Here is a 72,089-nt window from a genome sequence, read left to right as displayed (position 1 = left end):
GTGGCCCTGGTCAGAAAGTCCAGCGTCAGCCTATTCCCCGGCTTGGAGGCTGTCCATGGACTGTTCAACGCAAGAGTTGAGCGTGGAGACCCTCCTGCCCCAGACTATGGTGAAGACCAGCATCGAGTGGCCACAGACTCGGGTTCTCTGACTCGAGGCCAAGTCTCTCCCAATCAAGAGACGGCAGGAGCTCCGTGGCAGATGCAGGGGTAGCATATCCCTGGTGGTCTTTAGCCCAGGCGGGCCAAGTTGAGCAGTTCCAGGTGCTTGATGAGGGGGTTCACCCAAAGGGGGCCCACTGCTCTCTACTGTGCATGACCTCCTGGTTCTGGCGTGGTGTCTCCATACCACAGGCCTCCAGTCTTTCCCAGAAGCTTGCAAAGAGCTATCTACATCATGGAGTAGATGCTCAAACGGGTATTGGAGTGTCTTCGTAATTTGTGTCTTGTCAGGTACTTGTAGATTAGGAGTAGCCAACATTTTAGGGTATGTCAGGGTATGGGTATGTCAGGGGGAGACTGGGATGACCCCCACCGGTCCAGAGTTTGTAACAAATTTAACTCCTCGCAGGTGAAGGACTCAGAGAGCGGCCATCTCTCCTTCGCCCACGCTTGTGTAGGCCGCAAGCCTGATTGTCGGCGTTCCGGTACCGAAATTGCTGGAATTTGGTACCTCTGGATGCACCATCGTCCCCTTGTCTAGGAGATCGCCGGTATCAGTCCTGATTGGCAAGCGGCCTGGGTAAATCACCGATTAATAATCCTGGTCTGTGGAGCTCAGGCGATGCACGTGCATCCATGCTTCGCACCCCCTAACACTAATTTAAGCACTTTATGTAGGAGATCAAGGTCTTTCAGAATATGTTTTTATGTCTAATCTTTGACTACATACCTAGAAGGTCTGTCCAAAACATATGTGTTGTTATTGGGAACAGGATCAGTAAAATTATTAAGTATTCATCTCAAATTCAGGCTATTTTTATAAACTGCCCCTTTCCATATAAAAATAATCGATTCTGGCAATGAAGGCGTGTCTGCAGAGAGCATTTTCTAATTCCTCAAAGCTGATATGTTTACAACAACAAACTTTATCTCAAACTTTTCGTATTATGTTTTTTTCTTCTCAAGCAGGCCAACTATATAAATGAGTGCGTCTTTACCGCCTTTGGAAGTAAAATACATAATATAAGTGTATCCGCATTCTATTTGGGCAATGGATGTTTTAGATACAGAACGGGCAGTAGATGTCACTGTGTGTTTGCATTCAGATTCTTCCCGGGATACAGAGACAGATGTGTCATGAAGCAGAAAATAAACTCAAAAAAACAAAACAATCTCTGAAGTACAAAATGTACGGTTCAGGTTGCTGCTATATTAGTGCGACTTTCTGACTAAAATGTAACAGTGGGTATTTTTATTGTTAATTGTATAAAAATTAGCTTCTAATTATATTTTCTGCCTCCCTGCAATTAAATCTCAGTTAGGGATATTTAACAATGCGCAATGCGAGAATTCAAAAGTGAATTTTAAATTTAAGGTCAAAATAGCTAAAGTGGAAAAATTGTCAGTGAACGATGCTACCAGGTCGACTACTCTGGCCTTAAATGCTCAATTCACTTTGATTTTACTTTGATATCTCTCTTTAGTAAATAATCTGGGTGTGCTTTAAAACTAACATCTAAATTCAACCGGCACTGCTCAAACAATTAGCAGAATTGCTGTCCATATAAGTTTTCACTGTAATTACCACAGCAAAAAAAAAAAAATAATAATAATTTTGCAGTAAATACAGTAAATGAATTATTTTTTTCCAGTTTACGATGTCCTTACACGTTTCCATTTTTCCCCAATCTTTCCTCTTTTTCACTAAATCTAGCAATCGTCTTATAAAGACTGTGTGAGGGATCAGGTATAATGTAACAGATGAAGGTATGAAAAAAATAAAACAATTATTTCACAAACAGCAATTAATAATTACAATATGACAAACGCAGTTGAAATTGTCCAAATGTTTTATTATTTGAGTATTTCCTTCTATAGATTCACTACAAATAAAATTGAAGGGATTCACACCGAGCAAAAGGGTGTTTATTCAATTTAGGGAGAAATTTAATATATATAGAATCTTTGAATTCTTATATTCTCTTTAAAGGACCACTCTAGTGCCAGGAAAGCATACTCGTTTTCCTGGCACTAGAGTGCCCTGAGGGTGCCCCCACCCTCAGGGACCCCCTCCCGCCTGGCTCTGGAAAGGGGAAAAGGGGTAAAACTTACCTTTTTCCAGCGCTGGGCGGGGAGCTCTCCTCCTCCTCTCCGCCTCCGTTCCTCCCCGTCGGCTGAATGCGCACGCGCGGCAAGATCTGCGCGCGCATTCAGCCGGTCACATAGGAAAGCATTCATAATGCTTTCCTATGGACGCTTGCGTGCTCTCACTGTGATTTTCACAGTGAGAATCACGCAAGCGCCTCTAGCGGCTGTCAGTGAGACAGCCACTAGAGGATTAGGGGGAAGGCTTAACTAATTGATAAACATAGCAGTTTCTCTGAAACTGCTATGTTTATAAAACAATTAGTTAACCCTAGCTGGACCTGGCACCCAGACCACTTCATTAAGCTGAAGTGGTCTGGGTGCCTAGAGTGGTCCTTTAAGCCTTTGAGTGCATTTTTCTGTTTAGAATACTTGCAGTCCATTAAGATTTCATATAAAAAAACTAAAAATGCTAAACAGGGAAAATGCTGCTTTTTTTTAAATTCCAAACTTCAGCTAAATCATGCATGCTTTGGGTATACACACCCTTTGTGAATGTGTAATGCCTCATTACTCATTGACAAAGGGTTTGAATACCTGAAACGATTGTAGTCATTTTGTGTACTTCCAAAAAAAAAATGTAGCACTAAGATGCATTTCAATATTCTTGTTGCGCCAGTTGTGCCCCCAGCTGTGGGTATCATGTGTAAGACTTTAAATTTAAAAAAAATGTGTGTGGACAAATTACTTTCCACCTCCCTGCCCCTACCCATAGCCATCAAAAGGGGATTATTAGTTCAAAAAATAAATTGGGGTAGACATCCTAATTTCCTGCCTGCCCCCATTCATGGTCAATAACTTTATATAGGGAGACCTAATCTCCAGTTCCCACCCATAGATGGCAGGTGGGGGTCTTTAATATTGATAAGGGGCTGGACCTAGTGTTCCCCAGACCCCAATCATGGGCAATAGATGGGGGCTTCAATATTGATAAGGGGGATCTACTGTACCCCACTCCGGCTCCCACCCATGGGCAATGTGTAGGGGCCGTAATAATTATACAAGGAGGATGTGGACATGCCTGGTCCACACCCTCCCAAGATGGCTAGGGGGGTCTCCAAACCCACAGCTCCTCCCTTAAATTAAACCCTGTTAAGTAAGAAGCCACCACCTACTCACTACGGGAAGCACTTGAGGAACACCATGCCCCCTATTTAATTTTAGAATGTATTTATTTATTTTTTCATAGTAAATTAGCCTCTCGCCCCTTGTGGGGGGCATAGAAGGGGAAGTTATTTGTACAAGCCCTTTTCTTTAAATTGGTTCACAGGAAGTGGTTGACAACTTACTAGTGAATAGGCAACACTAACTGCTCAGTCACTAGTTTTTTATTATAGCAAGCAGACATGCCGCCATTCACAAATTTGCAGATATACCGCCACTCGTAGCATGGTGAGCGATGGCGTCGAGGAGGTATAAAAGGTTTTTTTTACACCTCCCCCTTGCACCTGCTTGCCATGCTGCAAGTAGTTGCTTGACTGCTGAATAACGCCAAACGAAATTCAATCAACAAGGCATTTGGTAAATTGGAAATTCTGCCACTGATGCATTGTCATTCGGATTCTAACTAAATGAGTGAAAACCTAAATGTTTGGTTGTTTTGTCATTCTTTCGAATACAAATGCACAAGTCCAATATATATACACATACACATTTTATATTGTGCTGAATTGAAAACAGAGTTGCAATATTTAAGCTTTGTCTCTAATTGTCCAAATCAGCAGGTTTTTTTTCAATTTACCACAATTTCGTCTTAGTGCACAAACTAATCTATGGATCCATGAAATAAGGGAAGAGACAGAAAATTATTAATTTAAACTGTAGCGGAGTCCTCGTCCTAGCAGATAATTGCGTGAGAAAAGGCTATAACTTAATTATCTCTCGAGTTCAGAAAAATATACAATATTTTAAAACACCCCAAAAATACATTTCAATAACTTCAGAACCCCACGGAAGTCATATCACCGAATAGCTTGGATCTAAGTGCACACTTTGTCAAAATATTACTCAGATCCCTTTGTTGGTTCGGGAAAGTTTGGACCGGTCTGCCACTAGGCGATGAACCAAAACAGTCCAAGAGAAAACAAGTCAACGACGGTCATCTTTCGGGGGATCTCACACGAACACCTACGAATGTCCCCCTTGACTGTTAGGGAGTGAATGCTCCCCCTGTTCGGTAGTTTATGCCTCCTGAACGCTGTTCTAATAAATGTTCGTGAAGTTGGATGAGCAGCAGTACTAGTTTCCCAGGTGTTCGCAGGGTCGCGTATCCGAGAATAGTTGTAGGTTGTCGACGACCATGTGCCGCTGCCTGCATTTGGCAGACTAAATGGCCGCCAATTCTTGGAGCACGTGGGTTTGGTTATACGAACGGCAGCCACACAGGAAAAACACTTGTACTAACGATTAATTTGTGGTTAACAGAATGGGTGGTCAGTGATTAGAAGGTGCAAACAATGGGACCACACAGAGTTGGTTCAGTAAACGAACGATGGTGTACCAAACAAAAGGGAATAAAAGTGTAGTTAGGGCATCCATTCCGCTACTTGGCTCCCCCTTAACCACAAGCCAGTCTGATCCTTAATGGATCGGCTTGGGGATGTCCGGGGAGTACTCACAGTTTACTTTTCTAGTTCCATTTGTCGAGAGTGAGTAGAGTGAACTGCTGTCCGTACAAATAGGGCTGGAGTTTCTGTAGGGTTCACATTACAGCTAGGCATTCTCTACCGATGGTGGCGTAGCTCACCTCCCTGGGTAGAGTTTTAAGCTTAGGGGTGTTCTCTGCCATCATCTCCTACCTGGCTCAATGCCGCTCCCCACCCAAACATCCAAGCTTATGGACCCAGAGGGCAAGTGATTCTCCGTAGTGCGAGCCTGGGACCTGGTGGGGACTGGGTAGGTTTCGTTGGTGATCTGAGATGGCAGGACCACTGAAGTCAACTGACCAAGGTCGCTCCCCAGCAAGACGTCGGTGGGGAGCTCCTGCATCAAACCCACATTAATCAGACCTGACCCTGCACCCCAATTCAAGTAGACCCTCGCAATGTGCAGCTGGTGTACTGCTTCCCCATAACCTGTCCTTGCCATCCTTTCCACTCAGCTGACCACCGACATTCCCCCGCTGGAGATCGCGCTGGGGGGACTTGAATGACAACCCAGGCAGTCTCATTTGGCTTTTCTGGGCCATGTGATCACATGCCTGGGTTGTCAGGCAGTCTCCTAAACTGTAAAATAAAGTAAAAAATAAATTAAAACCACATTTTAATAATAAATAAGTTCCCTTAGATCATATATACAGTATATCACAAAGTGAGTACACCCCTCACATTTTTGTAAATATTTTATTATATCTTTTCATGTGACAACACTGAAGAAATGAAACTCTGCTACAATGTAAAGTAGTAAGTGTACAGCCTATATAACAGTGTAAATTTGCTATCCCCTCAAAATATCTCAACACACAGCCATTAATGTCTAAACCGTTGGCAACAAAACTGAGTAAACCCCTAAGTGGAAATGTCCAAATTGGCCCCAAAGTGTCAATATTTTGTGTGGCCACTATTATTTGCCAGCACTGCCTTAACCCTCATCGGCATGGAGGTCACCAGAGCTTCACAGGTTGCTACTGGAGTCCTCTTACACTCCTCAATGATGACATCACAAAGCTGATGGATGTTAGAGACCTTGCGCTCACCCACCTTCCGTTTGAGGATGCCCCACAGTTGCTCAATAGGGTTTAGGTCTGGAGACATGCTTGGCCAGTCCATCACCTTTACCTTCAGCTTCTTTAGCAAAGCATTTTTGTCTTGGAGGTGTGTTTGGGGTCGTTATCATGTTGGAGTTGTATATATATTGGGCAAATAGTAGATCCTCAACTTGCATAGCATTGTTGGAGTTGTACGACAGATGGGCATTTACCTTTTGGCCACTCTTGCACTAGAGGGTGACCAAAAAAACTTTCTTGCATCAGTGCACTCTCTACATTAGTTCCGCCACTGGGTATGCCCTGATGGGGGGTATTTCTCATTCCGGGGCTGCCATACGATCTCAAAGGCAACATGGGCCCCCTCAAACCAATCTGGCGAACTGAAATGGGCAAGCCCTATAGTGTCCTTATATTGTGTTTCAGTGCCAAATCTACCTGCCTCTCTGCCATTCCGTTTTCTAAAAATCTATAAACCAAAAGGTTCTTCCAGAATTGGTCAGCAGCATCGCTGATTTTCTGAGAGCCAAGACAGTTTTATGAACCGGGATTCACTGATTGGCTGAGAGCCTCCGCTGACCGATCTCAGCCAATCAACTATGCAGATGCCCATTTCTCCAAGAGCCTTCCAGTTTAGAGATTTTTACTGTAAACTCATGAGACATCGCTGAACACAAATATGTGTATTTAATTGCAATATTATGACATTCAAAGTTACAACCCCACGCAGAACTTAGAAAAGAACAAAATTTCTGAAGTTCTCTCCCTTTTTTAGATTTAGTTTATATAAAATTATGTTTCATATACAAATATTTGATGTGAAACGAAAGCCCTGTTTCTCTTGAACAAACTGATATGTAATAAGTGTGGACGCACTAAATATGAAAGAGGTAAACTATGTAGACAGACAAATAGCACAAATTTTAGGTTTTGGTTTTTATTTCGTTTTTTCCAAAACTTGTACAATTGCCTCTGTCCTTAAGGAGTTAAGGTGAGCCAGCACCATGGTCCTCCTGGCACCATAATAATTTCATGTTGATGAAGTTGTTATGGTGCCCACAGTGTTCCTTTAACCAGGAAATTTGCTAATTTGAGTCCAAAATAAATGACTCAGGAAATATCTCCAACTCAGCAAATTTTACAGCTATTTTCACTTACAACTTTTAACCCTCTAGTCAATTCCAGGCAATTCCCAATTTACTGAATACCCCGGGGAGACTTTAACCACAAGAGCTTGCAATTGGAAATGCTCATTGAAGTCTCAAATCTTCCCAGGGTTTTGTTGATGTATAGGTGCATGGCTAAGTAAATGAGAAACTGGGTGTCCTGACAGTCTCACTACCAATGCCAACGAACGAAAACAAAAGCCCATCAGCCGTTTGCTTTAGCAGCATCGAACACAAAAGGCGACTAACAACATTGGCAAGATTGCAGGACGCTTGGCCCGCCACCTTGCATTCCTGTAAGCTTCACAATGAAAGAGGGCTCTGTTCTCAATCTCCATCAGACTCACTGAATTAAATTTTTTTGCTTAGCAAGCATGGCACACAGAAGTAGATGCTCGATACGTTGGCTCCCACAAAACAATGGCTGGCACCTGTATCAAAGGCAGGCTTTTCATTACAAAAGCGTGAGATAACATTAACCCCAGGGCACTATGAGAAAGATGGGGAAAACTGTACGTGTACTAAATACCCTGCAAATTTAACAGTAACGAAGTATCCAAAATTAAAATCAATCTTCCGGTATTAAAAATATTTTTTGTATATGTGTAGGTATAAGTATATATATATATATATATATATATATGTATATATATATATATATATATATAAAACATAGGATCCAGCGCACTCACTCATTCACTAAACAGCAATCTCGCTGAATGTAATAGTTTATTTTTTATTTTTTTTAAAGCACCTAATCTAGGCTTTAGATACAATATATGATCGTGCAATGGCAGGCTTATGCAATGTATGATCACATACTGTAACTAAAACCACAAACTTTAACATTCTGTGAGCTCTCAAGGTGCTGTTTAGTGAATGAGCGAGTGCGCTGGATCTTGTATGTTGTTTGAATTGGTCCCAGCAGCACTGTATAATGTATGCATGTTCAGGTGAGTGCAACCCTCTTGATTTCATGTATATGTATATATACACACATTTATAACCAGGAAGACTGCACTCACCAAAACATACATACATCATAAAGGTGCTATATATATTATTTTTTTACATTTTATTCTTGTTTTTCCATCTTTATTTATTTTTTATCCTCATTTTAATAGTTTTATTTGTCTTTCGTCTTTAATTTATTTTGGTGTTTTTTTATTTTATTTTATTAAAATTCTTGTTTTTGGGCATGCACACCTAAATATTATGATACCAACAATATACCACCAATACTGAATTAAGAAGAATATGCAAAGCAATGGCAAAACTTAACTTTCACATATGGAGGACAAAAATGAGGCGGCCACCCCGGAGACTTTCACTAATAGTCTTTCATAATTGTAAATATTCCCAGAACAATCGGGTATACGACTAAACACTATAAAGTACTGAAACACCCTAAAACTCCAGGAAGCGCCTCTAGTGCCAGTCAGCTAGATAACCGCTAGAGGCAGTCGTAACGCTGCAATGTTAACATTGCAATTTCTCTAAAACGGGTTAAGCGGACAGGGACACTGCACCCAGACCACTTCAAAGAGATGGAGCAGTGAGGTGCATATGGTGTCTCTTTAATGTAAATATGTAAGCACTAAATTTATTCCTGCTGCCAAGAGATAAAATATACAAAATAGTGCATTGTTCATATCTGTCACTAAAGCAACAATATTTAAATTGTAATGATCCATTCACATTGAAAGCACAATTCTTTACAATACACAATAAGGTCTATAGAGAAAATGGCAAAGGTTAATGATCTTGATATCTGAAATCTGTCCAGGTGACTAATATACTTGCAGAGGATGTTACGAGTATTTTATACATTTCCTGTATCTCAGTTTAGTTGGAAAGGGCGGTGGATTTTGGCGCTGTGGCAAGTAGCTTTTTATTTTTTAGCCGGTCATCAATACAACACGTATGTACAGAACACACGTAGCCGGCTCCATCAGGGATTTTCAACTCCAACGGCTCATGTCAAACTGAAAGCAAAGCGGAGTTAGAGAATTTTCCTAATTTGACTCTTTTTTTTTGGGCTTAAAATGTGAAAATCACTGATCAGACATTAATAATTCCCAGTTTAATTAGTAAACCATATATGTTATTGTTTTAAACTAAGAGCTTAATTTATTGTAGGAGAAAGGAGGATTTAAAGGGTAAGTTTAAAGACATATACAATAATTATATATATAAGAGAGTAAATATTTCTATGCTCATTTTTTTCAAGTCTTCATCAACTCTTTTAAGGAGCTGATAATAGAAAAGCTATTTTGAGTGTATACAATGGAGTACACATAGTATAGAGACAGTCAAGCATATATGACACCGTGTTTTATACCCAAGGGTGATCTATACATTAATTGGTATGAAGAGCACGGATTATAAATCTTGCTACAGGTAATCAAGGAGAAACACAACACAACACTCAGGATTTAAAGCAACGCCATCATAAGTAAAGCATACTCACCAGCAGTGATATGTGTGAAAATGTATGTGGTGTCTCCTTGTGGGGACCCCGCATACTGTCGGGTAACAGACTTTAGAAGGTCAAAAAGTTGGGAGTATAGAGAGAGTTTGAGAGCCACTCGGACCAATCCTGGTCAGAGCATTACACAGATTGGTGGGCATAAAAGTGTACTGGGAGAGTGACAAAAGATGGGAGAGTGCCAAAACATATGAAAATAGTAAATTATACAATAGATTAAACCTGAGACTTCTTTATTAAAATGGACTTCCACGTGTACCTGTTTCATGGAGATCAAAGTCATGAAGGCAAATGTAATTATCTTTATTGTGTGGACTTCATTGAGGCTACCAGTTATTTCTCTCTGAGCCAATCTACGAGTTGGAAAAGAAGACATCACTTCATATTTAGCTCTATGATCTATGATGCCCAGAAGTGCATAAAGATATGTCAAAGCTTTCTAAAAAAACAAAAAACAAAGTGTCAGCACGTACCATGATCACATCTAATGGGCGCTGTCCTGGAAAATATGTTGGCAATGCTACAGCTTTAATCTACAGGGGTAAGAGTATGCAGTATATCATACAAAGGTGTGCGAACAATGGAATGTGGTTTTAATAAGAGGCAATCATTTGTAGAATGCTCAGCCAAAAGAGACCTTTATTCATACAAACAAACCAAAATGTTAAAGGAACACTATAGTCACCTAAATTACTTTAGCTAAATAAAGCAGTTTTAGTGTATAGATCATTCCCCTGCAATTTCATGCTCAATTCGCTGTCATTTAGGAGTTAAATCACTTTGTTTCTGTTTATGGCTATGATTGACAGAGCCTGCATAAAAAAAAACTGGTTTCACTTCCAAACAGATGTAATTTACCTTAAATAATTGTATCTCAATCTCTAAATTGAACTTTAATCACATACAGGAGGCTCTTGCAGGGTCTAGCAAGCTATTAACATAGCAGGGGATAAGAAAATCTTAATTAAACAGAACTTGCAATAAAGAAAGCCTTAATAGGGCTCTCTTTACAGGAAGTGTTTATGGAAGGCTGTGCAAGTCACATGCAGGGAGGTGTGACTAGGGTTCATAAACAAAGGGATTTAACTCCTAAATGGCAGAGGATTGAGCAGTGAGGCTGCAGGGGCATGTTCTATACACCAAAACTGCTTCATTAAGCTAAAGTTGTTCAGGTGACTATAGTGTCCCTTTAAATGAATTACTTATTTTAAGTCACCTTCTAAAAGTTCATAAAATTTACAAAATTAACATAAATTAAACGTACATTGTTTTTTTACTAAATATTTAATATCTTATTATTTTTATTTTGTAGTGATTACCAGGTATATGCTATTTAGGATCTTTATCTTCAACAGATGATGAGCTAACTGAAATTCATGCACAGTGCAGGTAAGAAACTAGATGTGGGACAGGGAGTAAAATGTAGCCATTAATAAGGCTACACCGGACATGCTACTTGCGCCCAGCTATGACTATAGGAGTTCTTCTACACACCTGTGCAGTTAATAACTTTAGCTATGGGTGACTCTGATGGACAGGTGCAGAGTTTGATTACTCATTAGGGTTATAAGCAGTTGCCTAGAGCCCTGGCTGGAATCCCGGCTCTGGTTGTCCCTCGCTATTTTGCATTGTGGTAGACTCCAATATCAGGTAAGATAAGAGATCCATTGTGGTCTCCCAGGGCTTCTCAATGGCTTAAAAGGCCACATCCATCGCTCTTAGTCATTGACATTAGTCATTGACTTAGTCATTGTTGCTCCTGAAACAAATTGACATGATTATGGATATGGCTAACACATATGTAAAGCACTAAAGACACAAAAAAGTTGGTCAGGGCACATCCGTGGTTGTCTGTGTATATGGAGTTATTCAGTGGAATAAATGCCACGTTCTGTAGGGCAGTTGACGCGTGAATTCAAAGTGCCAAATGTGGATATGCATTCTATTGGTTGGTTTCACTGGTGAATGGCCGTTATTCAGCACTTTGCCCCAGAACAGCACCAATTTTTACCTTAGATAAATCTTTACCTTTGTTTATATAAACTGGCAGCGCACCATAAACGTTTTTCTGTTTCTTCATAGTGGCAGCAATCTTTAAAGGAACGCTCAAAGCACCATAACCACTACAGCTCACCGTAGTGGTTATGGTGCCAGGGGTGCACTGCCAATGCCTGTGTTGTAAGAGAATTTAGGGATTAACTCATTGAGTGATAGCCACCAGCTGGTCATGTTTGGAGTCTTTCTTTAAGTCCACTTTTGTTAGAGGTGTTCCTTAACTGACCTTGCAGGTTCTCAAACACGGTGCACGTTCATGAATCCTTGTATTATGTGCAAATACTGGCATGTAAAAGATGTGCTCTGGGATAGTTTCAGCTGTAAAATCTGCGCACTGCCTTGTGGATAAACATAGTTTCTAACCGAAGGGAACTGAAAGAAAGCTGATATCATGAAGAAAGAGTAACTTATGAGATGCCCTGAAAATGTTCTTACAAATTAGCCTTTGGCCACTGTTGCACTCAGTACCTGTTTTGCAATAATAATGTAGCAAACATCCTGTTACTAGGCCTTCCAGCAGAATAGTCCCAAATTTGGGGTCACAATCTTGTTCCCTGGTGTCCCACATCCAGGATTCACAGGGAACTCGCCTTAGCCAGAAAAGCATGAGCGCCTTATTAGAGGTGCTCGCACTGTGTTAAGTGCATTTAGACCATACAGAGAGGGATTCAGCAGTGCTCTCTGCATGGTGTTCCCCCGAATGGGACCAGACAGCTGTAAGCCTGAGATGAATTCACATCAGACTAACATGCTCCAGCACAACCTCTTACCAAGCACAAGGTGTGCCAATTGCATCAATGCACAATACTCCATGTCCCAGTTGCATTTCTGCCCCAGTTAGGGATTTACGTGTAACCTTTACTTTGAGTTTGAATTTGTCACAGTGTGTTACTTCTTGTGAGTGACAAACATATTAAGGCAAAAATGACCCTTTATCTTTAATGTCAAGTTGTGGTCGGTGCATAAATTAAGACGTTCCCTTAGTAATATCAACTGGTAAAACGAACTAATCTTTGGATTTTCAGTTGTTCCTATAATAATATGTACTGTGTAACAGGCGAAGTTCAACTGATGACTGATGTTTGTCATGTTCCGGTATTCACAAAAACCTGCTCTACAGGACTCGCTCAAACGGGACATGGTTTAGGGTTACCCAAATGCCTAAAATTGGATCTACTGTAGGCTGTAATGATCAAAATTAGTTTCTTCCCGAAGCTAAAAGATACAAACTGCTGTCTTCCTCATAGTTTCGCAGTTTTTCTGATCATATCAAAATATTATTTGTGTCACTAGACAGTTGCACTGTAGATTTTTGTTATCATGTAAAAACTTTAAGTCCATAGTGTTGCAACAATGACTATAGATAGAAATGTAACAAATATCACAATGAAAAACAAAGTGAGAAATTCTGGAATCAATAACTGCACTGCATTCTTTTCTTAACCCCTTAAAGGGACACTCCAGGCACCCAGACCACTTCTGCCCATTGGAGTGGTCTGGGTGCCAACTCCCACTACCCTTAACCCTACAAGTGTAATTATTGCAGTTTTTAATAAACGGCAATAATTACCGTGCAGGGTTAACTCCTCCTCTAGTGGCTGTGTACTAGACAGCCACTAGAGGGCACTTCCTGAATCATAGCTGTGTGAGGACCTCCTGCGTCGCTCAATTCCCCATAGGAAAGCATTGGAAATCTTTTTCAATGCTTTCCTATGGGGAGACCTAATGCCGCGCATGCGCATTAGGTTTCCTCAGTCGGCGGGTGGGCTCAGTCTCGCCCACCGGCTGATGTAATTACTGGGAGGAGCGACGCCGACCCGAAACCACCGCCGAGGGACATCGGCGGGGTCTCAGGTAAGTGACCTGAAGGGGTTTTCACCTCTTCAGCTACCTGGGATGGGAGGTGGGAGGGAGAGGGTACCTGCAGTGCAAGGAAAACTGATTGTTTTCCTGGCACTGGAGTTTTCCTTTAAGGACCAAACTGGAATAAAAGGGAATCATGACATGTCACACATGTCATGTGTCCTTAAGGGGTTAAAGGAGCACTATAGGGTCAGAAACACAACCATGTATTCCTGACCCTATAAGGTTAAAACCAACATCTTGCCAACCTGGTCCCCTCATGCCTCCCTAAATATAGTAAAATCTTACCTGTATTCAAGTCTGCAGCTGCATACTTTGTCACTGTTTCCTTTAGACCTGCCCACTGCCTGCTGACATCAGCAGAAGTGGTAGCCTGATCCATTCACAATGCTTTCCCATAGGATTGGCTGAGACTGACAAAGAGGCAGATTAGGGGCAGAGCCAGCATGATTCCAACACAGCCCTGGCCAATCATCATCTCCTCATAGAGATGAATTGAATCAGTAAATCTCTATGAGGAAAGTTCAGTGTCTCCATGCAGAGGGAGGAGACACTGAATGTTTGGATTCATTTAAGGCAGCCATGACCCAGGAAGGATCTCTAACAGCCATCTGAGGAGTGGCCAGTGAAGTTATCACTAGGATGTAATGTAAACACTGCATTTTCTCTGAAAAGACAGTGTTTACAGCAAAATGCCTGAAGGCAATGATTCTACTCACCAGAACAAATTCAATAAGCTGTAGTTGTTCTGGTGACTATAGTGTCCCTTTTATATTAGTTGCCATCAGAGGTTCCACGGAGGGGAACATTACAGAATTCAAAGTGGTGATAAAAATAGGCGCTTTTTCCAGAATGGCACAATCATGTTTTTTTTTAAAATATACATATATAAGCACCCATCCTCTTAACTTTTTCATTGCACTGGCTTACCACTAACAATAAAAGCAATAATAACTAATAAACCAGCTTGCCTTGTTTTGCATTCTAATATATTGAGCTTTTTTTCTCCCAGATCTCAGTCCTTACGGCATCTCTTTTGACAGCTTCTGGAAACCATATATTCCAAGGTGCTCCCACTGTGGCTTGGCGTGTTCCTGGAGGTATGCTTGTCATACAGTCATTCAAACAACGTCCATTTTAAATGCTGTATTGTATGTATTTAAAATGTCTGCTAGCTCATGGCCAAAACCTTATTTGTCTGAGTCTCCATATCAGATCTCTTGTGTCAATATTAGGCTAAAGTCTGATAAACGTACCCAGTCATCCTGTCTCAGCCAAGAAAGGGTAGAGCGTTGTATATGAAACGATTACAATATTGCACTATTAAAAACACTGCCTTCGTTCTTTCCTTACTCGGTTTTTTATTCTTGCAGACCATTAAAACCTCTGCCACTTTTTACATAGTGCCATTGTCTTTTCGTAGCCTCAGTTTAATATTTTTGGATACACTTTTTAAATAATTTTTTAAAAATATTAAAATATCAAAAATTTATCATATACAAGCTAGGATGTCAGTGTATCAAAATATTAACATAGTTATTTATTACCATATTCATATAATATATTGTATTAAATCATTTCAAATGTTTATCCAAAAATATTAAATCATTTGAAAAGTTTGTCCAACAATATTAGGCCATAGTTAGGCCAGTCATTTAGAACAGTAACACAGGATTGTATTTATTTATTAACCAAAAGACATGGACTGCATTGTTTATACAAGTTCATTTTATTGCAAACTTTATTGTGGTGGAAATCTTGATAAATTCAGTTTAATAATAAATTAAAGGTAACTGAAATTTCATTATTTATTTGATACTTTTTTCTATATTTACTGAATAATTATTTTCAATAAGATTACATTACAAACAAAATTACATCTATTCAATTATAGATTTTCAACTGCATGCTGTTCAATAATGTATCCTAGTAAACAGCTATTTCAAACAACTGGATTGCGGTCTTGTTGATTCTTTGCCTTCTCCTCTGTTGAGATCCTCTGTTCCATATCTGGTGGTGTCTGGACTTCTACCTTCACAATGTTGACTTCACTTTTCAGATCGATTCCTTTCTTGGGAGCTGCAATGCTTAAGATTCCATCATGAGACAAAGTTGCCTTCACTAGAAGAGGGTCTACATCCAAGGGCAAGATATATGTCCTCTTAAATGTCCTTGTGATAAAACCATGCCTATCTATTTTCTGTGGGTGCTGAGCCGCGACCTCGAGCAAGTTGTCTATGGTCCGAACTGTGATCTCATCTGGGAGAAAATGACACACATCTAAGAGTACTTGGAATTTGTGTTCGTTTTGGCTAATTTCAGAGTAGCCCTTATCTGCCTGCTTGTTGATCCTGGGCCTGATATAATAGCCGTGGTACAGTGTTGGGCATAGAAGGTCTTCTGGGGCAATACCTGGAAAAGACGTTAAAAAGAACATATAGTATTATGGTGGATTATTATCTTTACAAATGACTGCCATGGGTAACAACTAAAACAATCATTAATATTTTTTTTAATTAAAATAAAAGTTATAAAACTGTTGTCTGCATTATTTTAATGGTATTTTTCATATTTTATCAAACTCCTACATAATCTTCTCAACACTGTAAAAGCCAGGGTCTCCTGTCCTGAGGCACCCTTTGGGCTGATTTCTTTTGAATGTCAGGCGATGTGAGGAACCCAATGCGCTGGTTGTCCTCTTGCAAAGCGCGAGGATGTCCAGCATCATTTTATGGAGTCAAACTCCATGAAACTGCAATAAGTGCCTCTAGTGGGTGTCTGGTAGACAGCCACTAAAACTAGTCTTAACACTGGTATTTCAAATTGCAGTTTGTCTAAAACTGCAATGTTTACATGGCAGCACAAAGTCTGCCCCCAGTGGCTGTCTACCAGACAGCCACTAGAGGGCTTCCTGGTTTGAAGCGGACCTTTCGTCCGGTATCTGACGCTGGATGCCTTCACACTCTGCATGAGGACCTCCAGCATCAGATTTTTCCCCATAGGAAAGCATTTGCTGTGCATGCGCATTAAAGCCTGCTCGTCGCGAAACAGAGGAGGAAGAGGAGCTTCGACCCAGCGCCAAGGGACATCGGTGCAGGGAAAAGGTAAGTAAATAAAGGGTTTTTAAGGATATGGAAAAACTGGTGAGTATAAGTGTTCAATATCTATAATTAGCAGCAAATCACAAACAAGGGGTTCTCTCCACCCTTGTGAGGTGGATAGTAAAGATAACATGTACCGGGGAAGGTGGCGTGCGAGGGAGGGGGGAGGCAGGGGGAGTGATAGTGCTAGCCAGCTTTGTATTCCTGGCACTATAGTATCCCTTTAAAAGAACAGGGACACTGCATCTCAATGAGACAAAGTGGTCTGGATACCTATATAGTGTCCCTTTAATGATTAGTTATTGTTAATGCAGTATAATTACAATTAAAATAACATAATATAAATAACAGCTTCAGTTATTCTAATGCTACCCTGCAATACATAGTTTCCAATCCATAAATAAACGTGTATACAGGGAGCAGCGTTGTTACATTAAAGTAACTCATCAGATCTTTTTTTTTTTCATTCTTTTTTTTTGCAAGTTAGTACAATCATTACAGCATGACATGTGCTTTGCAGGAACGGTAAAGTGAACACAAAATAGATTTTTAGAGTATTACACATTGCAGGCATCAACTCAATTTTTATAAGCTAGATGTCTATGGGACCCTCTCTTAAACTAGAGTGGTGTGAGGCGCGTCTTGGGGGTGCTGGAATGAAGCTTCAGGTGCCTATGTATTAGGTTCTTAACGCAGTTAGCCGGGGCTTATTAAGGCACTGTGGGTGGTATTATAGGTCTGTAGCCTTCATAGGAGGCTACATAGGAGACATTAGTGGTAGACTGACATCTAGTCAGAAGGCCTGTGTCCCATGCTGAGCGTGTTATGGCAAACTAATAACAAACTGAAAATAATCACTGGTCACGCTCTATGAGGTGGGGGGAGGGAATAACTAAACAAATAATGTAAACATTAGCTTACAGAGCCAGTATAGATGTCAGGATAGGATCATTGTTTCATTTTATTCTGTTAATTATAATTTAATTATAATTAACGGCATTTTAAGTGTATTTTAACCCTTATAGGCACCCAGACCACTTCAGCTTAATGGAGTGGTCTGGGTGCCATGTCCAGCTAGGTTTAACCCTTTTTTCTATAAACATAGCAGTTTCAGAGAAACTGCTCTGTTTATATTAGGGTTTATCCAGCCTCTAGTGGCTGTCTCATTGACAGCCGCTAGAGGCGCTTGTGTGCTTCTCATTGTGAATGCTTTCCTATGAGACTGGCTGAATGCGCGCACGGCTCTTGCCGCGCATGTGCATTCAGCCGAGGAGGAGATCTCCCTGCCCGGCGCTGGAGAAAGTGGTAAGTTTAACCCCTTCCTCCCCCTAGAGCCCGGCAGGAGGGGGACCCTGAGGAAAACGAGTATGTTTTCCTGGCACTATAGTGGTCCTTTAATATTAATATATATATATATATATAATTATTAATATTAAAATATACTTTTATTGATGATGTACAGGCATACCCCGCTTTACGTACACTTGCGAGTACGGACATACCCGTGCCTCGTCTGTCAGCAAGGGAACAGGAAATGGAAGGTTCTATTCTCGCCCGGAGCAGCTCAGTTCAATGACTTTGGGGCAAGAACTTTTCACACCTTCTGACATGGCACAGGTTAATCATCTCATTCCGTTTTTGTTGTATGGGTTGGGTTAGGATCAGGGCCGGATTAAGAGCCCAGTGGGCCTGGTGCTGATAATTATGATGGGCCTAATTACAAAATCTTATTGACCAAAAACACTAAAACAGTCCTACCTCCTAAGCGTCATGTATCTGATGGAGATGGTGCTGGAGGGAAACTCATAGGATGCAACTATGAGAAAACACAAACCCTTTGCTAATCTCACGCTTTCATCTTTCAAGTAAACCCATACCCCCTAACAGCAGTGTCCAGTAAAGCAGGAAGTCTATGGATGCGGTAAAAGGGTGGGCCACTGCCACAAATCACATAACCAGAACGTCCGAAAGGGCGAACATACACAAAAAGGGTGCATGTCTGTGTCCCCATGTCTCCCAGTCCCTTAGTGTCTGTGTCCCCATGTCTCCCAGTGTCCCCATGTCACTAGGACACGAGGGGACACTGGGAGACATGGGGCACTGAGACACTGTGATATATGTAGGGGGCACTGGAGACTTGATAAAGACCTGGGTACGGGTCAAAACTTCATTTTACATACATGCTCTGGTCCCACTGTGTACCTAAAAGTGGGGTATACCTGTATGTGTATGCAGGGCCGGCCTTTGGGGTGTGCGAGCTGTGCGGTCACACAGGGCGCCATAACACAAGGGGCACCCTGGCAGCCGACACAGCTCGCAAACTGAGTCCATCCTATTACTCCCTGATGGTCCAGTGGTGCACCTAGCAGGAGCTGCAGCCAGATCATCATAACTTCTCCCTCGCGGTTCTGGTGCTCAGTTAGTGAGTCAGAGGCAGCCTCAGAGATTGCCAGCCTGCGCTCTGACTGAGCTCCCAGGCAGACCCCAGGATTGCGACCGCTGGCGTGGGATCGGCGGGGACCCAGTAAGTATGAAGGACGACGGGGACGTTCTATGCCGCCCGCCGGCATTTAGGACCGCCTAAAAATGGACGACATGGAACACCCGCTGTCCTTAAGGGGTTAAAGGACAACTATTGCCTGAAAAATATTTTTAAATATAATAAGACTTTAATCAAGTTTGAAAAGAAAATAGATTTGATTTTATATTACTATATGTAATAAAATGAGAAAACACATCCTTACTCTTCTCTGTTTCACTACCTGCACAGAAACAGGGAAAGCCAGAGAGGCCAAATGTTATTTTTTAAACACTGCCCGACATGGCTGAACGATCCCGATTTATACTAAAAGTAAGGATGAGTTTTTATCATTTTTCTATTTATACTTCCTTTTAAAATATATATAAATTTCAGTATGTGATAAGATTATTAGATAAAAAAAATATTTTTGGGGTGACAGTTGTCCTTTAACCCCCATGCCACTGTTTCAGCGCACCCTGTAAGGACACATGATCACCTAAGCCACTCTGGAAGGTTTGACTGAGTGCGTGTACTCTTGTATGGCACTGTCTAAGCAGGTAGCTGAGTGCACATGAGTGTGTTTGGAGGAACTATGGAGATAAATGCATTTTATACTTACCTTTGCTAGATTGCAGATCTAGTACTCAGAGGAATGTGAAATCCAACATTACTGATTCAATAAATTGAATAACTGCTATAGTACATGAAAGTGCATACAATAAAGTCCCTTAATTTAAAGGTACACTGTAGGCACCGTAATTGCTTCATCACGTTGAAGTGGTTATAGTGTCTGGAGTTCCCTGGCACTGTCCTTCCATTTAGAGCTAAGCTACTTTTAATGTGTTAATTCTAAACAAGAATCTGCACTGTGCTGCTTGGGAAAACAAGACAGCATTAGGTTGAGTAGTAATTGCTGTCTGTAATTGGCTGAGAGTGTCAGCTGACTGTTTTCAGCCTACCACAGTATCCGTTGCTGGTATGAATCTGTATTGCTTCAAGGAAGTGTTATCGATGCCTTAGCCATACCTCCAGTGGGGGCGGGGCTATGGGAAGCCTGGGACAGTGCCACATGATTCAAGGCACTATAACCACTTTAAAGAGATGAAATGGATATAGTTCTGTGATCTTTTCTGTGCGCTGCTTGAAATCATAAGCTGAACAATTCGCTGAGTAAGCACATATTCTAAGACAAAATAATAATACTGAACAATAATACTGAACATATAGGTAACAAGCTTGTTCAACATGTCTAGGGATATAATAGAGGACAGGCTGATGGTTTGATTTGTCATGTTTGGCTTTAGTGTCTGTAGTCGTGTATAAGCGTAGAGTGAAGCATATCAAGACTATTCGGTTCGACTTGTGTGCTTGTGTGGTTGAGGACCTAATGGCTGCTCGCAGTAATGGCTGCATGTACAACATATTATCAACATTACAACATTATTATATTAAGACATCCGTGCGGCCAGGCTAACTGACTTCGCTTCAGGTTTAGGGGCGTCAAGAACAAGCCAACCTCACACTGACGCCAGGCTGTATGGCAGGGGACTCGTGTGGGTCCCTCTCTGTTAGGCAATCTAGTCGGGGCAAGCTTGTGTCATGTTGGTGTCTGGGAGAGTACTCCCAGCGCGTCCGAGAGCTGGGCTCATGAACGTGGGTTCAAAAATATAGTGCTACGCCTGCAAGGCCTATGTAGCAGAATTGCATTGCAAGTTATCACTGAGAGTATTAGTTAAGAGAGTATATCACATGTTAGATTTACTGATCAAAGCTTCGCTGGTACAAAAGAGATTAAATCAAATTAAACAAATTAAACAAGAAGTATGAACTATGTACGTTCTGAGTGTGGATATCGGAGCCTTAGTCTGCTTGCTGTTACCATGTCTCATGTGATGGTATATTGTATAGACATGGCCCCTGCCCCACATGTCCCCCGGGCTGGCCCCCTTCAGCCAATGCCCACAGGGTTTACCGGACTGTCCAGCACGTCGGTGGTCATCCAGGCGGCAGCTCTCTCGCTTGGTAAGGGGTTGCCCAGCCTCGGGCGGCATGGTGGGCAGCTCGGAGGTGACCACGTTGGTTTCTGTATGTTGCTTAGGACAGGTCGTGGCGCTTTGGGACTTGGTGTTTTACGGCAGCGGGCAGGACGTCTGTCCGCATCTCGGTGTCTCAGCCTGTAGCGTTGTTTCCGCAGCTTGCGTCGCTTCAGTGTGAGTGGAGTAGTGCTCCATGTTGCGTGCTTGGTCTCCCTTGTCAGGCTCCCGTGTGGCTTTCGCTTGCCTTGCCCTGTCGAGCAGCATGGCCCAAAAGTTGTCAAATATGGCTCCCAGAGTGTTTGTTGCTGTGGCTTTAGGGCCTACTGAATCAGGCTGCAGCAATGTCCAACCTCGTGTTGCAGAGCTTGGCGTCTCCGCCATCTTGGATGTCTCTGGCACCATGTGGCTTGGGAGTTCTGCAGGGCTCACAGGAGCGTCCGCGCTTAAGGCAGCCTAGGTACTCAAGGACCGGGATGACCCCCACCGGTCCACAGGGGGGGGGGAGGGAGGTGGTTTGAGAGTGCCCCTTTGTCAGCCAGAGAACCGGGAGAGCGGCCGTCTCTCCTCGGCTCCCACCCTCACAGGCCGCTGGTCTCGATTTGGTCTGTCTTGCACCGGAGACCCAAGTGACGGGTATCCCCGGGTGCAGTGCAGTGTCCTGGTCCCGAATATTGTGTTCAGCAGTCGGTGCGCTCGGGTGGTCGGGCGATAGACCCAGAATCTTAGCTTCAGACTCGGGAGCCCTCACCATGTACGTCTGGTCCGCTTAGTAGTCAGGCCCCGACTGTTATTTTTTTGTAGTTGAGAAATCCTATAGAAATCAAAAAATATATTTGTCAAGATAGACCTGATTGGTGATGTGTGTGAAAACTCAAATGTTGATCTTATGGTCTCTCTGGTGAGAAAACACACTATTTTAATGTCAATCAGGCAGCCACGGGAGACGCTTCCTAGGAAGTACTTTCAGGAACTGAAAGACTTCAGGTTTGGCATCCCCAAATAAAATCAATACTTCTCCCAGAGAAGCATGGGATTCAGTGATAATCACAATGATCTCAGACGAGGATTAGTGGCTGCAGCACCGAGACCCTGATGGTAAGGGAGAAAGGAGTCCGGCTATTTTGGCTACTTTGGCTATTTTTGCGCCTTAAATTTGAAAATTCCCTTTGAACTCACTTTGTATTCTCACTTCAGTGAATAACAGTGTGATTTTATAAATATACTTTTTTGTTTTTAGAATGCTAGAGTGTTCCCTTAACCCCTTAACCCCTTAAGGACCAAACTTCTGGAATAAAAGGGAATCATGACGTGTCACACGTCATGTGTCCTTAACCCCTTAAGGACACATGACGTGTGTGACACGTCATGATTCCCTTTTATTCCAGAAGTTTGGTCCTTAAGGGGTTAAGGGGTTAAACGCTATATTATTATCTTCATAAAACTTAATAGATCTTGATAAAATAAAAAATAAAAAACATTTTATAAAATGTGAAAAGACTGAACAAAGGAAATTGAAAAATCACAGACAGCTAGGACTAAGAGTGACATACTCACAACCGATATACGTAGTACTGCATTGCCGGGAGGGGCTGATTATGTAATATTAAATAACTAATCTCTCTGCCGTCTCCTTCTCTGTTTATTGAATTAAATAACGATGTTACATTCAAATATTGTTAATAGTTTTGCTAGAACATCAACTTTTTATTTATTTTTTTGCTGAAATGACTCTGTTTTGTTTTTTTCAGATGTCTGCCGCACCCCCCCTTTCCGATCATCTCTTTCCCTACACTTGCAGATTCCTTCCCTGTGATACCCGTGGGATGACATTGCAGATCTTGGGAAATATGATGTATACGGGATAAAAGATAACATCTCGTAGTTATTATAGAATATAGTTACAAGGCTAATCTAATGTCAGTTGTGCTGTGTGTTTGTCAGACGAAAGGTATGCAGAGTCATCTCAATGAAATGTCAGAGCATAGTCTCGATCTGTGCCAGCACACAATCAGATGAAGAGCAGCTGTCTGTCCTATTTATATATCTCCCTTCCTTGGGTATTAGCTAAACAACATAAAGTTGCGCTTAATATATGTCAAGCGTATCAATATGGAATAATTAATATATATTAATTAATATATATCAAGCGTATTCCAATATGGAAGCCAACGTTAAAGTTTCTTGGAAAAATATTATTCATCTGGGCAGGGGGCATAGCTTAAAAAAATCTACATGCATCTTACGTGTCCTAAAAATACACTAAGAAAACTGTTATTTTATTTTTCGTTTTTGTGGTGCATGTAGGAAAAGACAAATTGTTATTTATTTCGCAATCGGAATCCATTTTAGTGTCATATTTTTGTTATAAAATATTACATATGCGCTGTAACCTGTATATGTGGGCGTTTCGTGAAGGTGTTGTCCATGAAATGAAGATGGCTTAGTAAATGGGGATGTGGGCAGGTCAAAGTAGACCTTGTGGGCAGGTAAAAGGTAAATTGGTAGGGATTCAGTAAACATAGATGGACTTTGGACTGATATAGCCAATGTCTGTACAAACCTGGACAGATTGAATACTAAGTCAGTTTCATTTCCATCGAGATTTTAGATGGAATTCCACATATACAGGTAACAATGTATCTGTAAGATTGGATGACAAAAATATGACAATAAAAATGGATTTTAAGTGAAAAATACATAAAAATCAGTCGTATCCCTCATGCAAAAGTAAATAAATAAATATATGAATAAATAAAAATGTTGTCTACCTAGTAGGGGCACCCATTAGTCTGTATTTTAAATAGTTCAAAAGAGAAATACTGTCACAGAACAAATGGGGAAAAGGCATATTTAACAAAAACATTTAAACGAACCTAAAAAAACAGCATAGGTAGGAAAAATAGTAACATGCCCCTTGCTATCACAACACAAGAGCAATTAAGCAGTGACCGGTCATATAGAAAAACTACTGCAACGTACATACATCAACTGAACGCTGGAAGCATTTATAGGGTCATCTCCAATTTCTAATATATACACATCACTGCAAGCAATAATAAAAAACATCTTTATGTGTATGGACAGAACTGTACAGGAATATATAAAACTATTTGTAAAGAATCTCATCTTGACAATGCAGTTTGATTGAAAATGATGCTAAGTGTTTATTAAAAAGCAAATTATTGGATGTTGTTCTAATATCCATCTGGAGTACCGAGACTGTTCTTGGATGATCCTTTATGACCACTTTAGTAATTACGAGAAATCTAAAAACTCCCATTTATTCTACTTACCTTCTGCAAAATTCTGATCAAAAATCTTTGTAGGGTTAGCAAATTCATATTCTGCACTCACAGGGTAAGCATGGGGCACCGTTCTACCTTCCATTGGAGAAAGACAGACACTTGTAGCTTCACAGCAAAGGCTGTAGATGGTATATCTGAGATTCTGGACAGTGGCAGACAAGTGAGGGAACAGACTCTGGGAGTAAAATTTTTAATAAGTGGTACGTTAATGGGAGGAGAAAGTTATGGTAAGAAAAACGATCAAAATAAACTTAAATACTACGGCTTAAGGATGTCCATGAATAGAAAACATAATTTGTATTGTGTTCCACGGGGAACTGATTCATTGTGTGCAAATAGATATAGCATGCCAACAGCATAGAACATCCTGGAATAGAATGCTATGTATAATGATGAAATAGTCTCTTAGCAGGGGCAGTTGAAACTGTAATCTATTTTCCAATTGATGACTTGACTACTCGTTTTAAAGGGACACTCCAGACATCTAAATAATGGGAACATATCTGTTAGTAACAGACTGAAAATTCATCCTGATTAATTTTTTTGCACTATACCCGATTTATAGGTGTGTTTTTGTGTTTCTCGTCCTTTGGAGAATTTAAGGGCTTCCTATGACAAACTAACTTTATCCCATATATAGTCTATTTATGAGTTCATATGCTACTTCTCCTCTAAAGATAGTAAATTAATATCACTAGAACTTACTAGGAACCAACAGACACAATCTGAGCTGTCAATGGCCAAACACTCACTGATTTGAAAAATCAAAGTGAAGAAAGAAAATATGTTCTGCAGGACCTCATATTATCATAAATGGAAAAAGAAGGCTGAGTTCCACAGTACCCACTGATATCCCCCTAGGCATGAGAGAAGGAAACTCTTCCTCAAAATGTTTTCAGGTCCCACCATCACTTACTAACCAGGAAAGGCCTAACAAGAGGTCTTTGCTCATTCTAGGGGGTATCAGTGGGGTTATAACCCAGCACTGAACTTCATCAAGGTATGAAATCATTAGGCCCAGTCTACTGGCACTCCACCAGTGACCATTCCTTATTATACAAGAATGTATATGTGAGCTGTACTTACCAGCACTATTCTGTATGCATTGAAAATACAAGTTGATACTTGGGGAAATAGAGGAACCTAAATTGTTACTAGTCATGAGTAGACTGCTTGTAAGTCCTGTCCATCAGGATGTCCACCACCCATCTGAGCATTGCCGTTAAGATCCAGAAGAATGATAAACACCTGCAGCGGTCACTTCTTTTTTTTGCTCTGGTACCCATAGCCACATAATACCAGCCACGGTTGGGCTTTTTTCAGAGGCATTGGACATATATGTATAGCACTTCGTGGAAACACATCAAGGATGATTAGAATAAACAGAAAAAAACAATAATGTGTGAGCGCTATAGAGTATTAGAATAAAATCTACACGCTAAGAAATAATAAAGCAAGAAGCACTTATATTAAGATATTAGTAAGACAATGTGCTCTAAAAATAAAGCTCCCAGATATGTTGGGGGTACAATGCTACAATCATTATCAGTCAATCATTGGTTTGTAGAGAGCTGTCAAGGTCATAGTGCAACTATCAGGGCCAAAGTGCGACATCTCTGACCCAAAGGCTCAATGCAAAAATACTGTAACTATGGTCATCGCTCGGCACGTTTCGAGTGCCACACACTTCCTCAAGGATGAATCTTAAAGGATCAGCTGTCTCTGCCTAGTGAGAGATATACTAGCCAACAGTGGCCCCAAGTGGCCTTTAACTATAGACTTAAAGATAAATATTGGAAAAAGTGCACACAGAAGTATGTTTTTATTAATTTTAAAAAATGATAATAATATCATATTCAAAATAACAGTTAACCAACAATTATTAAGAGTTCTAAAAAATCTAACTATGCTTCACACATTTATGAGATTTGGTGGCTCAGATCTTATGGGCAAACTGGGTGGACTAATAGTAAAAAATATCTTAATTTTGTGCATTTCTATTCTTATGAGTGTGAGTATACCCAGAGTTTTAAAACTTACTGCCAAGGAGTACATTTTATTTTAGTTTCAGACACTTTGTTTAAAAATACATTAATATTGATGGGGGTTTTTTCCCTCTAAAAAGTTAATACAATATTTAAAAAAATGTTTTTATTCTTCTTTATTTTTGTCGTGTACAGTAACAACATACTGGTTCACTTCCTATATACCAACTGAGTATATCATAATACAAGGCATGTATGAGATACCGCACATTTTTAGATTGATTGTTAACCAAAACAAGGTCCACATCAAGAACGTCATGTGGTATGTTATGTGTGTAATTAGTGTGGCCTTGAGGTTCTGTCTGCTTTGTAGCAGGTTTCTGCATGAGTAGAAAATAATGTAACCAAAGGAAGTTGGCCTAGCCATATTAACTAGTGCGTTTGTTGTCCGCCATGTGTATGAGCGCACATGTGGGTACCATTGGAGTGGTCCTTATAGTCTGGCCAAATTCTCCTAAGGAGATGCGTATATAACCCTAACCTCTGGGCCGGGGGGGGGGGGGGAGGTGTCAGTATTTCTAGGCGGATTTCCTCCCCAAAGTCGTGTGTTGTGTTAGATTGGGGGATGCATCTGTCAGAGATATGATATGTAATGCGTATGGAGCATGTAGTTAGTGGTGGGACAATGAAAGAGCTATATTTGTTATGGTCATCTGAAGTAAACTGAAACGTAAAACTCATAAAGCATATAAAACTTAGAAAGCAGGCCCATTAGGTTAATAAGGCATTCAGGTCACGGAGTTCACTGTGCCCCCAGGGACGAATGGCGCGATTCGGGAGACATCCCAGGTGTGACTGGCAGGCTGAGCTGGCTGTGATTCAGAAAGGCGCAATGCCTGTAGGATATTTAGGCCCTCTGGCAGACTTTTTGCTTTGTAAATCTTCCTGTCTGTGGTGACCGTGAGGGATCTAGGGTATGTCCAACGATAGGTTATTCCTGCCTCCTGCAGGGCCTGGGTTGTATGGCGCATAGATTTCCGCCAAAGCAGGGTGACTTTGCTCAGGTCCTCGAAGAAGGCGAGGGAATGATTCTCAAATTGGAGTGGCGTTTTCCCCTTCAGAGCATGTAGGAGCCGCTGTTTGTCAGAGAGAGTCTGGCAGCATAGGGTGATGTCCCGATGAACATTCGTCGGTGCATGGGATGTTGTGGAGATGCGGTACAGGCCATCGTATGCAAACTGTTTAGATATGTTTGCAGGTAGGACAGTGGATAGGAGCCTCCTGAGGAAGTGTGGTAGCTCATCCATGGGAACAGAGTCTGCTACTCCGCGGATTTTGATATTTCTCTGTCGCCCCTTGTCTTCCAAGACATCCAGTCGAATGGCAAGCTGTGAGTGTAGTTCTTGTAGGTGCTACGTGGTTTCACCTCGTGTAGTCATGTCTTGCTTCACGTCAATGATGTCTTCTTGACAAATTTGAGATTTTATATGTCTTTAAGAACACACTCCAAATGCGAGCTGCATTCTCACTGCTAGGATTCAGGCTACGTGAATGGTTATTTCATTGTGTGTGCGCATGCCCTCTGGATTGAAGTTCCGAAGTGCCGAAGTTCCGAAGTGTCGAAGTTCCGAAGTGGCCGAAGTTCCGAAGTTCCGAAGTGCTGATATCCCGAAGTTCCGAAGGTCCGAAGTAGTCGAAGAGCCGAAGTTCCGAAGTGCCGAAGTTCCGAAGTGCCGACGTTCCGAAGTTCCGAAGTTCCGAAGTGTCGACGTTCCGTGACATGTCATGATTCCCTTTTATTCCAGAAGTGTGGTCCTTAAGGGGTTAAGATTAAGTGATCTGGATGCTGGTGTGGTCCACTAGCAGTGTAAACATTGCGGTTTAAAAACAAACAAAAAAACCACATAAATGCTTATTTTTCCGAAGTCTCCGAAGTTCCGAAGTGTCCGAAGTTCCGAAGTCGCCGAAGTCTCCGAAGTCACCGAAGTCACCGAAGTCTCCGAAATGCCGAAGGTCCAAAGTTGCTGAAGTTCCAATGAGTCGAAGTGCCGAAGTGCCGAAGTTCCGAAGTGCCGAAGTTCCGAAGTTGCCGAAGTTCCGAGGTGTCGAAGTTCCAAAGGTCTGAAGTGCCAAAGGTCCGAAGTTCCGAGGTGTCGAAGTGCCGAAGTTCCGAAGTGCCGGAGTCCTGAAATTCAGAATGCCGAACCGAACCAAATTTTTTCGCCATGCACATGCTTAGTATCTGATCTACAGAAGGAACTGTTACAAGTATCTGTGTGGGAAGCGGCACAGTGTTTAAGCCTGTCTGGATCAGCCACTTGGAGCACTGAGCTAAAGGGATTTATTAACAAATTATATCTTTGCTGTGCATAAACATAACACCTCCAGCTCTTGGGTCTATTTAAAGATAGAGTGAATTCCATTCATATGGCTTCTTCCCAAAAGATATATTAAGACTGTTTGCAGAAAACATGTTTTCCTATTTGATTAAAGCAGCCGTTACGTAAAAATGCAGAAAGCTGTGCCCCCCCTATTTTATTTATATAATTATAATAGTACGGTAAAATTGTGATGTTCACTTACCTCTGCAGAGATTTTCAGGACAGAATGTCAGCAAAATGTATTGAATATGGGATTCCTATTCTTATTTCGTTATCATTTATTTTAAAGCAAAGTCAGCTGAGTTTTGTTAACAAAACAAGGCTTTCTAATGAAATTCAAGTAATTTTAAGAGTAGGAAGTTGAAAATCATTGAGATGAACTTAACCAGACAAAATATTAGCAATAAACAATTCAGATGCATTATTACATTTTTGCCATGCCCACATTTACAGTAAGTTCATACAAAGCACGAGATAAACCAACAGACAGCAGACAAGATAGATGTGAGTAAAATAACAGGACGTTCGGGAACAACGATTTGTAATCTAAGGAGATACAAACTTAACAGCAGTGAAATATAATGCAGCAAACAAGATATGAGTTAATAGCGGAAAGAAATAATAGAATGGTTAGACAACCAAAACATTACACAAAAACATAAATCTCTGTAAGTTCTAAACAGCTGATTCAAAAAAGATGATTCTACTGATAACATTTGCAATGTATTATGTGTCTTTCGGCTGTCCACTAACACTCAAGCGAATGTATTTCTGCGTGTTTGCAGTTTGCAGTAAATGTGTTTCTTGTATGTTCTAGAAACGTTCAGAAACTTACACTTACACTGGCACGGTGTGGAGCCATCACAATTTAGGAAAATAAAAAGACGATAGTCATGTTCCCTTTCTGAACAATGCATGTTCTGTTACATATTCTAGCTGGCTGCAAACACTGCACGTTCCACACAAACAATTTTATTCGTGTTTTGGGAAAAGCACAGTTTTCTTAAAGGGAACTGCAGGTTGGAAGTGCATGATTTAAGGCAATGGAACAAGGCAAATTAAATCATTAAATTATATTCCTAAGTCTGCCTACTTTGCAGGTTCTGCAGGATAGCTCCACCCCCTTTGACACGCTCTGACTTCCTTTCTTTATGCTGGCAGTGTCCAATCACATGTTTCCTATAGAGAAGCATTGAGGACACCGCGCGCACATTTGAAAGCTGTAAAAACATACGTGAAATAATAATAAATCTGGATCTTTTACAAATGATATGAGTAAAATAAAATACTCACACTGCACTGGAACAAGATCAAAAATGTGTTTCTCTGTGTGGGCGAATCTCCAGGTAATAACGTGGCTCTGCCACCGTGAAATCTTCCCCAATGCAAAATGAATATTTCATAAAGATAAAATCTTTATGAAATCCTCACGTTGACTTTGTCTTAGTACATTTCCTACACCTGACAAAGCTTGACCAAAGGCAGAGCTACCAATGTCAAGTTTTGTAATTTCCCCCAGCCGTCACTTGTGATAAAGGGTCTGTCTATGGAGGATCCCGTGGTCTTGTGGAATCCTCCATAAACCTCAGTGCGCTCCTCTTGCATCAACTAGTCTTGGACTCCCATGACCCTGATGCCGGTTCACCGGTTGTCCTTCCTTGCACCACTTTTGGTAGGTACTAACCACTGCATACCGTGAACACGCCACAAGAGACGCTCTGACCCAGTTGTCTAGCCATCACTATTTGGTCCTTGTTAAAGTCACTCAGAACTTTTCGCTTGCCCAGTTTTCCTGCTTCCCTTACCTGAAATGCAAGTACTGACTGTTCCCTTGCTGCCTAATATATCACACCCCATGACAGGTGCCAATGTAACAATGTAATCTATGTTATCCACTTCAACTGTCGATGGATTTAATGTTGTGGTTGATCAATGTAATGTCAGTAAAAAAAAATTAAAATACTAGTAGACCACAATTCTCATAAATCTATGATAGGTAAAAACAAAGTCAGAGTTTATTCACAAAAACACTAAATCATAGTGAAAAAAGCAAAATTACTAAATTTAGGGAAGAATTGAAGATGTGGAAACATTCTTCTACATTGCTACATTCACAGTTGTCAAGACACCACAACAGTCATTTTAGCCTGAAGTTTGCAAATCGTGACAATTCTGTGTGAATATCACTCAGTGAACTGAAAAAAACAAGTAGCAAGAGAGGTGAGAACGGACAACAGCTCAATTAACCTGCCCTTTGGTGAGTCACCGCTCAGTTCTCAAGCTGATTTTAGCTCACCTTGTTCCATTACAGAGAGAAAATACCTGAAGCATATCAGACTGGTCCCACCCTTATGGGCAGTCCAGATCCGAAATGCCAGCAAGTTCCCTCTGTATGAGAGATACGGCAACCCCAGACATATCCCAAGTCAACCAATAGCATTATGGACTTGGGATACTAACTAATTGCACTACATATCCCGAGTCAACCAATAGCAGTATGGACTTGGGATACTAACCAATTACACTACATGTTCCAAGTCAACCAATAGCATTATGGACTTGGGATACTAACTAATTGCACTACATGTCCCGAGTCAACCAATAGCAGTATGGACTTGGGATACTAACCAATAACACTACATGTTCCAAGTCAACCAATAGCATTATGGACTTGGGATACTAACTAATTGCACTACATGTCCCGAGTCAACCAATAGCAGTATGGACTTGGGATACTAACTAATTGCACTACATATCCCGAGTCAACCAATAGCAGTATGGACTTGGGATACTAACCAATAACACTACATGTTCCAAGTCAACCAATAGCAGTATGGACTTGGGATACTAACCAATTACACTACATGGTCCAAGTCAACCAATAGCAGTATGGACTTGGGATAGTAACCAATTACACTACAAAGCTTAATTACATCAGTGTGAATGCAGTACTGTGTTTACAAGGAAGGGTGGGGACTGACAATAACAAGGGCTGAAGACCACTTGGGAGATTAAAAAGAGTGGCATGGCAACCATTTTGAACTGGTCTGGGTGTGTCCCTGGAACAATGGGACAATGCTGCTGGGAAAACAATAAGACAGGAAAAGGGAGAAGAAAAAAAACTAACAATATAATGGGCACAGGTTGACTAAAACATGAGAGTAATCTGGGGGCCTAAATAAAGTGTCTGTCTTCCATCCCCAGTGATGGTGACTACTGTCACACAATGTATCTGTCTATTTGAAATGTGATATGGCTGCTATCAGTTTTAGAGTAGTCCCATTCATCAACGATGCCAAAGAAACACTCCAGTTACATTGAATTAGGCTTACACATGATTTAGTGAATACCAAAATAATAATACAAAGCATTCCAACAGACAATCATCAGCATTCTCACTTCCATTCAACTAAACGCAGAGTTGAGTAAATAAACCATTTAGAAAATACATTTCATAATCGTTTAGGGGAGGGAATAGCATTCAGGTATGATAAGTCAAAAAAAGTTAAGTCAACCATTAGAAGAATGAGTAAATATACAGATAGCTACTTCGTACTACATAAAAAAAATATGAAGGGACACTTTAAGTATCCTAACTACAATAGCTTATTATAGTGTTTATGGTGCAATTAAGCTGTCAATGCAATCCTATTTATTTATTTAGTCATTTTCTTCATCTTTAAAGTAATTTAAGTAATTTAAAAACATCTAAATCTCTGTGCCAGACAGGAAATGGTGCTGTTGGAGTATCATCAAAATTCTAAATATCTGTTAATTTCCACTTGTAAGCACAGCCTATAGATGAAATTATTAGAAGCTTGTACGTGGGCTTCTCAATGTTATCCCTGACAGGGTCCCTTTAATTGGGAGCTGGGAGATACTGGACAGTTATGAAAGGAATAAACAAGCAGTGGGCATGTTGAATGCTGGACACATTCTATCAGCATGAAATGATCCCTTGTCAAGTTACAGTACAGTAGCTGAAATGATCTCCGTATCTGCTGAACTAATGTGCACAGTAGTGGGAAAGAAAACACAGAGAGAATCAGCATCCCGTCTCGCTGATCCAATCAAGAGAATAGAGTGTGAATAGGGGACATGTCATAGCTTATATCCTCCATCTCTCCGTTCAATGGACGCAGACAAGCGTGCACCAATAATTAAACCACCTGACATCTCTTTTCCAGAAAGTTCATTGTCAGGGTACCAGGGAGGAGTCCAGGAGACAGTCCACGTGTATATATAACGCCTTTCAGTTAGGTGGGTCACTCAAACTTTGAACAGTTCAGTCTGAAAATTGTCATTGGTAATCAGGGGAAGATGGAAGTAGCCATTCAACACCCTTGGTTCCGCCGTCAATTTTTCTCCTTCTTTGGACCAAGCAGGATCTTTGAACAGAGTTTTGGGGATCACCTCCAAGAGGCTGATTTGTTTCCTTCTTCCACAATGTTTTCACCCTTTCTCTTCAGATATCCCTATTTAAGGCTGCCAAACTGGATGGAAGGTGGCTTGTCAGAGGTAACAATTAACCTACTCATTTCTCTTTGTTACTTTGTACGGGCTTAGTGATCTAAAAAAATGATAGGCTTAGAAGGTGAAATAATGTCTATACAACTTACATGATATCCGTTAGAAGATGGCATCTGATATTACAAAGACGCTCAAGGAATCTACACGTCAAATGATTTATTTGTACTCAAAAGGCTACCATTACAGATCAGTTTATGATATACTTTCTAACTATATATAGAAGCTAACAAGCTATAGAAATGTTGTTAAGACAAGCCCGTTTAATATAGTCAAAAGTCCCTATTATTTAGTTCTCATTATTTTATATATATTCACTCTGTTTATAGTTTACTAAATGTTTTAAACATGTAAAATTATATTGTTTAGAACTCTGATACAGTTCGAACAAACAATGCTAGCATAAATGCAAGTTTATATACAATGTGATACTAGTAAAATAGATTAAAAAGAAGAGGTGACAGGTTGACAGTAACCGTCATTGCATTACAACTTACTATCATTCTGTCCACCTATGGCTAACAAAGAATTTTTCGAGCTGTAGCCTCAGATATTACAGAATGCTCAGTTAAATAATCACTGGTCTAAAATCATGTCTAAAGAGTTTGATGATGACGTGAGTACGATACATGAAGCTGTTTACTACAGTTGGGAGTTATGAAGAAGCTACCGGAGAATTGATTATTTGGGGCCAAAATGGAATAGCTGAAAGCATAGATACGTTTAATTTTTTTTTTCAAATTTGGCTCCTTGGACCTAGATATATGGAACCCCCAGTCAATTCCTGACAATTCCATGTTTAGTGGACATCTATGATTTTTCTAGAGGCAAAGCATTGGCTAGGAAACTGTGTAGTCCGTGGACTACTCTATCATTATTCAGCATTTTAAATAGTGATATATTTATACTACAGCTTATTAGCTATTATTATTGGCTCTTTTTATAGATTTGGATAAAAGGATAAATTATTGTGAAATGAAAAAAATATATATATTTTCTTGGACAGACCCACAGTGCCAAGTAATAATGAGTTTATCATGCAGACAACGTGGCTGCTAAATATTTTGTGTTATATAGATGCTGGTCTGTATTCAGCACCTTAGCTGACATAATTTTAATGAAATTTAAATATATTTAAAGGCACTGGTCTTTGAACATAACATGATTTTTTTTTGGCATGGCAGAGAACCTGACTGGGATGCTGGAAATGTGAGTTCAAACCTAGCCAGGTCTCTTAGAGGGGTGACCATGCCTTTCTGCCTGAAGGGCTCTGGGTCTATCGTGACAATGTTATATAAAACTCAATAACAGAAAATTTAAAACAGGATTTCTAAAACAAAAATGTGTTTACTAAAATGTTAGCATGAGGAAAATATTTCTCTTTTACTATGTAACGATACAGTCTGCTGAACATACATTTACTATATTAGTATGCTATTCTATATAATAGATGCATCTGTGTTATTATTACTGCATGTAACTGTATCATTTTCATAATAGCATTTGTTCTCTGTGGTGTAGAAATAGCTTTGTTTCAAATACAAAGTGGTTAGCCCAATGGTTTAAAGCTTACATTTTTAATCTGATAAACCCAGTTAGTTTTTTTGGTGTTTTTTTTTTTTTTTGCTGGTTCCTTTCATTTCCCTGGCTAGAATAGTTTTTACATGATATCATATTGATATATCTCATTAAGAATTCTGGTTCAGCTTTTCATACTTGTATTCTTGTTTGTAGAAGGGCATAAGTACTTTAAGAGATCCATCTTTACATATCTCAAAACAGAATGCACCTGTCATGGTTGATTATATATTTTCTACCTGCTCTATGTTACATTTTGTATATATTGTGTATTAATATTGTTTTTGCATTTTATTGTACCCTATTGTATCAATGCAATGTTTTGTGGACCCAGGACATACTTGAAAACGAGAGAAATCTCAATGTATCCTTCCTAGTAAAATATTTTATAAATAAATAAACAAAGCTAGACTCATTAAATTATGACATTAAACTGCATGTAATCACAAGTGACATTGTTAGGTTAGCTATTGTTTTACATCTTAATACCCATTAACATTTTCATTAAAAAGGAATAAAACTTTAAGGATGAAGATGTAATGTATTCATCGTTAATTAATCTCATGTGTAGTGTGACCACACCAAAACAGAATTTCAGGGAATTTTACAATTAAATGAATTGGGTCAATGCGACTGGACTTGAATATTATCATAGCAATGAAAAGTAAGATAAGAGCTATGTATCTTTACTGATACCCAAGTAAATGGTTAATTGGCTTAGAATATATAATGTGGCATTTTTTTATTCCTTGATAGAGATCTTGCACACTTAATTATATTGGGTCAATAAATGTCACCTGAAAATGTTTAGTTTATAATTGTAATTATACAAACTTAACTCATTTTCCCCAAAAGTCTTCTAAGTTTGCTATTCAGAAACTCATCCAGAGTAGGGCTCAAGGGCCATGTGCATAAGATGTGAATGACTTCTGCTTTTTATTTTATTATGTAATAAAGAATAATTGTGCTTTATATAATGCAATCTCTACCCAGTAATAAAATGAGTCATCATTTTGCTGCTCAACAAACAATTTATCTTTCATAATCGTTACACAATGGCCATTGTACATAAAAGCACCCTTAGCAAGCATAAATATCGAAGCAACCATGAGGTTCATTTTGTGCATTGTAGTGATCTGTAAACCTTCTATATTCATTACAAAGTGTAAGATGACTGGGCAAGGCTTAGACTGTACAATCAAAATACCAAAACAAACAGTGGGTGCTCGGAATTATAGAATTAATATTACAAATATCTGCTTAAAGCAAAATCTCTGAATAATAATATAAACATATATAGGGCAGACTCTCTCATTTTATTATATATAAATATAGCGAATAAACATAGTTTTGGTGGTCTCACTCACATGTACCAGAGCCATATCAACTCTGGCTCTGGGTATTAATGGCTCCACTTGAGTGGGGATGTCTACCACAACTTGCAGAATCTACAACCACACAGTATATTCATCTTAACAGGGAGAGACAAGAGAGACCAGGAACTCCAAAGGTGCAATATCCAATCACTTGTATTCATAAGTGACAATTATAACTGCTTACTTAAAGAGTGGTAAGCATCCCACAAGGTTACTTGAAGAGTGGTGAGGAAGGCTTAATCTAATCTTAATCTTAATATGGCTTAATCTAGATTAGGCTGATCAAATGATAATATTAGAGATGTGTCGAGTATCACAGATTTTTCAATACAGTACTAATTTGCATTTTCAAAAAAAGTTTATGTTTTACTTTCTTGTCAGGTGTATATTTTGTAAGATTTGTTACTGACCTCTTTCTGGACTGTGACAAATCTGTATGATGCTTTTTCTTGAAGTGCATTTTTATTCTTTTAAGTCAGCACCTACCATCTTTTTCCTCTTCCCACAGGTGAGACTAGACAAGGACAAGTTTTCTGTTAACCTCGATGTGAAACATTTTTCTCCTGAGGAACTCAAGGTCAAGGTGATTGGAGATTTTTTTGAGATCCACGGCAAGCACGAGGAGCGTCAGGTGAGCAAACACAGGCCGTGAAAATACAAGAAATGTGTTTTTTTTGTTTTTTTTAATGGTACAGGGTTCTTATGCTCTAAACAAGCAGTGTTCAATACAACTCTCAAAAAAGATAGTTTGACAACGAGCAACTTTTGGGATTCATCAGCATTTATTTTTTCATAACGACTACAAATCTTGTTATTAATTGAGACTTCTACAAATAGAATTTAAAAAGTTAGAGAAATTTTCATAAATGAGATTAAGTCTCAATTTTCTTAAAGAAATTCCGCTTCATTGGTTTATTTAATATTTCCAGGATGAACATGGTTATGTCTCCAGAGACTTCCAACGAAGATACAAAATCCCAGCAGATGTAGACCCTCTTTGCATCACCTCATCCTTATCTCCAGACGGAGTCCTGACGGTGTGTGGACCAAGGAAACTGGGTGATGTTCCTGAACGTTCCATTCCCATTACCCGTGAAGAAAAGGCAGCCATTGGTGCTGCTCCTAAGAAGTAGAGTGTCTCAACCTTTCCAACCACCGAGGATAACCTTCCACCCTGCCAGAGAGAGTGCGCGTACTACACTGCTATATGTATTTATTTGTGCTGTCCTGTGACCAAATCCAAGTACTAATGCAAATAAAAGCAATGAGAAGCATCTAAGTGTTTTAGTATTAATTGCAGATCACCGTGAACATTATCAAGAGAACAAGTTGCATGTTTCAATCTAACCATCTAGTAGTTAGATCATTTTCAAAAAGAAATGTTTACAAACAGAAATATCTGATTGGCCAGATGTTCCATAACGTACTTCAGAGTGTTCTATTCAGCTACCTTTCAATAAGAGTGTTTGACTTGATGCATAAGGCTAAGAACCCCATATTTTTTAAAGGTTTTCAGGTTAATGGTACATGAATTTAAATGTGGCTGCTAGGATCTACCTCAAAGGCAAAATAGTCCTCACAGTTGTTGGAAATTTCAAGGACGTTGATGAAGAACATATCTCAGTTTTCCTATGATTTTCTTTTAATTTGGATTAACCCGGCTACTTTTCTGGATACACTTAACATAGGACTCTGAGATGTAGGCTTTCCAAGTAACATTTCCATCTTACCAATGAATGATACAACAAAGTAATGTGGAAGTAGGCAATTCATACAACAATCCAGTAAATAAATCAAATTTTACTACAGTTTTAAATATAAATTAGAATACCTATCAAACCTAGAATTAGCTCATTTATTGCAAAATATTACATATAATTTCTGTCGAGATCACAATCCAGAGCCCTCTAATATAAAAGTGTAATGCAATGTAATGTAATATCATGGCTCATTTAATCTTCCGAATCCTCCTACTGAGGTACGCTCTACTAAAAATATTCATAACAAAAATACAATTGCATTTCTAAAATCCTTATCTTTTATTTGTATTTATTACAACTAGTTTACAATAAACAAAATTTTATTACACATTATTTGAGAAACATTTACATGTAATTTGTAACGTAATATTGCTCTAAATATAACTCGGAATTAGGTAATATTGATTTCGTATACAGGCATAAAATATGGTTATATCACTTTTTAACTAGCACCAGCTATCTGATATTATGTCCTTTAAATTATCTCTCCATCCATAATCCATACAGAGCTATTTTAACCCCTTAATGACCAAACTTCTGGAATAAAAGGGAATTATGACATGTCACACATGTCATGTGTCCTTAAGGGGTTAAGTAAACACTGAAATAATCTATCTCCCCTAAAAAAGGAGAAAGGTAAATTAGGTAAATATTCTGTTCTATCTATGATTTAACTGATATCACTGTGAGATTTACCAATTTAATCTCATCCCAAGGGTATCTCTCTATGTATCTCTGCTCTCAGCATATATCTAGAAAAAGCTTTCAATAGCTGCAGTTCTTTTGTCTGCTGCCTTTGCAAGCCCTCCCCTTCTGTCCCCGCCCAGACTTTCTGTGGCTGTCCAATCACAGACTTCCCAAAGCAGCTCAATGAGAAGTCTTTCCAAGACAGGTGCTCTGTGCAATTGCTGCTTTTTCGGTTTAGCTCCACTGAGTTTACCAAACCTGTAAACACCTGGACCAGTTGACTGTCCCTTCAGTACATAGGCTTTACATTTACAATGCAGATACAGAGGCAAAACTAATATTAAGTATTTAGGAATAAATTTCTAAATAATTCAGCCCAGCTTTATAGTTAAGATTTATTTTTATGGATTAAAAGCCTAATTTCAGATAATTTCAAAAAACTCTTGCCATAACGTGATGAACTACCACCATATTTGAAAGATAAAATAGCTCTAAATCAGAGATTTCTACATATAAACGAGTTTTGAATGAAGTATGTTTAGAATAGGCTGAATAACACTTTTAAGATGGTGAGAATGATAGCAGCAATCAATATTCCATAAGCTAGATGTCTAGCAAAAGCATGCAATTTGTTCTTAACTGTTTGAGTGTCAAGATCAGGACAGGGATCCAACACGCAGAGTACAAACAGTAGCCAGATACGTATACCGGACCTTAGAATGGCCGGACTAACGTAAGTAGTGCAGTATAGAATGGTCAAAGACAAGCCGAGGTCGAGGGTAACAGAAGACAGGTAAGCGAGAGACAAGCCGAATCAAGGGTAACAGAGATAAGCAGAGTAAGGTAAACAAGCCGGGTCAAAACCAAAAGGGATAATAGAATACACAAGCACTGAGTGACTAGAACAAGCTAGAACCACGACAGGGCAATGAGCTAATGAAAGAAGCTCTGTTAAATACCCTGTTCAGAGCAGTAACCACGCCTCCGAGGCGTCCTGATTGGTCCTGCAGCAATTGAGTGACAGGTCGTTCCGGAGGAGTGTCCTGATGACAACTTCCTGCCTAGATGCTGTAAAAGGCAGTCACTCCCTCGCGGCCGGCCTTGCATGACCGGATAGACCGTGGGAAAGGGAGCCATCAGGCCGTCTGGATGGAGGAACAGCTAAGTCTCTACCTCTTTCGGAGGTAGAGACCGCAGGTACCCTGACATTGAGAAATTAATTTATGACATCTGTGAAGGACAGTTCAATCTTAGTGGCTGCTTAGGGAACCTTAATGTCCTACTGCACGCAATGGAGTTAATTACTAGATGTTTTTTTTTTGTGGGAACTGCGGATCATTGACACGGGAATGAAACATTTTCTTGAAATATCCAAAATAAAAAGCTGAGCTGGACATTATTTCCTATGTTGGTTTTTTAGACTTAAATTTAGCAATTTTTATTTAAATTCTCCACATTTCCCAGTTTAGTAAATACACTCCAAAGTCTTCCATACATTTTCTGGTTAAACAATGTACATACATCAATGTGAAAGGGTAATCCAAGCATCCTTACCACTAGAGCCCATAGTGCTATAATGCCAGGAGTAACTACGCCCAGATCCATGGTAATGTTGCAAAACGTTTAGCAAAGGTTTGCCCTCTGCCATGGTTCCCCTGTGGGCTCCGAAGCTGCCTGGTGGTCTGGTGATGCTATTTGGAATTGTGCAGTGCGGAAGAAGCAAGAAACCGATGCCGTCACCATTCATTGGCTGAGACCTCAGCTGACCGCTCTCAGACAACGAATGTCAGTCTGTGCAATGAAAGTTGTACAGAATTGGCATTAGCCAGCTCGGAACTCTAGGTCCGGGCTGGCTGATGGCGGCCCAATGAATTACATCCTTGGCAGCAGAGAGAATAAAATCTGTAAGTACTCTGTTTCATAGTGAAACGATGTACAATCAGACTCCAGGCACCATGACCACTGTAAATCACTGAAGTGGTCATGGTGCTTCGAATAATCCTTTAAGACAGAACCTTCACTGTCTGTACAAAGTACTCAAAATACTGTTAGGAAGTTAATTCTGAAGCATTCAATGAACACCCTAACAATGTTTGTCTGATACCTACTATGTGGGTAAACCTACACGGAGAACTGGATCTGTCACAAGTGGGGCCATTAAATTGTATGATGGACTCACGCTTTATCTAACAATGCCTTTAAAAAACTTGATCTGTGCGGAGAGGTTGATAAATGGATACTCTTACAGTGTTATCCACTAAATCATTCATTATCAGGCATCCACTGGGAAATAGCTCAATTTAGGCCCAAAGAATATCTCCAAATCAGCTATATTTTTAGCTCAATTATTTTGGTATTATTTGTTTTAATTCCCTGAGCAGGGGTGGCCAAAAGGTATATCTCCAGATGTTGTAGAACTACAACACCCATGATGCTTTGCATGTCTTTAGAATGACAAAGCACCATGGAAGTTGTAGTTTTAAAACATTAGGGGGTCTACCTGTTGGGCAACCCTGCCCTAGAGAATCCCCACTTGACAAAGTTATTAATTCAACTGTAAAATGTGAGGGACTGAGCAGATAATAATTACAACATTTTAGGCAGAATTAGAATATTGTCCAACTAAATAAGTTTACTATTTTGCCTAAAATGTCCAATTTCCTTATCAATTCTCCACCATTCTTGGTTTAGGGTATATTCACTGAAATCAACGAATAGTGTGAATTAACCCCTTAAGGACCAAACTTCTGGAATAAAAGGGAATCATGACGTGTCAGACATGTCATGTGTCCTTAAGGGGTTAAATATCCGATTGCAAAATTCAGGCTAAATAGCTGTGACTATAGTGGAGTTGGAGAAATGTTATAAATGAGCTACTTTAACCCGAAATTTGCCAGAAATTCACTCTAATTCAGTGATTACTAAATAAATTCACCATTAGTGAATCAGCCTAATAGAACACAGCAGGAGGAATGTTCTCGTTACATGAGTTCCTTATGTTTAAATAATCAACATAGAACATCTGGAAAAATATTAAAATGTGTTTTTGAAATTTGGAACAAAATAGCAATGATTCCTCTGTTTTTTGTTTTTAGATTCAAATCTCAAAATGAATCCTAAAATGCATCTGTGTAGAAAAAATAAAATATTAAAAGGGACAATATAGGCACCCATACCACTTCATCTCATTGAAGTGGTCTGGGTGCAGTATTCCAGCTCCCTTAACCCTGCAATAGTAATTATTGCAGTTTTTAAGAAACTGCAATAATTACCTGCTAGGATTAACTCCACCACTAGTAGATGTCTACGCTACTAACTGACACTGGACATCCTGAAGCTATGCATGGGGATGTCCAGCGTCACCCTAGACCAGGGATAGGCAACCTTCGGCTCTCCAGATGTTGTGGACTACATCCCCCATAATGCTCTTACACACATAATGCTGGCAAAGCATCATGGGAGGTGTAGTCCAAAACATCTGCAGAGCCGAAGGTTGCCTATGCCTGCCCTAGACCCTGTAGGAAAGCATTGTATAACTGAGAAATCCTAATGTGAGTGCGGCCATTGCTGTGCATTTGAGTAAGGTCTCATGTCGGCGGTGGAGGAGTGAAGGCAGATACGAGGGACATCAGCGCTAGACCTAGGTAAGTGACAGAAGGGGCGTGAGGGAGGGGGATACAAGTTTGTTTTCCTGTCACTATAGTTTTCCTTTAATATTGAAAATATCTTCCTCTGTTTAATTAGCACATATTTGGCAAGCACAGGTAGATACATCCATGGCAGTAATCGCTAACGACAGATGGCTGTGGATTAGCTTTATCAAGGTTCGGTCAGGCTTCACAGCTGAATGGCTAAGCTTCATGGGAAATGTATTTTTCAAACATCAGCCAATATGAGGATAAGCCATTCCTGGCTATATATAGTTATATGTCACTAATTTATCATTGGTGCGTTTGTTAACCTTACTACTGTTAATAAAATAAATTCATGCATTAATTATACAAAACAAAATAAAATAACACGTCATTTCTAATATATATTTTTTGCTTAACCTGTATATCTAAATAGTTTTTTTGGGTGGCATTAATCTGTTAAATCTGAATTTACTGCTGAATTGTAACGCTGCATTTATGCAATCATATCATTTATCTTCAACAGTGAGAGGGTCTTTCTTGTATTTTCAATAAATAAATAGAAATTTTAAAAGATATGTCTTGTGATTATTTGTATGGTGGATATTACAGATTGAATTTGTTTAGTCTGAAAGGTGTCAGCTAAATTATCGTCTCATTTGAAGTCATGAGAATTTCAGACTGGCTCAGCGTGCATGCTTTTTTTTTGGCTAATAGTGAATTTAACAGGTTCTGGATGAGTTGAACCAAGTTTAACTACATAGTTCAAATTTGGTGCTTAGTGAAAAAATGCTTAATTGAGCAGTTTTGGTGCATAGATTATGCCCTCACAGTCTCACTGCTCAATTCTCTGCCATTTAGAAGTTACATCACTTAGTTTATGCTGCCCTAGTCACACCTCCTTGCATGTTACTTGCACATCCTTCCTAAACACTTCCTGTAAATAGTCATCTAATGTTTACACTTCTAGTAATGCACAGTCTGTTTAATTTAGAATTTCTTATCTCCTATTCGGTTACTAGCCTGCTAGACTTTGCAGGAGTATCCTGTGTGTAATTCAAATTCAAACTCTTCAATCACTTGGTCTCTGTGACTCTGTCCTCTCGTGGTTTTCCTCTTATCTCTCCCAACGCTCATTCAGTGTCTCTTTTTCTAATTATACCTCCTCACCGCGTCCTGTCTCGGTTGGAGTCCCCCAAGGCTCTGTCCTTGGTCTCCTTCTATTTTCTCTTTATACTGCCTCTCTTGGCAAACGTATTATCTCTTTTGTATTCCACTACCACCTGTACGCTGATGACACCCAGTTATATCTCTCCTCCCCGGACCTCTCCCCTGCCGTCCTGCAACGTGTCACTGCTTGCCTTTCTTCCATCTCTGACTGGATGTCCTCCCGCTTTCTGAAACTCAATCTCTCTAAAACTGAACTCCTTGTCTTTCCTCCTCCTAATACTGATCCTCCTCTTTTGCTCTCCCTTCAAGTTTGTGGTACCCACATCAGTCCATCCTTGCAAGCGCGCTGTCTTGGCGTCATACCTGACTCTGGTCTCACCTTTGAGCCTCACATCCAGCATGTTGCCAAATCCTGTAGATTCCATCTTAAAAACATAGCCCGCATCCGCCCCTTTCTTGCACCAGATACTACCAAGGAGCTTGTCCATGCTCTAGTAATTTCCCGCGTGGATTATTGTAACCCTCTCCTGATTGGTCTTCCCAAAAGCCGTACTGCACCCCTACAGTCCGTAATGAACGCTGCTGCTAGACTGATTTTCCTCTCTAGTCGTTTCTCTCACACCTCACCCCTCTGCCAGTCCTTACATTGGCTTCCTGTATGCTATAGGAGTAAATTCAAGGTACTAACTCACACCTATAAAGCACTGAACAACTCTAGCCCCTCTTATATCTCCTCACAGATCCATAGGTATGTCCCTTCTCGGTCTCTCCGCTCTGCCCGTGACCACCTCCTGTCCGTTGTCCACACTCGTACGGCCAACTCGCGCTTGCAGGACTTCTCGCGGGCGGCTTCCTTCCTATGGAATAGCCTGTCTACTGCCATCAGACTCTCCCCTAGTCTTGCATCTTTTAAGAAGTGCCTTAAATCCCATCTCTTTAGGAAAGCTTATGGCCCCCAAGACTAACCTCTACCTCACATACCTGTCTCTTGCCCTCTCCTAAAGGGCAGCCCACCTTATTTGACTGCAAATTCCTGTCCTAATGTGTTTTACACCCCACCTCCTATAGAATGTAAGCTCGATTGAGCAGGGTCCTCTTCAACCTATTGTTCCCGTAAGTTTATTTGCAATTGTTCTATTTATAGTTAAATCCCCTCTCATAATATTGTAAAGCGCTACGGAATCTGTTGGCGCTATATAAAAGGCAATAATAATAATAATAATAATAATAATTTAAAGAGCAGGACATAAAAACTTTTAAACAAGTTAAAGCGACACTATAGTCACCCAGACCACTTCAGCAAAATTAAGTGGTCTGGGTGCCAGGTCCCTCAGGTTTTAACCCTTCACATGTACACATAAGAGTTTCAGAGAAACTGCTATGTTTACATTTGGGGTTAATCCAGCCTCTAGTGGCTGTCTCCTGGACAGCCACTAGAGACGCATTTGCGACGGTGGAGGTGAATTTCGCCTCCATCACGCAGAGCGTCCATAGGAAAGCATTGAGAAAATGCGTGCGCATTCGGCTCCAGTGACGTTGGATGGGGGAGCTGACGTCGGACGGGGAGGAGAGGTCACCAGCGTCGAGGGAGCCCGGCGCTGGATTAAGGTAAGTGGCTGAAGGGGTTTTAACCCCTTCAGCGCCACGGGAGGGGGACCCTGCGGGTGGGGGCATCCTCAGGGCACTATAGTGTCAGGAAAACCGCTTTGTTTTCCCGACACTATAGTGATCCTTTAACATGTGCTTGAAAATCAAACTTTTTTTTCATGCTGGCTGTGTCAGTCACAGTCAGGGGAGGTGTGGTTAGGGCTGCATAAACAGAAATAAAATAATTTAACTCCTAAATGGTAGAGAATTCTGTAAACTTCAGAGGTATGATCTATACACCAAACTGCTCATGTGATGGTTTTCTCTCCTCTACATTTTATGATTCACTATCTAATTTGGTATGGTATATACAGTATATATATATATATATATATATACACACACACACTGATTATCAATTTGTATTTCTATGTGGGATATTTTAAAAAGTGAAGATTTCGATAGAAATTGGTGGTTTTATAAATAAACCTTGTTTCATCCCTGGCTGTCAATCAGACAACCAGTCCTGTTACTTCCTGGTTTGGTTAGCTCAGTGGAGCTAAACTCAGGAGGCAGCAATTACCCAGAGCACCTGCCTTCCAAAGACTTCTCATTGAGCTGCATTGAGAAGTCTGTAATTGGACAGCCACAGAAAGTCTGGGCTGGGGAGGTCTTGCAAAGAAATCAGCCTAAAGAACAGAAGCTTTTCCAAACTATTTTTCGATAAACCCCCAATGTAAAATGCATAATTAGATGCATACATTTTGTCATAGGAGGTATATCTAGTATATAGTGAGATCATTGTTTTAATTTGTGGAATGTCCCTTTAAAGGACCACTCTAGGCACCCAGACCACTTCAGCTTAATGAAGTGGTCTGGGTGCCAGGTCCAGCTAGGGTTAACTAATTGTTTTATAAACATAGCAGTTTCAGAGAAACTGCTATGTTTATCAATTAGTTAAGCCTTCCCCCTAATCCTCTAGTGGCTGTCTCACTGACAGCCGCTAGAGGCGCTTGCGTGATTCTCACTGTGAAAATCACAGTGAGAGCACGCAAGCGTCCATAGGAAAGCATTATGAATGCTTTCCTATGTGACCGGCTGAATGCGCGCGCAGCTCTTGCCGCGCGTGCGCATTCAGCCGACGGGGAGGATCGGAGGCGGATCGGAGGAGGAGAGCTCCCCGCCCAGCGCTGGAAAAAAGTAAGTTTAACCCCTTTTACCCTTTCCAGAGCCGGGCGGGAGGGGGTCCCTGAGGGTGGGGGCACCCTCAGGGCACTCTAGTGCCAGGAAAACGAGTATGCTTTCCTGGCACTAGAGTGGTCCTTTAACCCCTTAAGGACACATGACATGTGTGACATGTCATGATTCCCTTTTATTCCAAAAGTTTGGTCCTTAAGAGGTTAATTGTTCTTTTTATCGTTGTCAGGATATTCATTCATTCATTCATTCATTATTATTATTGCCATTTATATAGCGCCAACAGATTCCGTAGCGCTTTACATTATTATAAGAGGGGGGAATTTAACTATAAATAGGACAATTACAAAAACTTACAGGGACGATAGGTTGAAGAGGGCCCTGCTCAAACGAGCTTACATTGAATAGGATGGCATAGGCTTCTCTCCTACTCATCTCTCCCACAAAATGAAGAACTAAGTTAAGTCTGGACGATGTTTAGAGCTTGGCTTCAGCTGGTATCGGCTTGACCAGTCTGACCATGCAAACTAATAATTCTAAAAGAGAACTCCAATCTTAGCACAGCAAATAAATATTGACAGTTAAAATAAATGACATTCTAATGAAATCATACAAGACCATACAGCAATTGTGTTTATTACATTTTAGAATATATATGTTTATTACATTTTAAGATACATATTACTCATTATTAAGTGTGTTTGCAGACTCTTTCCTTTGCTGCAACAGAAGACTGTAACACTGAAGAATCCTATTTAGGACACTTTCGTTACCTCTATCACAAGAAGGTAGTCCAAGTATAAATCCTTAGAAGAAAGAAAAAGACAAAGAAGTTCCTCGTGACGTAAGTAAAATTCTCTTTAATTTTATATTATGCAAACAAGACCATCTTCTTGCTTAATGCATTGTGGGTAGTGGGGTAGCACCTCGAAAGTCAATCATGTAGCAGGTCGTGATAAGATTTTTGCCTTGTGTTGAGTCCAGTTCTGGCTGATGTCCTGGGAATATGTGAGGTTCTTTTTTGAATACTGCAAAGGGAAAACAATATATGAATGATAACCCAGTAGATGTGACACGGCATATAAATAAATAAATAAATAAATGTGTATGTCAAGGTTGGGAAGGCTTAACCTTCCCCGTATATAAATAAACCAATGTATATCCTCTCTGTCATTGAGACAGTGTATGATTTGTAGTAGGCATGGTATAATTGTTCTTAAACTATGTATGTGACATTACTGAGCGCCTGATAGTTTGTAGGAATGGCATTTAAAAAATATTGAGTTAATGTCCCATTGCTTGAAAGCATTTAGTGTAAGAATATTGAATATGCACTCTGTTGTGGAAGAAAATAAACAAAAACTATAATAATGTAATAATTACTGAAATTAAGAACGTATTCGGCACGTCATGTAAACAATTTAAAAACGTGAAAAGTCATACACGTGAGCTACTATGTAGGGACATACGAAGTCTTCAACAATATACCCAGAACAAGACTGTGTGTTTTATATCAATTATATTAAAGCAAATAGGAGAGCACTCTAAGTATACAGTATGTATAAGATTTAACGTTTTTAGTCTATTGCATTAACGTTAACGTGTAACAAATGAAACTGGAGTTTTTTTCTGTGACGGTTACAGTTAAGGGAATAAACTAGAATATTTGAATCTTCTACAAGTCCAGTGAATGCTTCATTATATGTTCTAATATCATGGCCGGTGATCTGCTTCGGAAGGTTTGGCAAACAATGGACTGAGCCACGCTGACAATGCAGAATCGACATGTCTACATTGTTACGTGAGATTCATCCCAACATAAAACGGCAATGGCAGGCCAGAATTAGTCACATGACTAACTGATCATATTCGTTTAGCCCATTCTGAAGAAGCCACTTATGGTGAAACACGTTTATGGTTATTAATTCTGTATTTTATTGTGTATTTTAGATCAATAAAAGTTTTTTGGCTACTTTATTGTACCAATCCTCTTTTTATTGCACTCTCTATGCACTTTAAACAATTTTTACCTATTCCTGGCATTTTAACCTTTCCTGGTTAATTTTACTTCCACTGGCAATTTTGAAGTTCCAGTACTCCAAGAAATCCCAGGTGGGGATCATACCACCAGCGCCTATCCATAGAGCAGTACCTCTGTTCTATCTTTGTGAGTATTATTTTATTTCCTCTACTACTCTCTTAACCTATCACAATTGAGAGCACTATTGCTGCTTTTTATTCTTCTATATTGGAGCCTTGGATCACCAGACGGTGCTGACGGACGTATCGCCGCTACAAATCCTATAAGCGGGGATTATACCGCTGTACGCTATCCACACCAGAGCTGGCCATAGCTCCCTCAAATGTGAGTTTTTTACCTCTTCTTATCTGCACACTGAACCACATCAAAATTGAGAGCACTATTGTCGCTTTCTGTCTTTCTTTTCCGCGTTCTGGACTACCAGACGGTGTTGACGGAGACCCCCTCCCTACATATCCCATAAGCGGGGATTATACCGCTGTACGCAATCCACACCAGAGCTGGCCATAGCTCTCTTGAATGTGAGTTCTCTACATTTTGTTACCTATCACACCCTGAACTTTCATACTATACCATTAGTCGCCTCTACCTCTCTTGTATTTACATATACGGAACGGTCTACACTAGACGCATCCACAGAGGAACTCTATCAAGTATCCTAGACCATCTATTGGCACCCAAGCAATACTTTACTGGACTATCTACCCTTATTTTTGATCATATACTACCTGCTTGCCACCTTGTACTTCATACACAAGTGACTAAACAAATGCTGTATTTTAGCCTCTTACTCCAGCAATAAACACGTTACTTCACCAGCTCCAGCTACCTTGTTATATACTTCTCGGTTTCTGGCTTAGGTCCTCATCTATCTATTGTTCCTGAATAATTTTGTAATTGTCTCATTGTGTTTAAATTTCTCTCTTTCATAATATTGTAAAGCACTGCAGAATACATTGGCTCTATATAAATACCAATAATAATAATAACAATAATAATAATAATAATAGGGGACTTGGGGTTCCCCTTTAGCGGAGTAATAGAAGTACCTAAGGGGCTCAGATTGATACCACAGACAGGGGTTAGCCCCAAGAGGTTTAGTAAACAGATGTCAAACTATGTGAAAGATAGCAGGATGGCTGAAATAGTAATAATTAAACTATAAGAAAGGACCAGTAATGGTACACTGGACAAGAAATGCCAGGTTTTGAGGTGGGACCTTCAGTAAGAGCATAGAAGAAGCTGAAGAACTGAGTGACTTACATTTCTGTAGAGGTTTTCACTTACCTTGCCTGTTGATAGAGGTATCTTTCTTGGGGTACTCAACAGAGTGGGAGGTTTGATAATAATGGGCAAACTGAAACAGAAGACGTAGGAGGGTTATTAGTAACTAGAAATATGTTCTTAAAAATTATGTTAAATAAATGATAGCAGAACCTGAATTTATTACATGTGAAAATATACATATTTCCCAGGAAACACCAATAGGTGGCGTCAGCGAGTTAAAGCGGACGGATGTGACATGTCTGCATAGGTTGATCCCTTCTCGGATTCCATAGGTTTCTTGTTTGTAACCACTCCTGAGTTCAATACGGTAACACCAGTTTCTATTCAGTGTAATTAGACATCTATACACTAAGTGGGTAAAGACTCTCCCATGTGAGAGCCGAACCACAATCTTGGGCACAAGGAAGCTTCTCTGCTCTCCTTTCGAGGTGCCATAATGAATTGCAGATTTCCTCTTAAACCCCTGCACTACCAAGCACTTTATGATTTAAAAAATATTAGCATAACATTTATTTGTAGCAAGAAATGCGCAGCTAGCATAAACATATCATTAAATATAGCAATTTTGTGTATGGATTGCTTTGCAGACTAGCTTAAAATTTTAAATTAACACCCTTTTTATTTTTCACTTATTTGATTAACCTATATAAGAATATTTGAGAAATGTAGAGCCGTAAACCGTATACAGTGTCCTTTATGTTTCAACATTTCGCATAGGGTCTGAAATGTTAGTATAAAAGCAAATATGCAAAATGGCAACACAATGTAAAAATATCTGCATCTCTAATGCCCAAATACAGTATTTACAGTTATTCATATATTTCTAAAATAAAGGTATTTCAAACTGCTATAGCAATCCTTATCAGTCTCTGGAATGTCAATGTAATGCTGGCAGTGAAAGGACAGATCCTCCTTCATGTCTGTAAGAATAACATGATCCAGTGAAACTTCCTGTACTGTTTGAAAGTAGGGTATGAGCTTACATGTTCAGCAAATTTATAGGCATTTTATTAGTGACCAGTAGCTTCTGGCAAAGAAATGTGTTCCTCTACAAGCTGGTCATCATAAAAAAAATATAAATAAGGGTAAATGATTTGTTATGGACTAGATTGCATACTGCAAACTATTTGAAAATAAAGGGGTTTATAATTGATTTGGGTATTCAAGGGAATAAATTGTGTGCCCTTGTTGACTTATATATTGAAAGCTGTAACACGTGTAACAAATACATAGTACTAGATTTTTATGTTTCATTTATTGTACACAAAAAGGTAATCACAAGACAACAGTTTATGTAGTGTTTAGGATGCACAACACCTGTAGTTTTTGTCAAACCATATTCTAGCACAGGTGTTTACAATCTTTTTTTGGGGGGGTCAATACACTCTTCCATAAGAGAAATAAGAGAAAAAAAATATATATAACAATTGAAAAAAAACATACGATATGATTTGAGTAGAAGCCTCAGCCAATCAGATAACAGGCGTTTTTTAATTATTATTATTATTATTATTATTATTATAAAGAATACATGTATATTTGGTTTGGCAAATGGATCTTCTAGTTTCTGCTATTAAAATACCTCTGTTGAAACCACACATCAGTATTTGTGCCACGTACCTGGGAGGGCATGGGTTTCCTTTCCTTTAATTTACAGAGATCATACCGATCCTGGTTCCAGTTGCCCAGGAGGGTTTTGTTGGAGTAAGAATCCTCATTAGTGGTGCATCTCCAGCCGTACTGCTTGAACTTAGAGCTAGGGTCAATATCCATCCACACCTCCCCATGTCCATCGGAGTTTATGAGAGACCCGTACCCAGGTCTGTAAAACAAGCGCTCAGACATTCTGTTAAAGCAGAGACAGACATAAAAAAATTAAGCTGAATATTAAGCTAATGAGTCATACTAGGTTTTGGGAAAAAGTATGGGGTTAGTCAAAGAAGTGAGAATTCAAGGTGAATTCAAAGTGAATTCCAAAATACGTTCTCTAGGTCAGTTCAGCTACTTTAGTCTTATTTGAAATTTACTTTGAACTCACCGTGAATAGTAAATACCCAAATAAACTTTATTATAGGAGCATACATAAAGTGCTCTGAATAAAGATTGTGTTTATGTAACAGACTATGGCACTGATTTAACATTTTTGGATAAGGTTTTTCAAATTATTTAATTTTTTTTTTTTAGACAATCTTTTAAAATGAATTTTTTATCAACATATTAATATATAAAAAAAAATATATCAATATATTTAAAAAAAAACACCACACAATATTTACATGTTTTTCAAAATATTAAATCATTTTAAAAGTTTACCCAAAAATATTAAATAATTTGAATATATCAATAAGAACTGTCACACAATTAAGTCATGAATAACCTTTAAAGCAGGGGTAGGCACCCTTCACCACTCCAGATGTTGTGGGCTGCATCTCCATGATGGTTTGCCAGTATCATGGCTCTAAGAGCATTAGGTGAGATGTAGTCTACGACATCTGGAGTGCCTACCCCTGCTTTAAAGTGACCCTATCAGTAGATCTGTACCACTTTCTTATTAAGACTCCTCTCAAGGTTAAAGGCCTGTTGATAATAACCTTCGATAAAAGAAAGTAAGGATTAGATGTATTGGCATGCCAATAGTGGCAGCAAATGTGAGTCCAAAACACAGGTGCAATTTATTCATAGGCATCTAGTGCTCATAGTGCAAAACGATGCTGTGCGGGACTGCCTAAACTGTGAATTGCCTTGTTTTATATGTGTGGATGTGCCCTCCTAGAATGTGTGTTTCCCCTTTTTTATATTCCTCTTTCTGTAATTTTTACCATAAAATCCTGCAATATACCGTTTGACCGCGCAGGGCGCTCCGGCGCACGGCACTCACCTTAGAACGTTTACTTAGAATGTTCACACATCGCTAGCGAGGTGTGAAAACCGCAGACCGCAAGGGAACGGTTAGCGTGTGCTTACCCTGGGTGGCCGCCGGTTCGTATCACCGAACGCCCACCACGGGGAGCATTCGTCTCCCAAACTGGCCTGCGTACACTGTCTTCGATCCCGGTGTCAGGGACTATCCTACCTGCTCCTCAACGAAGCTATAATCACTCATCCCTTCTTTCCTTATCCTACCTACTCCCCAAGGAAGCTATAATCCCTCATCCCTTACCTGGGCGCTATGATAGAATATAGACTTAGGATTGTGCCGGAGGTAGCCTTATTACATTTGAGATGGCCTAAATTAAAAAAGCTGGAAAGAAATTTCATTATACATTGTTTTGTAGCTTTTAAAATTCTAATAGTCGGAATTAGGAAAACTAAAAATGTTCAAACATGGAAAAATATAATAAATCAATTATTATTTCAATAATGAATGGAGCTGGCAATTAATGAACATTAAAATATTAATGAACAAGACAATGTAGAGATGAAAGATCTGATTAAGAAATTAATATCACTGGACTCCCATGTACAAGAAATGTGAGATACGCTCAATGCGATATATGTTGTTTGATAAATGTTTGTACTTATATGCCTGATATATGTTTTAAGTATAGACATAATTAAATTCAACTGAATTGAATTGTATGTTATTTGTACATGTCAAATAAAGAAAACAATTTCATAAAAAGAATTAAAAAAAAAAACTACTGACTTTTATATCCATTTTTATTTTAATTAAAATGCACCCCTAAATTTTGTTAAGGAAAATAATCTGGTTTCCCTGTCATTAGAAGCAGATTTGGGATGTAACAAATTCAGCCCACTTTCAGCCCTCGAGCCCTTTCTTTATAAGAAGAAATAAACCAGAAATATACATTGCTCTGGCGAGCAGACATGTGAAAATCTAGAGGTTTATTCACTAAACATTGCAATTTCTATTTCCAAACCCAAAAGCTACTTTGGCATAAATTTATCAATTTAAAGTTTAGTGAATGCATCTCTTTTTGATAAAAAAAAAAAAACATAACAAAAAAATAACAAACACAAACACACCAAAAACAAAAACAAAAACAAACAATAAAAAGCTCACCTATTAGCCTTATATAGTCTCTAGGATAGGGCTTTAAATGTGGTCACCAGGTTGCCTGGCAACCATGACATCATCAGGATGCGCATTCTGCGACAACCCACGTGTAAGGAACAGGAGGCATGGTTTGATTAAATCCCCCCAGCGACCCGATGCTGCATGCTTTCTGTTAATAATAATAATGTTTGCTTCACTGATCGCTTATAAAAGTCTCTTAAAGTGACGGTGGGTTGTTACAGTTTTACATAAAAGCAATCTTGGAGCATTATGTTAATCAGGCTCTCATATTATATGGTATAATGTAAATATATTTTATATATTATTCACAGCAGACACTGACTATAATTCAGATTATTTATTTGCTTATAAGACTTTGAAAATTATACCAGGGCTTGCCGACAAAAAAAAACTAAACGTGTTGTAGAATAGACCCCATTTAAATATTCTGAAATTCTCTTTTTTACAATTCTATCCTGTGTAAATATGACTCGTATATTATAACATTACAGTGACACAGAGGGGATATGAACGGAAGAGACTTAAAACGAACTTCCTGGGTTGGATCTGACGTATGAAAATGGGTGAGTTAAAATCGCGTTGGATGTGATAACATCTACCTCTGTTACAGCCTAATTTGGGGGTGTGACCTGTTGTCAGAGCTGATAGTGTACTCTTCTACCAGGTGGTAGATTTGTGGGTTTTACTCAGACTGATTGTATTTATTATTGGGTTATAGTACAGGCAGAGTCCAGTTGTAGATCAGCATGAATGTGTTTACATTGCATGTTTTAGCAGGCTAGATCTGATGTGATGTTTACCTTTCTCCTGTCTGTATAAAATCATGTCTTGTGTGTCTGCTTTGTAAAGTTTCAATGATTTGTGAGAGCTTTTCCATAGATTCTGATGAATCTCACCCACTCTGACCCATGGGCGTTTTGCAGCAAATAAATGAATGACCCATTTAAAGGGAATTATTCACTAAACACATATTTCAATTAATAAAAAAATTGAGTTGCAAAATGTAAAACTCTCCAATTCATCTTAGTTACAGCTGGGCAGTTGTAGCCTAAATCTTAAGATTTTTTTTTTTAGCATACCCCACAGTTTTGCATTTTTATTTTTTTGCATGTTTTTCTTCATAACTAAGAGATTATCTTCAGCTTGGTCCGCTTTTCTGTATTTATCAACTGCATTTTTTTTTAAATTTCAGATGAGGAAACGATAGTGACACCACTTAATGTCTTGCTGGTGGGTGAAGGAAACTTTTCTTTCTCTGTTTCCCTTTGTGATGCCAGTCACGGCAAATATCACATTACTGCCACGTGCTATGATAATGAAGAGAACATAACGAGGCAGCCCTTTACTTTGAGCAATGTGCAGCATCTTAGAGACAAAGGTAAAATGTGTTTGGTTTCATTTATTGGTATTCTTACTTAAAGCTGACTTTTTTTATTTTTTTTATTTTAAGTTAAGTATTTTAAAATTCCCTCTGCATTGTGTTGGCAAACACATAGAGACTAGAAAGTATGTTTAAAAAAAAAATAAAAATTGGTCCATCCAAACCTGTCAATACAATTTTATCTATATATGTGTTGGCCAAAGTAAACATGTAATGTTTTAAATTATCTTTGGATGAGCAAGCTATTGGAGGATGCAGTTTGCTTTATTTGAGGGTAAAATGGCTTCTTGTGGTAGGCGCTCTGTCTAGTTCAGGACACCATGTTGTGTTTTAGAGAAATATGCAGGAAGCCGTCTTTAACCCCTTAAGGACCAAACTTCTGGAATAAAAGGGAATCATGACGTGTCACACACGTCATGTGTCCTTAAGGGGTTAATTAAAAGACCACTCCAAACACCATTAGCACAACAGCACTCTGTGGCAGTTATAGCTCCAGGGGTGCCCCCACCTCCTCCCAATGTAAGTACACAAACTGTTTGGTAATTGTTTGATTTGTTATCTGGGGTCTGTCGGGCGCTCTCTGATTGCTCTCAGCCACGTGCTAAAGCAGGGATAGGTAACCTTCATAACGCCAGATGTTGTGGACTACATCTCCCATAATGCTTTGCCAGCATTATGGCTGTAAGACTATTATTGGCGATGTTTTCCATAACATCTGGAGTGCCGAAGTATACCTACCCCAGTGCTAAGTCCTGCACCTCTGGACTTAGCTCAGAGCTGAGAGCTTCCATGCTGTATTGGTTATGGTGCTTGGAGTGTCCCTTTCGGTATATCTTTTAAATGAGACACTTGTTGGTGTTTTTTTTCCAGCATAGTGCAGAGAATATACCTTTACATACATAAATTTCTCTTCCATGCGATTTATGAATGACATATTCACTGGTTAATAGCAGATTGGTTTGATCCTCTGCAGTTTATTTATTAAAAATAAGTAAATGCTTGGACATAGGCAGACATTCGGGACTTAGAAAAAATATGGCCAGTCATCATGGGAGCTGTAATTTTTTATCTTAGCTACTTTTTATCCATGCTGTAAGTATACCATGACTCTCTCGCACCCTATTTCCACATCTATATTGCTCTCTCATGCGTATATCTGCTTTCTTCTGTTATAAGAATCCATGTATAAAACTAGGCTCTCTAGCAGAGGAAACCTATCTACAAATGACTTATTGTGCCTTTTATATCACAGGAGCGGTCGTCCACTTTGGAGTAGATGCTACCAGGCTGAAAGATTACGAGTGGTCATCTCATGCTCCTTATGATAGAGTTATATTCAACTTCCCGCATTGTGGAAGGAAGGCTGGTGTGAAGAAGAACAGGGAACTGCTGGCAAGATTCTTTCACAGGTTCGTAAATGCACACATTAGAACTGAACAGGGGTGTGCACACATTAGAACTGAACAGGGGTGTGCACACATTAGAACTGAACAGGGGTGTGCACACATTAGAACTGAACAGGGGTGTGCACACATTAGAACTGAACAGGGGTGTGCACACATTAGAACTGAACAGGGGTGTGCACACATTAGAACTGACCAGGGGTGTGCACACATTAGAACTGACCAGGGGTGTGCACACATTAGAACTGACCAGGGGTGTGCACACATTAGAACTGACCAGGGGTGTGCACACATTAGAACTGACCAGGGGTGTGCACACATTAGAACTGACCAGGGGTGTGCACACATTAGAACTGACCAGGGGTGTGCACACATTAGAACTGACCAGGGGTGTGCACACATTAGAACTGACCAGGGGTGTGCACACATTAGAACTGACCAGGGGTGTGCACACATTAGAACTGACCAGGGGTGTGCACACATTAGAACTGACCAGGGGTGTGCACACATTAGAACTGACCAGGGGTGTGCACACATTAGAACTGACCAGGGGTGTGCACACATTAGAACTGACCAGGGGTGTGCACACATTAGAACTGACCAGGGGTGTGCACACATTAGAACTGACCAGGGGTGTGCACACATTTAGAACTGACCAGGGGTGTGCACACATTTAGAACTGACCAGGGGTGTGCACACATTTAGAACTGACCAGGGGTGTGCACACATTTAGAACTGACCAGGGGTGTGCACACATTTAGAACTGACCAGGGGTGTGCACACATTTAGAACTGACCAGGGGTGTGCACACATTTAGAACTGACCAGGGGTGTGCACACATTTAGAACTGACCAGGGGTGTGCACACATTTAGAACTGACCAGGGGTGTGCACACATTTAGAACTGACCAGGGGTGTGCACACATTTAGAACTGACCAGGGGTGTGCACACATTTAGAACTGACCAGGGGTGTGCACACATTTAGAACTGACCAGGGGTGTGCACACATTTAGAACTGACCAGGGGTGTGCACACATTTAGAACTGACCAGGGGTGTGCACACATTTAGAACTGACCAGGGGTGTGCACACATTTAGAACTGACCAGGGGTGTGCACACATTTAGAACTGACCAGGGGTGTGCACACATTTAGAACTGACCAGGGGTGTGCACACATTTAGAACTGACCAGGGGTGTGCACACATTTAGAACTGACCAGGGGTGTGCACACATTTAGAACTGACCAGGGGTGTGCACACATTTAGAACTGACCAGGGGTGTGCACACATTTAGAACTGACCAGGGGTGTGCACACATTTAGAACTGACCAGGGGTGTGCACACATTTAGAACTGACCAGGGGTGTGCACACATTTAGAACTGACCAGGGGTGTGCACACATTTAGAACTGACCAGGGGTGTGCACACATTTAGAACTGACCAGGGGTGTGCACACATTTAGAACTGACCAGGGGTGTGCACACATTTAGAACTGACCAGGGGTGTGCACACATTTAGAACTGACCAGGGGTGTGCACACATTTAGAACTGACCAGGGGTGTGCACACATTTAGAACTGACCAGGGGTGTGCACACATTTAGAACTGACCAGGGGTGTGCACACATTTAGAACTGACCAGGGGTGTGCACACATTTAGAACTGACCAGGGGTGTGCACACATTTAGAACTGACCAGGGGTGTGCACACATTTAGAACTGACCAGGGGTGTGCACACATTTAGAACTGACCAGGGGTGTGCACACATTTAGAACTGACCAGGGGTGTGCACACATTTAGAACTGACCAGGGGTGTGCACACATTTAGAACTGACCAGGGGTGTGCACACATTTAGAACTGACCAGGGGTGTGCACACATTTAGAACTGACCAGGGGTGTGCACACATTTAGAACTGACCAGGGGTGTGCACACATTTAGAACTGACCAGGGGTGTGCACACATTTAGAACTGACCAGGGGTGTGCACACATTTAGAACTGACCAGGGGTGTGCACACATTTAGAACTGACCAGGGGTGTGCACACATTTAGAACTGACCAGGGGTGTGCACACATTTAGAACTGACCAGGGGTGTGCACACATTTAGAACTGACCAGGGGTGTGCACACATTTAGAACTGGCCAGGGGTGTGCACACATTTAGAACTGGCCAGGGGTGTGCACACATTTAGAACTGGCCAGGGGTGTGCACACATTTAGAACTGGCCAGGGGTGTGCACACATTTAGAACTGGCCAGGGGTGTGCACACATTTAGAACTGGCCAGGGGTGTGCACACATTTAGAACTGGCCAGGGGTGTGCACACATTTAGAACTGGCCAGGGGTGTGCACACATTTAGAACTGGCCAGGGGTGTGCACACATTTAGAACTGGCCAGGGGTGTGCACACATTTAGAACTGGCCAGGGGTGTGCACACATTTAGAACTGACCAGGGGTGTGCACACATTTAGAACTGGCCAGGGGTGTGCACACATTTAGAACTGGCCAGGGGTGTGCACACATTTAGAACTGGCCAGGGGTGTGCACACATTTAGAACTGGCCAGGGGTGTGCACACATTTAGAACTGGCCAGGGGTGTGCACACATTTAGAACTGGCCAGGGGTGTGCACACATTTAGAACTGGCCAGGGGTGTGCACACATTTAGAACTGGCCAGGGGTGTGCACACATTTAGAACTGGCCAGGGGTGTGCACACATTAGAACTGGCCAGGGGTGTGCACACATTAGAACTGGCCAGGGGTGTGCACACATTAGAACTGGCCAGGGGTGTGCACACATTAGAACTGGCCAGGGGTGTGCACACATTAGAACTGGCCAGGGGTGTGCACACATTAGAACTGACTTTGCATATTTTAAGCCTAAAAGAGCAAAGCTAAAAACTGCCAAATTGTAGAAAGGTTTTTGAAAGTTTGGCTTTGGCTTGTGTGTTGAAATATTTAAAGATCTGCATTGCTCTCTAGTTGCACAGATGTCCTCAGCCAGAATGGAGATATCCATGTGGCCTTGTGCCAAGGGCAGGGGGGCACGCTGGCTGATCAACCAATGAGAGAGTGGCATAACAGCTGGCAAGTGACAGCCATGGCAGCAAAAGCAGGATTCATCTTGACCTCCGTGGTTCCTTTTGGGTGCGATGAACACAATGGATACCAGTGCACAGGATACAGGTACAGTGGAACTTTAATAGACTTATCTGCAACTAAATATATCTCGAGTGTCCTATATTTAAATGAGAATCAACACATTTTGTCAATCAGTAGCTTCACATTCTTTTTTGGGGGGAGCTACTTATTGCCTTTGCATTTCAGCTGACTGCTCTAACCAAATCAGCGGTGCTCCTGTCTGATGCTGCCCAAGCATTCCGTTATCTAGGATTTCATAAAGTAGAAGGACAGGAGAGCAGTGCAATCCGGCACTGGAGCACAGGATTTGGGGTTTAACGTCTAAAGATAAGACAGAACCTGGGGCCTCCTGGCACCACAACTCCTTCATCTAACTGAAGATGTTATTGTGCCCAACTGGTTCTTAAAAATAAGTAAATATAAATGTCCTTTGCTCTTATATATACATCAAAAGAACATTTGATTATAACTTTGTACTGTTAATTATTGTGTATGAACTTGTATGTCTTAAAAAACTTCTAATTTCCTTTTATTTTTAAATTTTTATTATTTTAATTCCTTAATGACGGGTTAGGCATATCATGACATAGACTGTGTGCTATTGGTCAGTAAGAGGTTAAGCGGTTTGACTATTAATAGTGTTTTCATGAATGGTTTATGTTTTATTATTTTAAACAGAAGCCAAGAGAAATCATTCCATGTAACTGGCTCATTGAATCACATCTTCACTAGGAGTTTGCCTTTAGAGAACATGATTCCATTGGATATAATCAACAAGTTAACAAAAACACCACCTTCAGCTGTGATCACAGAGGACTATGACAGTACTATAGAAAGGTAATGAGGCATTTCTACCAGAACACCTAAATACTGGGTACAACAGCCATTTGTGAACGGGAGTTTCCCTGAAAAAAGTCTCAGATTAGGACTGAAATGTTAAAATTCGCTCGGAACTGTCATTGATGTAAAGGAAGGTAGAGTTGAGGGATTATGAGTGAAGACGTCAAGCGCGTGAATTCATTAGTTGTGTTTGCGTACTATATACATACACACACACACGCATGTTGTTTTATTTTATCACTGTGGTGTATTTATTGTTCGTAATTTCAGCAGTAATACTCCACAATGAACAGGGAACAATGGACGGTTTGCCAGTATTTATGCATATCTCTTGAACTGCGAACTTTAAAGGGACAACTCATTGAAGTGGTCTGGGTGCAATGTCCCATGTCCCTTAACCATACTGAGAAATTGCAATAATTACCTCTGAGGGTTAACTCCTCCTCTAGTGGCTGTCTGGTAGACTTACGGAATCGAAACGGACCTTTGGTCCATTATCTGAAGCTGGAGGTCCTCATGCTATGCGTGAAGACTTCCAGTGTCAGATTTTCCTCATAGGAAAGTATTGAATAATGCTTTCCTATAGGGAAATCCTAATATGAGCGCATGCGCATTAGGTCTACCCTGCCGGCTGACATTGCTGGGGTAAGAGCATGGGCGGAGCCTGACCCAGCGCTGAGGGATATCGGCGCTGGATACAGGTAAGTGACTGATGGGGTTTTAACCCCTTCAGCACCGCGGGAGGGGGGGCGCGAGGGAGGGGGGCACTCCAGGAGCCTATAGTGCCAGGAAAACTGGTTTGTTTTCCTGGCACTATAGTATCCCTTTAAATCTGGACTGTAATGTATGACCCTCTGTTTAACTTTAGTAGCTCTTTAAGTAAGATTCCCCAAATTGCTCTCTCAATGTTTTTTTTTGTTTTTTTCTTTCTATATGTATATTTAGATGCAGATGTTTATTGAACAGAGATCGGTGTCATCCCACCAGCATGGTTAATGAGGAACTTATAGCCTTCTTTGGAAGAAGTATGAGCGTTAAATGCTTGGAAGACACACAACCGCTTGTATGCAATTTTGACAGAACTCCAGCTTTTTCCGTGACTCGGCACGATCTGTATTACATTGAGGAAGAGATGTCAGAAAGTTCTTGCCAGTGCTCTTGTGACCTCCAGAAGATCTGCTCTCAAAATCAAGACACTATGACAGAGAATCCTACAGCTCCAAGTAAACACTTATATTATATGAGACCATCACTGACCCACTGTATTTCCAATATAATTAAGGAAACAGATTTTGCTTCTGATTCTTTGTACGTTCTCAGTGGACCTGTTTTTAAGAAGTGCTTGATATCACAGTGGACCATGCCAACTTACCTGGAGACCCTCCTAGTGTTGGGTTCTCTGAATGGCAGTGTTACAGCTGACCTTCAAGTGCTGATGGATACAGTTGAGAAATTTATAGAATCCCAACGAACATTTATCACCAATGACACACAGTGTTCTGTTAATGAAGAAATGGAAAAACGTGACAGCCACATAATTTTAAGTTTCTGCAAGAACGTTGTAAATGGAGAATGTAACTCAATTAAAATGTCATCGACTCTTTGTGATGATGATCAAGTTATCGGACAAATAATGACTGCAGCACCAGGCCAGCTAGTCAAGGACGTTGGTGTGTTACTTGTGACATTCAACATGAACCTACTGACCATGTGTCTTTTAGATATCCCTGACTGGCGAATGCTGTGGACGGCAGATGACCGATTTATGCAGCAGTACAGAAAACATGAACTGAAAACCTTTCAGTGTTTCTCGTTACATCCCCCATCTTACACCCATGATGTCAGTTTCTGGGTAGAAGATGCTTCGGCATTTGACGACTTAGAGTTTCACACTATAGCCCGGAGAGTCACCAAGGGAACCATTACCAAAATTCATCTGCAAGATCAGTTTGACAATATAACAACTGGAAAGACCAGTCTGTGTTACAGGATTACCTATCAGTCTTGTGATCGGGCACTGAGCTATGATGAAGCATCAGCAATGCAACTGCTATTACGGGAAGAGTTGCAAAGATGTTTAAATGTCACTCTTCGATGATCTTCGATGCCAGCATTTCAATGGATGCATTGTAGTGACTTCCTCTCACAAGCGCTGCACTAATGGTATCAGTGTTGCCATGGTAACGCGCGTCAACGCTCTGAATGTCAAAATCGCAAGAGAACTGCTTGGTATCGGCACCCGGTGAGAGTGCAGAACAGAAGCACTCGGAGCCTCCTCCTCTACATCAGGTAGACAGCGGGCCAGTGAGAGAGGTTCCTCAAGGGCCAATAAAGATGTAGGGCAGGGTGCACGCCCTGGTTGTGGTCAGCTGTGTCCACCGCGTGGCGCCCTTCGTTCCATGGTGCCCTCACACAACCCTTAGGCCTGCCCTTCCCATATGCATTATGTGCCCTAGCAGTGCCTGGTCTTAACTGCATTGTGGTGTCACTTGCCAAATCTTTAATATACATTTTATTTAAAACCGAGCCCATAAAGTAAGCAAGCCATTACTGAATGAGAAACCTGCGTCTAACTTCATCTTGGTCCTCAGCACCAGAAGTGTCACAATATGTCCACTTAGTAAAATTATTTAATTTCTATAGTTTTGCTAGGTATTTGTCTACCACCAAACATCGGAGAAATTAGCAGCAATAAAACAAGACCATTACATCATATATTTGCTGAGTGAAGCAATTCAGCTTTTATTCAAAATCTTTTATTTCTTTAAATTGTTTGACTTTCGTATTTGCTTTTATCCCTCTTTCTTTTCCTATTGAGTTCTCTTTCATAGAGAACTTGTCAGCATGCGCACTCTGGTAATTTGTTCCGGTGTTTTTTTATTCAAACCGCAATGGTACAATGTTTAACCTAAAGTAACTACTTCTAGAGAAGCCGCTAATTGATCTAAAGGCCCTTTAATCTAGAACTTGGATTCTTTTGAATATCTTGCTTCCTTATTTTATCCTGCTGCTTCAGATAAAGGCAATTGTCCTGCAACTTATGGATAAGTACAAAGTCTCTGCTAATGGCCAGTGATCATTACCTGTTTTAAAAACGTCTATCTTTATCTTCTTAATTCGATCAGAATAAGAATAATGCAGGGTAATAAATCAAATATGGAGCAGACGGCTATTCTACATTTTATGCTCAAATGAACGTTGTCACAGACCACATTGTTTGATAAAAATCTTTTTGTTTCTTATTTTATTTAATTTTTATTCTTAGAATTCTAATGAAGAACCAGACAAACTTTGAGAGGTTTGGATGTGATGGTGAAGGAGATAGGACAGTATACTCAATAAGCCATTAGATAACTAACTGAATGAGAAATGGCGTATGACTTCATCTTGGTCCTCAGCACTAGAAGTGTCCCAATATGTCCACTTAGCAAAATGATTGAATTTCTATAGTTTTGCTAGCTATTTGCCCACCACCATATATTGGAAAAATTAACAGGAATAAAACAAGACCATTTCATCATATATCCGCAGAGTCCATCAAATCTAAAAAGGAATAACAATTTAAATTATAAAAACTTTATTCAAGATTCCTTTTGTGTTTTTGAAATTGTTTGACTGTCACGTTCACTCTGATCCTTCTTTCTTTTCCTATTGAGGTCTCTGTTTGTACATGTAGCGGCTGCTAATGGCTCAGATAGTTCATCAGTCCTAGGTATGTTTGGATGAACCTCTTTATCGTTCTCTCCCTTCTTTCTCTTTCTGTTATTCGCTCTCGCAGCCCATGAAATAGCTGGTACGGGCTTTGATAACTCCAGCATCCTATTCTTTTTAGTAATAATTTCTTCATTTCCACTCACTACCCTCTTTCTCTTCCTGTTCTTTTCTTTAACCGAACATAAAGGGGCTGCTGTTGGCTCTAATAGGTTGGTTATTTTGGGATTGTTGAAACTGAAGCCTTTAAACAGCTTTTGCTCTGATGAGCCAATTGGCTCCTCTGTAAACCATGTTAATGAGAGTGCTTCCCTAACGCTCATACTTCCTGTGATGTTTTCTAATGATGGCTACAAAGAAAGAATATAAACATTCATTTTAGTATATTTTAGACATTGTTGTCTTCTTAAGATCTAACATGGTTTCAGTTTTTTATTATTTTGCATTTATTTGGACGTTTCAATGGTCAAATGATTTGAATCTCAGGGACAATGCTTTCCGGGGGTCCCATATTAAATTACTTGCGTAGTTCCCTGGATGCTGAGCTTGGGAAAATCCATTGAAAACTTGTGGCGAAACCAACTTCGCCACTGTGAACTGGAGAAGCCTGGTTGCTCGCCTGCTTCCTTTGGACTATGGACCAGACTTTAAAAAAGCTTATTTTCCCTGCAGAAAGGCTTATTCGTGCCTTTTCTGCCGGGGTGTTCGGTAGATTTCAAACTAACGAATGCGGGACCACCTGGGAGCTGGAGTGTGCCGCCAATTGACCACCCTGAAGCTGCGGTTAACCGCAGCTTACTTGACGAAGGCAGGGTGGTCTTTGTTCGTCGACCGAACATGTGGCAGCGGCCATTTTACAAGTACCGTACGGCCAGCGGTGTTCGGCACCTAACTTATGGAACTGTAAACGGACACTTATTTGCACGAACACCGCTGAGCCGTCCATCTCCTGGTTCCTATTCGTGGGGATGTGGCCGAACAGCCGTTCATACGGTAGTTTATTACATGTGAATTGTAGTAACCCAGATAGCTATGCCATGGAGCCTATTTGTGTGATTAAAGACTTTGGCTCCATGGCGATTTAACTGTATTCGTGTGGTCTGGATGCCATTCACCTAATAATGTGCACCCAGACCTGAGCTATCTGGGGATATGTAACATGTCTGTGTTTGGTGGGATAAAAGTGACTTCATATATTTTAAAACATAATACTGCATTTAGGTCCCCACATGTGTAATGGAGTTTTGTCTCTGGCCTGGGAGATAATTGGATTACTTCTCCAATTATCTCCAGGGCAGAAGGGAGGAAGCCAGGATGCATTGTGGGAATGTTTACTGCTGTGTGTCTGTAATTGGTTTATGTCTGTCCTTTGTTACAATCTTCCATTTGGTCCCCTAGGGGAGTGTCCACCAGGTGGGAGACCTGCATAAATACTGGGCAGGTAGCCCTGAGTAAATGAGTTCCTGCTTAACCCTGAAGCTGAAGTGTTGTCTCATTCTTGGGGGGAATTTGACTGTAGGCCGACTGCCAGGAGTGTAAGCTGTTCGTATTGCTTTTCCTGTTCGGCTGCTTCCAGGGTTTGTGTGTCTGCTGTTCGAGAGTTGGTGAATCCGTGCAGTTTGGGAGTTCGGGAAATTGGTGCTTACAGTAGCTGCTGGTCTATCTAAAGTGGATTATCGCCTAAACTGGGTTTTAACCCCTTGTCTGCTGAAACGGTCCGTTACAAAACTTAAAACTGTTTAGTGGGGTCTTCACAAGGTTCCTTTACTTCACATGGGAAAAAATAGTCTTTTTGAGGAACTCTGGGATGTTTGCAAGTCCAGTGACATTCCAATGCAGTAAAACTATATTCATATTATACAGAAAGGACGAAATGATTTATACATGCATTGGTTTGTGGCAAAATGTGAAGCTTCAATGAGATTCTCTAGGTCCTAATTTGCTCATTTCCAACAGCGATAAGTAAGTAGAAATGGTGATGCTTTAATGTTCAGCATTTTTATTCACATACTTACACTGCATAATGACACCGGGGAGGATACATTGCCGGCCTCCAGCTCCTTCCAATGGATGGATTTAAAAAAGGGGTGACTGCGAATATCCCCCTCTTTTCCCAGGCGCTGGGATGGGTCTAGACATAGAAGCTTTAAAGAGAAACATACGTATGTAAAAAAAATCTGCTACTGAGTAAAAAAAACAAAAAACTACAGACAGTGGAGTTTGTGGCAATATATTAAGTAAAGGCTGAAACAAAATACCATTTTAGTGTTCTTGAAGGTAACATTATTTATTATGGAACCGTTTTTCTTTTATAATATATGGCTAGCATATTTCCATTTTTTTGCATTGTAAATCTTTTATTAACAATAGTCCTAATGCTAAGACATACAGTAAGTAAACAATGCACAGTAAGTGTTGCATGTTATTCAAATAGCAAGGGATATTCTACTTTTTATAAATCTAGCAAGTCCTTATAATTATTAAATGAAGGCAGGGGTGCAGGGCTGGATTTGCCTTTAGGCAGAGTAAGCACCTGATCACTAGGGACGCCTGTTTCCAGCACTTATAATGTGCCTTTTTGAGCATAAATAGGCTGGTGAGGGAGGTAAGTACCAGGACTCTTGGCCAGTGCCCTCTGTAGTCTTAACAGCAGGAATGCAGGACCAGTTATAGTGTCAAACTCAGTAATTCCCAGCTCCTCCCGTGTCTGTGTGTGAGGCTTGACAGGAAGTGGAAGGGGTCACTTCCTATCTGCCACTAACAGCCTCTCACACAGGAAGTGCCTTGGAAGGATAGCAGAGGAAGGTCTGAGTGATGCACACTGTGTAACCACTCCATAGAAGACTGACTGCTCTACAGATGACATCGGAGGGTGAGAGTATCTTGCAAATAACTTTTAACTCCCCTTACAACCCTAATACACCCCCTGTACCCAAATGCTAAATTTAACCTAACTCTAACCCCAAACCCAATAATCATAAACAGCCCTTATACATCATTAATGCATCCTAAGCTGTTCAACGTTTTGACACTATACACCCTATGTAATCGAACTCTGACATTAACCTCTCTCTAACCTTTAAGATTGTAGTGCATTTATTCCAGGGGTTGTCTTACTGTGTCTATGTGTGTGTGTTGGGGGTTATAGGGACGGTTTTGTACTTTCGGGAAGTAGATATATAAAAAAATAAATAAAAGTTACGTTAACTCCCCCTTCCCTCTTGCTTACCTTTGCCCAGGGAGGAGGAGTACTAATCCCAGGTGTTCCAGTGAGTGTATCTTTTGGTCTGCATTTCGGCACATGCAGACCACTCGTATGACTGGTGAGGGAGTTCTTTGGTCACCTCTTTCTTTCCTGCTTCCCTGAGGACATTGTCTCTGTGGACTTGTGCAAAGTCTGGCCCTTATTTCATACTTCTCATGAGCTCATTTATATAGAGCTCCAACTTTGTCACGAAATGTCAGCTAGCTGACAAAAATGGCCAACATTTCCGAATATTTTCTTTGTGTAACTCCACCAGCTCAATTTAGCACATGTATTTCTTTTTCATATAGAACAAAAACAGACCAACCTTTTCCATTATATCCTGTGTGTCTGTGCTCAGATACTCGGGATAGTGGGGTGTGTATCTTTGTTCTGTTGGTCTGGTCACTGTTTGCCATGGGTTACGACGAAAAGGATGATATCCTGTAGCCATCTGATAGATAATAACTCCCAATCCCCACCAGTCCAGAGATGCATTGTAGTTTTCATCATTCATCATCTTCCAGAAAATGTTAAGAGAAAAATAATTGGCAAGTCAGACACATAGAATAAAACTAATATAGGTTATTGTAGGGCAGAGTCAGATATAGTGAGGGAAATGACTAAAACACTTGAAATGAATTGCAAGTATTTCATAGAACACTTTTCCTTTTGTTTCTTGGAACTCAAACAAATTCATTAAAATTCACAGGTTTGCCAGGATTGAGGAATTGTGGGCTTTTTAATTATACCAACTGATTTAGAGCAGATTCTTCACTTTCCAACATTCTCTATTTTTTGAAGGTCTAAAGATGGTTCTTGAATCTAAATCCGGACTAGGAAACGATAGCATTAGGAATGCATGTTTATATTTCTAACACTATATTGTTCTTTTAATAATAGTGAATGTTTCTGATAACTTCACCATTTTTTTGGAGTTCTCTCCTGAGTTAAGACTAAGCTCTGCCCATTTCACTGATGTCAGAATTTACTTGTTTCACTCTAAGCTTTTCCTTTTTTACTAAAACTACTAAGTTTTGGTGTTCGTTTCTGCTGGTTTTCAATAGAATTTCTAACTTACCTAATATTACACATCATTTATGATATATTCCTCACCTCTGGAGCCATGTATCCCAATGTGCCGGCGCATTCTGTAGCCATTTTGTCACCAAACATATTTTCTAATGCAAGACCGAAATCAGCAATTTTAACGTTACCGTTGTCATCCAATAAAATATTCTCTGGCTTTAGGTCTCTATAAAGATCACAAAACATACAAGTGAGCAACAAAACTTTTTAGAAAGAATTAAGAATGAAAAATTAGAAAAGATAAGACGTACGTTACATGGAGGGACAAAAAAAAGCTTCAACCCAGATAAAAGAGAAAAGAATTACATATATACAGTAATGAATTACTACTATAGTTACCTATGGATAATTCCATGTTCATGGAGGAATTGCAGCCCGCATACCAGTTGAGCTGCAATGAATCTGGTAGAAAGGAAATAATTAGCCACACTTACATTTTTAAACAAAAAGTACCATATGATGAAGTACATTTGTATTCTTAAAGTGGTCTGCACTTTAGCTTAATGAAGCAGTTTTGGTGTATAGGTCATGCCCCTGCAGTTTCATTGCTAAATTCTCTGCCATTTAGGAGTTAAATCACTTTGCTTATACAGCCCTAGTCACACCACCATGCATGTGCACCTACACAGCCTTTCTAAACACTTCCTGTAAAGAGTCATCTAATGTTTACACTTCCTTTATTGCAAATTCTGTTTAATTTTGCATTTTTTTGTCTCTTGCTCTATTAATAGTGTGCTAGACCCTGAAGGAGCCTCCTGTATGTAACTACATTTCAGTTTACAGACCAGGAGATAAAAAAAACTTCTAGAGTAAGTTACATCTGATTGAAAACAAAACCATTTTGTTGTTATGCCGTCGGTGTCAGTTACTGCCAGGGTAGGTGTGGCTAGGGCTACTTAAACAGCAACAAAAGGATTTACCGTATATACTCGAGTATAAGCCGACCCGAATATAAGCCGAGGCCCCTAATTTTACCCCAAAAAACTGGGAAAACTTATTGACTCGAGTATAAGACTAGGGTGGGAAATGCAGCAGCTACTGGTAAATTTCTAAATAAAATTAGATCCTAAAAAAAAATATATGAATTGAATATTTATTTACAGTGTGTGTGTGTGTGTATGAGTGCAGCGTGTGCGTATGAATGCAGTGTGTGTATGAGTGCAGAGTGCTGTGTGTGTGTGTGTGTGTGTGTGTTGCAGAGCCTTGGTGGGGGGTGGGCAATTTTTTTTAAAATTATTTAAAAATTTTTATATTATTTATTATTATTTTTTTAAATTAAATGTAATTATTATTATTTTATTTTTTTTTACATATATTTTTTTCGTCCCCCCTCCCTGCTTGATACATGGCAGGGAGGGGGGCTCTCCTTCCCTGGTGGTCCAGTGGCATTGGCAGTTCAGTGGGGGGGGAGAGGGGGGCTGTCAGAGCTGTAACTTACCTCTCCTGCAGCTCCTGTCAGCTCTCTCCTCCTTCGCGCCGTCCGGTCAGCTCTTCTGTCAGCTCCCACTGTAAGTCTCGCGAGAGCCGCGGCTCTCGCGAGATTTACACTGGGAGCTGACCGAGGTGCTGAACGGACGGCGCGGAGGAGGAGAGAGCTGACAGGAGCTGCAGGAGAGGTAAGTTACAGCTCTGACAGCCCCCACAGCCCCTGTCTGTATTATGGCAATGTAAATTGCCATAATACAGACTATTGACTCGAGTATAAGCCGAGTTGGGGTTTTTCAGCACAAAAAATGTGCTGAAAAACTCTGCTTATACTCGAGTATATACGGTAACTCCTAAATGTCAGAGAATTGAGCAGTGAAACTTCAGAGGCATGATCTATACACACAAATAGCTTCACTAAGCTAAAGTTGATTTGGTGGCTATAATGTTCCTTTAACGCTGTTCAGATTTCTCTGATTTAACCTTCTTAATTTAAAATTTCAGACATCACCCGCCTTCCTTATTTGGAATCTCCCAAACACAGCTACGTTTAATCCCTCTGATATTTGTTTCTGTATATCTGTGGATAAATGATCAAGTTCATGTTAAAAGCAATTCAGAAGTTGTCAGGTAAAACTAGTTTGGATGAGTTCCATCTCTAATCTCACTCTTTTCTGTGTTTTTCCTTTATTCAAACAACTACACTCCTATTGTCTATGGTACCCTCTCTTTCTCATTCATTGTGGTGTTTCATTGCACTTTTAAATATCTCTTTTCAATAATTACCTTATAGTATCAATGTCCAGTCTATCGTGAGCTTTAATTAAGTCATCCAGATCACCTCCCCGCAGGTACTGCATTGCGAAGAAAATGTGATCCTGTTTGCAAATAGAGAAATTAAATGGATCAAACAGGAGTCCATATAGCATCACGTGTACTTTATCTTTATTGTAATAGAATGGTTGATGGATGTAATTTTATTACTTCAGTCTGGAACGTGGCGTAAGCATCCGTGAGGAAGGGGCATCCACTGGCCACCTCAAGCACCCGACGTTCCACCAAAATGCTTTCCTTATCATCCAAATCTTGTAGCAGTTGGCTCTTTTTCACAATCTTTACTGCCAGATTCTCTTTAGTTATAATATCGGACGCTAGCATCACCTGGAGAAGACACAGAGTTAAGGCATAGAGATAGGGTACTGGAAGATCACTATTAGAAAAGTACCATTGAGAAAAGTGACATATGATAATTTTTTTTTTTTCCATTGTGAGGGAAATCATTCTTTTAAAATATAATACATTACACATGGAGAGTGTCAATATTTTTCCAGTACCAAATTGACGTTGGATTGGATACGGACTCTGACAGACTTACCTTAGCCATTGTTACTGATTAAATCTAGCATCGAGAATGGATCCAGATATTCCCAAAACTATAGATCTCTGAGAGGTTATAATGCTACCCTTTTTACAACAAGGCCGTGTATAGGTTAACATTTAAAAATTAAAGTTACTAAAGTTTTTGTCCTAACATAATGTTTTTCTGTTTTTTTTTTTCATATATATATATATATATATATATATATATATATTTAATTTTAGCTAGTGCAATGTCATTGTTTGAATGTAATCCTCGTAGATGTGCTGCACACAGGGACGTTGCTGAGTGGTTGGGGTGACCCAGGCTGGACCCCATGGTCTGAGCTGGCCATTATTGGCTTTTAGTTCCAGCAGGAAGTAGAGGAATTGGTAGATTCCTTTTTGCAGCTCCACTCTTTCCTCCCACCAGAGTTCAGACTGCTGTCCTGTGCTGGATGTGAAGGCTTCTGCTGGGAAGCCCTCACCATACTGCTGAGTGAGATGGGGATCAGTGTGTATGTGCAGTGCTAGGAGGGAAGGGAATGGATGGGTGCTGGGGAGAGAGCTAATGGCTGCGAATCCCCTCCCCTTCCTAGGCTGTCACTGACTCCCTACACATGTTTTACAGCAGAGTGCATGAGGTGGGTGTCTGAGTGCATAGTTTGTGTGAGTGTGTGGTCTGTGAGTAGAGAAGGAGTTAGGCAGGT

General features: G+C 40.2%; 5 protein-coding genes across 5 annotated transcripts; 2 read left to right on the top strand and 3 right to left on the bottom strand.

Moving 5' to 3' along the window:
• Positions 1 to 15,407: 15,407 nt before the first annotated feature.
• On the bottom strand, positions 15,408 to 24,838 carry HSPB2 (heat shock protein family B (small) member 2). The gene is made up of 2 exons (XM_063435937.1): positions 24,533 to 24,838; positions 15,408 to 15,993 (listed from the first exon to the last, which is right to left on the bottom strand). The coding sequence occupies exons 1-2, from the start codon at positions 24,624 to 24,626 to the stop codon at positions 15,524 to 15,526; spliced, it is 564 nt and encodes a 187-aa protein (XP_063292007.1). The 5' UTR covers positions 24,627 to 24,838; the 3' UTR covers positions 15,408 to 15,523.
• Positions 24,839 to 32,922: 8,084 nt separating this feature from the next.
• Positions 32,923 to 37,665, top strand: CRYAB (crystallin alpha B). Its single transcript, XM_063435972.1, has 3 exons — positions 32,923 to 33,428; positions 36,900 to 37,022; positions 37,321 to 37,665. Exons 1-3 carry the CDS (start codon positions 33,231 to 33,233, stop codon positions 37,522 to 37,524), a joined length of 525 nt encoding a protein of 174 aa, XP_063292042.1. The 5' UTR covers positions 32,923 to 33,230; the 3' UTR covers positions 37,525 to 37,665.
• Positions 37,666 to 47,264: 9,599 nt separating this feature from the next.
• On the bottom strand, positions 47,265 to 53,838 carry CFAP68 (cilia and flagella associated protein 68). The gene is made up of 4 exons (XM_063436030.1): positions 53,777 to 53,838; positions 51,373 to 51,598; positions 49,753 to 49,822; positions 47,265 to 47,452 (listed from the first exon to the last, which is right to left on the bottom strand). Exons 2-4 carry the CDS (start codon positions 51,595 to 51,597, stop codon positions 47,322 to 47,324), a joined length of 426 nt encoding a protein of 141 aa, XP_063292100.1. The 5' UTR covers position 51,598; positions 53,777 to 53,838; the 3' UTR covers positions 47,265 to 47,321.
• Positions 53,839 to 54,350: 512 nt separating this feature from the next.
• Positions 54,351 to 64,045, top strand: FDXACB1 (ferredoxin-fold anticodon binding domain containing 1). Its single transcript, XM_063435636.1, has 6 exons — positions 54,351 to 54,354; positions 54,984 to 55,169; positions 56,425 to 56,581; positions 59,556 to 59,759; positions 60,393 to 60,551; positions 61,500 to 64,045. Exons 1-6 carry the CDS (start codon positions 54,351 to 54,353, stop codon positions 62,650 to 62,652), a joined length of 1,863 nt encoding a protein of 620 aa, XP_063291706.1. The 3' UTR covers positions 62,653 to 64,045.
• Positions 64,046 to 64,135: 90 nt separating this feature from the next.
• Positions 64,136 to 71,407, bottom strand: LOC134576983 (protein kinase C delta type-like). The gene is made up of 6 exons (XM_063435635.1): positions 71,399 to 71,407; positions 71,008 to 71,184; positions 70,810 to 70,901; positions 68,626 to 68,764; positions 67,838 to 68,029; positions 64,136 to 64,615 (listed from the first exon to the last, which is right to left on the bottom strand). Exons 1-6 carry the CDS (start codon positions 71,405 to 71,407, stop codon positions 64,136 to 64,138), a joined length of 1,089 nt encoding a protein of 362 aa, XP_063291705.1.
• Positions 71,408 to 72,089: the final 682 nt, after the last annotated feature.

This window comes from Pelobates fuscus, chromosome 11 (assembly GCF_036172605.1).
Source record: "Pelobates fuscus isolate aPelFus1 chromosome 11, aPelFus1.pri, whole genome shotgun sequence".
Classification (NCBI taxonomy): domain Eukaryota; kingdom Metazoa; phylum Chordata; class Amphibia; order Anura; family Pelobatidae; genus Pelobates; species Pelobates fuscus.
Note: the sequence above shows the minus strand (reverse complement) of the source record. Positions and strands in the feature narration are given on the sequence as shown.

Coding starts and splice junctions, on each gene's coding strand:
- HSPB2 (XM_063435937.1), bottom strand. CDS start 24,626: ATGGAAGGTAGAACGGTGCCCCATGCTTACCCTGTGAGTGCAGAATAT. Junction 15,994..24,532: donor TGATCAGAATTTTGCAGAAG/GTAAGTAGAATA, acceptor CGTCTTTTCCAG/GTATTGCCCCAGAAGACCTT.
- CRYAB (XM_063435972.1), top strand. CDS start 33,231: ATGGAAGTAGCCATTCAACACCCTTGGTTCCGCCGTCAATTTTTCTCC. Junction 33,429..36,899: donor TGGAAGGTGGCTTGTCAGAG/GTAACAATTAAC, acceptor CTCTTCCCACAG/GTGAGACTAGACAAGGACAA. Junction 37,023..37,320: donor GCAAGCACGAGGAGCGTCAG/GTGAGCAAACAC, acceptor TAATATTTCCAG/GATGAACATGGTTATGTCTC.
- CFAP68 (XM_063436030.1), bottom strand. CDS start 51,597: ATGTCTGAGCGCTTGTTTTACAGACCTGGGTACGGGTCTCTCATAAAC. Junction 49,823..51,372: donor GGAAACCCATGCCCTCCCAG/GTACGTGGCACA, acceptor CTTCTGTTTCAG/TTTGCCCATTATTATCAAAC. Junction 47,453..49,752: donor TACCTCTATCAACAGGCAAG/GTAAGTGAAAAC, acceptor TTCCCTTTGCAG/TATTCAAAAAAGAACCTCAC.
- LOC134576983 (XM_063435635.1), bottom strand. Junction 68,765..70,809: donor CTGGACATTGATACTATAAG/GTAATTATTGAA, acceptor TGATCTTTATAG/AGACCTAAAGCCAGAGAATA. Junction 68,030..68,625: donor TGGGATACATGGCTCCAGAG/GTGAGGAATATA, acceptor ATTTTCTGGAAG/ATGATGAATGATGAAAACTA.
- FDXACB1 (XM_063435636.1), top strand. Junction 56,582..59,555: donor CTGGCAAGATTCTTTCACAG/GTTCGTAAATGC, acceptor ATTGCTCTCTAG/TTGCACAGATGTCCTCAGCC. Junction 60,552..61,499: donor TATGACAGTACTATAGAAAG/GTAATGAGGCAT, acceptor ATGTATATTTAG/ATGCAGATGTTTATTGAACA.